Raw genomic sequence first — 70,820 nt, 5'->3', positions numbered from 1 at the left:
CAAATGTGCCCTTGGCAGGGAATGGGCCGCGCTCTCTCCCACAAGCCAGGCCTGGGGGAGAAGGAGGAGCAGAGCATCTTCCAGCATAACACAGCTGCTCCTGCCCCTCTGGCCCCTGGCCCACATCCCCAGGGTGGGGAGGAGCCTCTGGAGCAAGGCTGCAGCCTGAGACGCCTGGACAAAGCGGACCACAGGCTCCAGCAGGGGCCCCACTTTACTGATCGCATTAGCTGAATTCAATTGTGATGCCCTCTAATTACAATCCTTTTCTAGGAACAAGAGGGCCAAACTGAATTAGGAGGGGGAAACAGTCATACTTTCATTCAGAGGGGGAAAAATGGAATCAAAGCAAAATTAGATTTTACTCCATGGGTCCTGGATTTGGGAGGCAGAGGGCCTGCCATGAGTCTTGCTTCTGATATATCAACTTGCATGTGGCTAAGAGCAACAGTCTGACCTTTGCTTTCCTTATCTGTGAAATGGGACTGCAATACCTATTTCTGTAACCTCTACAAAGTTAGACTATGTGGTCTCAATCTTTGGGGGAGGCTATCAGAAAACACATCCCCCATTTAATTTTAAGGACTCCTGTGTTTCCCTAGTGTAAGAACCCTTAGAAATGTCTAGAAAACAGTTAAGAAATGCCAAGATAAGGACTGAAAGTTGTTTCCATCATTTTGTGGGACTTCAAACTATTGTAACAGGAATATACTGAATGAGAAAGGCCTTTCTGAAATATTCACAGACTTTCAAACAAACAAGCCAGAGGACCTATGCATTACTTTATTCTGCTCTAGCATAAATATTTTATAAATTATATGCAATTATTAACAGCATCAACACTAGCAAATTAATTATTGTCAATTCATATTAATAAAATTGCATTTTGTAATAAATAAAGTTAGTTTACAGCACCCCATCAGTCTCAGAGGTATTCACATTTGTCAATTGTCCTCTACTTCAGGCTAAAACAAAAGTAATCAAATAACTAATTATTGTACGAAATGTATCACCACTTACACGTCAATGAAAACTCACAGTTATTTATAACCCTGAGGACCGAATATTCAAATTGGTGTTTATTCCTATGCTAAGAGGAATTTTCCAGCCTTCGCCTTTCCACTTACTACCTTAGTCTCTGCCCTCAGCTACCTGAGCCTTGGGGATGGTGTCCAGAGTGAAGACAGTATTGAGGGCTCACCAAAGTGACCAGGAAGTAATTGGAAAAGGACCCCAGGTATATTTACATCTTAAATAGTCTTCTTCACTCTCTAAAAGCTCCCACGTTGTAAGCTGGAATTGCAACACTGATTCTGCCTTCTGTGTCCGTTTCAGAGACAAAGGCAATCCACTTTCCAGAGAAATCAAAATGACAGCAATGCATAGCATGCCAGTAGCTCATGCATATAATTCAAGCTACTCAAGAGGCTGAAATCTGAGGATCTCAGTTTGGAGCCAGCCCCAGGAAGAAAGTCCAAAAGACTCTTATCTCCAATTAATTACAAGAAAACAACAACAACTAGAAGTGGTACTGTGGCTCAGAGTGGTGGAACAGTAGCTTTGAGTGAAAAAGCTCAGGGACAGTGCCCAGGCCCTGAGTTCAAGCCCCATGACGAAAAACAGAACAATAACAACAACAAAAGTCCTGGCAGGGGAGCTGGCACATAACACACAACACACAATGATAGTAATGAAAGTCATCTACAGAACCTGCTGCAGTGAAATCACAGGTGCTTGCACCATTTGATGCTCACTTCCAAGTTGGTGTGCTAGTAGTTCCATTTCACAGGTGGAGAAATTAGGGCTCCACAAGCTCAGTACCAATCCAGCACGGAAGTCAGGGAGCCAAGATCAACACCACTCTGTTGACTTCACTTCCCGTAAAGTGGCCATCAGACATCCCAAGGATGCCTTAAAGTAGTGGGAACATGATTGACAGCTTGTCTGACCAACCAGGCTGGGGTTGCTCAGGACTGGTCAACAAGCCCCAACACCTGAGAAGCTGGTTTTACATGGACCTCCGTATGTAAGTACCCTACTTACCACACAAGTACCACTCATCAGTTGGCTTCTGCCTTAATGCAGAATTACCACATGACTTAGAGCCTATGTTAATTTCCTGGTGTTGCCATAAGAAGTTATCACAAACTGGGTGACTCCTTTAAACAAGAATTTATATTCTGGGCTGGGAAGTTGGCTCAGTGGCAGAGCGCTTGCCTTGCATGATGCATGAGGCCCTGGGTTCAATTCCTCAGCACCACATAAGCAAAAAGAAAAAAGCCGGAAGTGGCGCTGTGGCTCAAGTGGTAGAGCACTAGCCTTGAGCTGAAGAGCTGAGGGACAGCGCCCAGGCCCAGAGTTCAGGCCCCACGACCAGACCAAAAAAAAAAAGAGTTTATGTTGTCACTGTTCTCAACAGAGCAGAGGCATCAGCAGCGCAGTGCACCCCTTGGCCTTCAGAGAGCCATCCACCCTTGCCTCCTCCGCCTCCTCCAGCTGCAGTGTTCCACGGCTAGCAGTATCTCCGCAATCTCTGCCAGCACCACTGCAGGGTCACCTCCATGGCTATCTGGGTGTTCAATTTCCTTCTTGTTATGGAAACTCCAGGTTTGGATTTGGGGCCCACCTAATCTATTTTCACGTGTGTGTGCATGCATGCACTGATAAAAAAAAATTGATTTTTTTTCTTTCATGCAATTGTTTCTAACATATTTATAAGATGATTTCTTTGTTGCTTTGTATGTCTCTCCCCCACATTATAACCCCTGCTTTCACTGCATTTGATGTTGGTTTAATTTGTGGAGGGGAAGGGAAAAAAACAAATCGTTTAAATAGGGATACATGTGGACCCATTGCAACAATGAGATGTACAAGTCGTTATGTCGAAAAACGAACTTTACACCTTTGGTGGGGGGGCAGTGTCAGGTGGGGGGGCAGGGAGGGGGGATTATGGGAAGGGATGGGAAGGGGAAACAAAGGAGGAGGCAACAATGCTTGATAAGAAATGTACTCGTTATCTTGCCCACGTAATTGTAAACCCTCTGTACCGTATTTTCACAATAAAAAAAAAAATTGAACTCAGGGTCTCTCATTCTCATTCATCTTTCTTGCTCAAGGGTGACACTCTACCACCACTAGAGCCATGCCTCCAGTTCAGCATTTTGCTGATTAATTAGAGGTGAGTCTCACAGACTTTTATGTCCAAGCTGGTGATCTGATTCTCTAGGTCTCCGCCTCCTGAATAACTAGGATTACAGATCCTAAGTCAGTGCCTTGATTCTCTCTTCAAAGACCCTGTTCCAAAGAGGGTCACAGGGCTGGGAAGGTGGCTCAGTGGTAGAGCGCTTGCCTTGCATGCTTGAGGCCCTGGGTTCGATTCCTCAGCACCACATAAACAAAAAGAAAAAAGCCGGAAGTGGCGCTGTGTCTCAAGTGGTAGAATGCTAGCCTTGAGCTGAAGAGCTGAGGGACAGCGCCCAGGCCCAGAGTTCAGGCCCCACGACCGGACCACCCCCCCCCAAAAAAAAACCCAAAGAGGGTCACATTCTGATTGGACAGTAATAGGAAAGAGACACTATTCAATCAAGCATAAAATCCTCCTCCTCCTCTTCTTCCTTTTATGGTGTTGGAGAAGGAACCTAGGGACTCACATACCCTAGGCAAAGCATATTTATTGATTTAATTGGGGGATACCTGGCCCTACTGGCCACAGGAGGTGACCTCTTCCATGACTCTCCACAGAACATGTGACAACCTTATTCCTAGACCTGGCAATTCTGATTCAGAAAATCAGGTGGGTTCAGGAGTCTATGTAGGGGCTTCAAGTATTATGGAAGGTAGCCAGGTATGAGACTCTCAAATAGAATAACATAATAGCATAGTGGGAACCAAACCAGCTAACATCAATGAGCTAGCTATGGAGCTGAACAACTCAACATGTCTGCTATCGCGTTCACTCCCTCTCCATGACAAGCACCAATGCATTAGTTTTATGGGGAGAGGCATGAAAAGAGCTCCATAAGTTGCCTAAGGCCACTCCCTGGTAAGAGAGGAGCCTGGGCTGGAAGCATTCGCTGGATTGCTATAGCATTCACACAGCCAGGGGCAAGCAGCAAGGGCAAGTATCATCCTCGGGACTTGTGGTACCAAGGGAGTTTAGAAAAAGAGACCTCAACTGCTGTTAGCTTGTGCTCCAATAAGACCAAAGGGAAGACTCCTAAAGTGATTCTATTCAGCCCAACCCCTGCTCACTGCACTCCATGGAAGATGCTGTACAAGGACTAAATTGCAGGAAGATGAAAAGAGAAATGACAGCGAGGTCTTGGGGTGGAATGTGGCCAGAGCAGAGCACAGGCCTGCAGGCCTCCAGGGGAAATAGAGGCTCTTTCCGGCTAGGGTAAGTCAGCAAAGGCTGCTGATAAGAGCAGCACAAGCAAAGGTGGCATATCGCAGTGTACCATCAACATTTGGTGAATAACAAATGAGGGCAGAAATGAATTAACGCAAAGAAATAAGACAAAGGGTGCTAGGCAGGAGGGCTGCATGACAGAGCCCAGGGCCCGGGGAGCTGGGAGTTGGAGTTGGAGTGTCACTTGCACACAGTGAGACACAGAGCAGAAAGTGAGGCAGCAGTCAACACAGGAAGGGCTGGAGGAATGGCTCACTTGGTAGAGCACCTGCCATGCAACTGCATGGCCCTGAGTCCCAGCTTTGGTCAATGAGTTCCCATCAATGCTTAGCTGTGCTAAGCACTTTATATGCATCTCAGTTAAGGTATGACTATAACACCCATTTTACAGGTGATGAAACAAGCCTAGAGAAGATGAGTCACATGCTCAAGTTCACAGAATTTGTCAGTGGCGTGGCAGCTCCTGAGCTCAGACCTTGATGCGTCTGACTGGGCCCACCCTCAGTGCCGTGCTGGGATTCAGAGTTCACACCACTGTGGGGTCATCAGGGAGCTCCTGAGGGAGCAGGGCAGACAGCTGTGCCTGGCACTTTGCCTAGGGAATGGGGCCATGAAGAAAGAGGTTGAGCTTCCTTGGGGAGCCCAAGAGGAAGAACAGAGCTCCCCCCAGACAGAAGTTTTTATTTAAAAGAAAAATCCACAGGTGAGATTGTTATTGCAGGCCAATTACACAAGAGAGAAAATTCATCATTTTGGTAAATCTTCTCAATTCCCAGACATGGGAGGAATCGGCCCACACCCATAGGCTCTTTCCATTTATCTAAAAAAGGACAGTATTGTTTCCAGTCCATAGTGGTTAGATTCAAGCATGGAAACTAATAACAAAACAAAAGGTCTCCAGCCACTCTCATGAAGAGGCAAATATGAAGACATTCACCAGAAGGCATAAGGACACACACACACGCGTGTGTGCGCGCACAGAAAACAACACTAGGTCTGCTCTTGCCCTGACACACTCAGCCTGGGCAGCCTACTACTGAGCTGCTTCCCCATTTAAGCAAACACTAGACGGGAACATCCAGGCCATTGGCAAGACAGGCGATGGGCACATCCCTGCCACAGGCATCATTACAAGTATTGTGGAGCAGGTGGGACACACACACATAACATACATGTATATATATACATGCATGCATATGCATACTTCAAAATACAGGCCATTATATTTGGAATGACCCCAACACACAATCCTTTCACTACTGGAAGACCTATCCAGCTTCTACTGCCCTGTCTAAACCATGCAGCCAGATAGGAAAAACTAGAGTCTACCTCTACCCCAAACCCCTGGCTCCCAAGCCACAGCCCTCTGCTTTGCATCCAGCTCTGCTGTTTCTTCCACAGAAATGTTTCTTTGGTAGAGACAAAACAATTTTTTTTTAAAGGAGGAGGAAGAGAAAGAGGAGGGGTAAGGAGGGGAAGGACAGAAAGAAGAAGGAAGACAAGGAGGAGGAGAAGAAAAAGAAGAAGAGGAGTAGGAAGAGAAGGAAGAGGGGAAGGAGGAGGAGGAAGAAGAAGAGGAAGAAGAAGCCCATACATACACATTATTCTTCCTCAAATCAGCAAAAGTAATTGGATCAAAGAGACCAAAGTCAACATGACATTGTCCTTAATTAGTAATGCTCTGCCATGCTTTCTCTCTTCAATTTTGCTTTTTAACAACAGAAAGAGTTAAGCAGAATATCTATCTTAACTTTGAATGTCTTGCTTTTAATAGTTGGTGTCACCAACTCCATGGGATTCAAATTTAGTTTTGCCTCTAATGGAAGCATTGTACAAAAAAAAAAAAGGTAATTCAACATCCAAAGGAAGAGTGACAGGAGACCAGAGAGAACAGGGGACATATTACTTAACTTTAAGATGATAATTACCAAAGCACAAAGGCACTTATAAGAACATTCTACATTGGATATCATCCAGAAAAAGTAAAACCTATGTCGCTGCTTCAATACATCTGAATACTAGGAGTTGCCAGAAAAACATCTATTCTATGAATAATAGCCTCTACAGCACCAGAGGACAGTGGTGCATGACTTAAAAAAAAAAAAAAAAAAAAAGAGAAAAGAAAGAAAAAGGAAAAAATAAAGTCTCAAGCCTCTTCTAAAATGGTGCTAATGCACCACTGAAACTTAATTTTATAATTTACTGGCAGTCAAGATGGCAGGAAATAAAATAATTTGCTATATTCTGAACAACAAACCCTGCTTTTCCTGGGAAGGGGTAATTATCCTCATGGAAAAAAAAAAGGAAGAAAAAAATACGCCATCTCATATTAAGCTAAAGTCTCATCAAGAAGAGAAAAAGTGCCTCATTACATGTAATTACCAGAGAATTAGAAACATCATTTAACTAAATGAGCGAATAATGCTCAGGATATTGAAGAAACTTGCCTGCACTTCTGCAAAGCACTCTAAGTCCCATTACAAAAATTGCCCCTCTTTAATGGAATAATTTTAGGCCTTGTCTGCCTTGCTTTAAAAATAAAGAGCCTCCGAGAGGCAGAAAGAGGCTGGAACTGCCATAAACAACTGTTGAAAGGGGCTGAAGAGAAGGCGCTGTCTCTCTGGGAGACCAAGACTCAGAATGACTCATAATCTACCATAATCACGAAAATTAAACCCGAGGACTTGAAAAAAGGATTACCTCCTTTTTAATTGTACTTCCTCAAGACTTGTGAGTATGTATTCAGGATAACAGATGAAAGATTTTCAAGTTCAGGTAGAGCTTGCCTGCTCCAATACAAAAGCAGTTACAACCATTTGATGTTCTCTTAAAAAAATAAAATTATAACATACCTGCAGATTGACATTTATTGTGGCTTAATGCAACGATTTTCTAGCCATTCAAAAGCTTCCAGGCTTGGGTTAGGATTCCCTCCCCGCTTTTCTCTTTGCTTTTAATATTTGTCAAGACTGAGCATAAAGGCTGTGAATTTAATATAACCATGCCACCTTCCAGCAATACTAACCTTACCCAGGAGCCTCGAGAGCAAAGGAAATTGATCCTGATCACCTCTTTCTAAATTGATTAAAGCAAGTAAAATTTAGGAAAGAAATGGTATCAATCAGATTCTTAGCAAATAGCTAACTGTCCCAAGAGATAATTTAAAGAAACCAGATTCGGGGAAGCAGTTGCTCACCCCCAAGAGACCCAATAAGGTGGTGACCAAGCCTAACGCTGCCCAGGTACAAGTCAGAGCAATGAAAAGTGCACTTCACTCAGCCATGGACTTTTTGTCAGTTGTGACCTCCCCTTCCCCCCCTCCCCAATTTGATCAGTGAGGAAGCTAAGGTCCACTCAAAGCCACAGAGCTCCCTACTCTGGTGGGTCCCTTGTGGCCAAGTCTAGATCTGTACATGTAAATCCTAGCCACCTCTCAGCAGGGAGGAAACAGATGTACCTGCACACATGAGTAACAGCAAGAAGAAAAAATGATGGTGCTAGGACTGTGAGTATGCTGATCACAAACACCAGCTCAGGGGATGCCAGGCAATGGAGGAGGACAAGGAAGCAGGAAATAACTGAGCCAATCGATTGCTGTTTCCCTGGGCCCTTGGACAGGTCACTCAGAGCCACTTTCAAGGTCTGGAGTGCTGTACCCAAGAAATCAAAAATAACCAAGGACAACAGGTGGTTTCTCAGGAATGGTAACAGCTACTCACAGAAAAGACTCTAGAAAATGAAATTCTGTTTGGAGCTGACAATGGGCAAAGTGCCCTGAGCTTTTTGAGTCAACTCATTTAACTCTAAGGTGGAACTTGGCACTATGAACTTTCCAGACTTGGGGAAGAGGGAAGTCAACCTCCTAACCCAGGCAAATGGAATAAAACAGACTTGGTAGCTAGGCACCTGTGACTCAAAGGCTGAGATCTGAGGATTATAGTTCTAAGTCAGTCTGGGAGAAAAGTCTGTGCAACTCTTATCTTCAATTAACCACTAAAAGCCAAAAGTTGAAGGGTGTTTCAAGTGATAAAGTGCAAGCCTTGATCAAAAAAGCTCAGGGACTGTGCCCAGGCCCTAAGTTCAAGCCCCAGGACCAGCATTATGTTGTCTCAGGATGATAAATTTCCCACTAATAGCATAAGAAGAGGGACCCAAAATCAGAAAACATCTCCAAAACCCTCTCCCCAGGTCATACACAGTGAGTATTAACATGGAGTAACAGTACATCTCACTAAACTGTATACCTCAAAGTGTTCTCACTCCAATGAGTCATGAGAATGGATGGCAGCCTCTGTTTCACACCCAACCTTAAAAAGATTCAAAGCCTTTGTGCTGCCACTAGTTGCCAAGACTAGTGAAACTTCTTTCTGACCTGGCCAGGCTAGTGGTGTTGGTAGAACAAAATCTAAGACAACTTATCTGGCCTAAAAGTTTGTAAACAACCATTTGGACCCTCTGGCTCATCAACCTGTTTATTTTCTAATGTACTACTAGAGCAAAATGCTTTAAGTTATAAGAGTTAATTAGTCAAACTGATAGGATAAGCTCACACTTTGGTCGTTATCTGCTCCAAACACCACAGCAATGACTGCTACTGTATGAGAAGAGAAAAAAGCCAGAATCAAACAGTAAAACAAAAATTAAATATCTCTGCTTGGGCCAGAAATAAGAAGCAAAAATAGCAACTTTAATTCTTGCAGAGCAAATAGGAAACTGCTAGGCAAGAAGTAGGAAGCAAAAAGAGAAATCAACAGCAACAGCAAAGGATTAAAATCTAAAATTCTTCCTCAAAATAAGCCAGGAGATCAGGATTATGTCAGTCCCAAAATCAAATTTGAAACATGAATTTATTCATATTAAAGTTATAGTTCCAGCTACCAAAGGTGTTTAAAATATCTAAGGAGGTAAGCAAAGGCATAACTTCATTTAAAAACCATTCACCGCTGGGCGCCGGTGGCTCATGCCTATAATCCTAGCTACTCCGGAGGCTGAGATCTGAGGATTGTGGTTCAAAGCCAGCCTGGGCAAGGGCAAGGAAAGTCCATGAGACTCTTATCTCCAATAAACCACTAGAAAACCGGAAGTAGTGCTGTGGCTCAAACAGTAGAGCACGGTAGAGCACTGGCCTTTAGCTGAAGAGCTGAGGGACAGCGCCCAAGCCCAGAGTTCAAGCTCCATGACTGACCAAAAATAAATAAACAAATAAATAAAAATAAATAAAATAAAAACCATTCACCACGCCTGTAATCCTAGCTACTCAGGAGGCTGAGATCTGAGGATCGCGATTCAAAGCCAGGCAGGAAAGTCTGTGAGACTCTTATCTCCAATTAGCCACTAAAAAACTGGAAGTGGTGCTGTGGCTCAAGTGGTAGAATGCTTGCCTTGACCTGAAGAGCTCAGGAACAGCATCCATGCCCAGAGTTCAAGCCCCATGACCAACAACAACAAAAAAAACTATTCACATAGGATTGAGGACATGGCTCAAGTGGTAAAGCACCTCCCTAGCAAGTGCAGGGTGCTGAGTTTAGTTCTCATTCCCACATAAAAAGAAAGAAATGATCAAAAGTATGCAAATATAAAAGGAAAGTAAAAAAAATAGAAATCTTAGAAGTATAAAACCTAAGTGAAATAAATTTTTGACTAAATACAGAGAAAATTTGTAAATTACATGAGAGTTCTAAGAAATTATCCAGAACACAGCATGGAGAGAAAATAAATTTAAAATAGAGAATATTAAGATACATGGAGGAAAATCTGCAAGGTTCAAATATTCATCAAGCAGAAGAATCAGAACAAGGACATAAACAATATTCAGAAATACATTGTTGAAAACCTTCAAGAACTGAAGATTTAAAATACAGTTTGAGTACCAAACAGGTATATTAAATTAGATAAAATAAAAAATAAATCCAGTCACTGGTGGCTTATGCCTAGAATCCTAGCCAATCAGGAGGCTGAGATGTGAGGACTGCAGTTCAAAGTCAATAGAAGCAGGAAAGTCTGTGATACTCTTATCTCCAATTAACCATCAAAAAAGCCCAACTGTACAAATCTGCCATTTCCCTAAGATCAGCCCACTGTCTTTATGAACTCCTCCCACAGTCTCCAAATCCTAGAAATTTTCTTAACCAGATGTTTGCTCTTGAGCCACCTGCTCAGCCTGATGTCTCCCTTAATGGTTTATACTGTCTCTATTAAACCCCTTATTTTCAAAAAAAAAAAAAAAAAAAAGCCCAACTAGTAGAATTCTAGTCATGAGAGAAAAAAAAAAAAGGTCAGGCATGTGGAGCAAAAATTAATTGTCAATCTAGAATATTTATAACTAGCCAAACTATCTTTCAAAGGCATAGGTGAAATAATATCTGGAATAATCTGGAATACAAAGACATGCTCAGATTCTTACTTTAAAAATTTACACAGATATTTACATCTATAAACATAATTATATATTTAGATAAACATAATACATGAGTGTAAACACTACTTAGAAGAGAAGAGGAAAGGAGAAGAGAAAAAGGGTAATTTTGAAATGTATTGCAGCTACCTATGAAAATAGCATAAAAGAATCTCACTAAAAGCTGTTGATCCCCTGGGTGCCTGTGGCTCATCCCTGTATGCCTACACAGGAGGCTGAGATCTGAGGACCTTGGTTCGAAGCAAGACCAGGCAGGAAAGTCCAGTTAACCACCAGATAACCCAAAGTAGCACTGTGGCTCAAAGTGGTAGAGCACTAGCCTTGAGTGGAAAAGCTCAAGAACAGAACCCAGGCCCTGTGTTCAAGCCCCACAATTGACCAAATAAAAAAGAAAGGAAACAGAGCAATGAACCCTACTAAAACTGTTTTAGGAAGGGGGGAAGGGGGAAGGGAAAATGACAGAGGGGGTGAGACTGACTGGAACATATTGTATACATGAGAGAAAATGTCACAGTGTAATCTTCCCTGGAGACCCCTGTGTAATAATGCATGCTGATTAAAAAACAAAGGAATGTATTTCATCAAGAAGAAAATTTAACCAGGGGCAGGGAAGGTGGCTCAGTGGTAGAGCGCTTGCCTTGCACACTTGAGGCCCTGGGTTCAATTCCTCAGCACCCATAAGCAAAAAAAAAAAAAAAAAAAAAAAAGCCGGAAGTGGCGCTGCGGCTCAAGTGGCAGAGCGCTAGCCTTGAGCTGAAGAGCTGAGGGACAGCACCCAGGCCCAGAGATCAGGCCCCATGACTGGACCCAAAATAAAACAAAAACAAAAAAGAAGAAAATTTAACCAAACAGGAAAAACAACTAAGACTTTTTTAATATCTATATGCTAATACATGTAATTAAACAAACTGTAAAAGTAAGTTAACTTTGGAATTTTTAACTGAAGAAAACTAAAACTATATATAGTAATTATAGTCTAGTGAGAGGGGCATGCAATATAAAAAAATAAAAAAAAATTAGTGCTCTAAGGAGGCTAGAAAGACTGAATAACTATGAAATTTAATACCAACATAGGGAAGAGTTAATTATGAGGAATAAAACATTGACAATAACTATCAATGTACAGCTTCAAAACCAGAAGTGAGTTGGGGAGGAAAGAATGTTAAAAAAAAAAATCAATCCAACAGAAAGCAAAAAATGAGACATGAGAAAACAAAAGCCTGATAAATTAAAAAATATTCAAATAACAGTGAAATTGAATAAACTCATATCAACATCAATAATCACAATATATAAATGGATTAAAGCTGTCAAAGGGCTGAAATTATTAGATTATACTTTTGTAACCTAACTACAAAATAGTTAAAACTCACAAAACAGATGCTTATGGCTCACATCTATAATCCTAGCAACTCAGGAAGCTGAGATCTGAGGACTGTGGTTTGAAGCAAGCCCATGCAGACAAATTCTCAAGACTCTTATCTCCAGTATCCAGCAAAAAGGCAGAAGTGAAGGCATGGCTCAAATGGTAGAATACCGGTTGTGAGCAAAAATGCTGAGAGCACAAAGTCCTAAGCTCAAGCCCCATCCCAGTACTGGACAAAAAAAAATAAGAAAGGCTGAAAAATGGTACATACTTACACATGTAAATGCTAACCACAATATAACTTACAGAGTAATATTGCATCAGATAATATCATGCTTAAAAGAAAGAATATTGGTAAAGTTATTACAAAAAGATATAAAAATAAAGATATTACAAAAACTCAATCTACATTAGATATAACAATCAAACTTGTAGGTACTTAGTAACAGTCTCAAAATAATGAACTCATAAAAATACATTAAAAAACAAAATTACATAAATCAAAAAAATTGAAAGCAGAGGGCTGGGAAGGTGGCTCAGTGGTAGAGCACTACCTTGCATGCCTGAGGCCCTGGGTTCGATTCCTCAGCACCACATAAGCAAAAAGAAAAAAGCCGGAAGTGGCGCTGTGGCTCAAGTGGTACAGCACTAGCCTTGAGCTGAAGAGCTGAGGGACAGCGCCCAGGCCCAGAGTTCAGGCCCCACGACTAGACCCCAAAAAAAAGAAAAAACAGAAACTTGATAATGCAGTACAAAATTGAATAATATAACTGAACAATAAAATTAACAATCTAATGAGTACAAAAATGCACACTACAGAAAACTCTTTGCTGATACACGTAAGTCAAATAAAAACAACAAATCACAAAAAAAAGATTCAGTATCACTCAGAATATTCTGCCTCACTGACATTAGATTGTAAATGAATAGACTTCAAAGCCTACATTTAGAAATCTAAAGATATGTTTTTCGGTAATTCACTGGTAGAAGAGGAAATTTCAGTAGTGATTACAATGTATGTGGTTGCGTACTTCATGTGCCTTACTTGGAACTAAATATTTCCTATCAAAATTTGTGAGATATTGCAAAAGTTGTGCCTTAATAGCTTTAGATAAATTTACTTTAAAATGAGAAAATCTGAAAATTAGTCAGTTTTGTGTTCAACTCAAGAACCATAAAAAATAAAAAATAAACCTAAATAAGGTAGAAGAAAACAGTAATCAATGAAGTAGAAAAGCATCAACAGAAACCAAAACCTGCTGTTAAGATTAAAATACAGACAGTCCTCTACCAAGAGTGGCCAATAAAAGCTATATATATTGTGGTTCATGTTTGTAATCCTAGCTACTTAGGAGGCTGAAATCTGAAGATGTTAGGTTTGAAGCCAGGCAGGAAAGTCTGTGAGATTCATATCTCCAATTATGATAGCTGTGACTCAAGTGGTAGAGTGCAGAGTGCTAGTCTTGAGCATAAAAGAGCAGGGACAGTGCCCAGGCCTAGGACCAGCACACACACACACTTCTACACATAGGGGTTGAAGGCATGGCTCAGTTGGTAGAGTGCTAGCCAATGAATGAGTAGTGAGTGCAAGTCCCAGTGACCTAAAAAAAACAACCTACATGTAATCAATATAAAGAACAATAAACAGCAAATTTTTAATCACAAATACTATAAATAATAAATTTGAAAATACATACAATAAGTAGCTTTTCAAAACATGTCTAAATTACCAAATAAGATTTAAGAAATAGAAATCCTGAGTGAAACTAAACCATCAATCCAGTTTCCCAACACCTGAATTGAAAACCTTCAAGCTTCAGATGCAAGTTTTACCACACCTTTAGGGGACATGCACACTTGTTTTAAATTTTTTTGGACGTAAAAGAGGGAAAGCTATTCAATTTGCTTTACAAAGCAGTCATAAACTTGATACTGCACGTGGAGAAGGTCTACTCAAGACACAAAAATTGCCAGGTATGAAGGTGCACACCCGTAATTCTAGCACTTGGGAAGCTTAGGCAGGTGGACCATGCATTCAAGGCCAGCCTAATATAGTGAGACGCTGTCTCACTCTGAAAATTAGTGCTCAGTGAGCACTGCGGGAGGGAGCCTCACACGGCCCAGTGGGCAGCGGGGCCCACTTGTCTTCCCAGCAGCAGCTGGGATACTCCAGCACCCTACCACTTTCACAAAAACTTCAAGTAGAAATCCACTAAGAACCAGAAAAACGTGTTTTTCCATTTGTTTTTTGAGGCAGGAACTGGCTGTTGTCCAGGCTAGTTCCCCAATCCTGGGTCCAAGTGATTCTCCTGCCTCAGCCTCCACTGTGGCTGAGACTATGGGTACACACCACTGTGTCTGACTTCTCTACATATGCAGATGTCATATTTTGCTTTCTCTAGGATCTGACAGGTGAATTCATGCAAAATGTGAGTCTTAAACAAAGGTACTACATACATCCAGACTAGGAATTCATACCCCAGGGGGACTTTTAACAGCTAGTGTTTATTCAGACTATGCTAAGATGTATGTATGCTACAGTATACATAAGAATTATTACTTTTGTCATTTTTAATATTATTGTTCAGAGGCATTAAAACTCCACATAATTGTGCAACCACCACCATTATCTAGTCTCAGAACTTATCCATCTTTTCAAACTGAAACTCTGTCCAGATTTCATGGCAATTCCCTAATTCACCAGGCCTCCAGCCTCTGATAACTGCCATCCCGCCTTGCCGCTGGATCATTCTACTCACCTCACGTAAGCAACAACAGGGCATGTGTGTCCATGGTCCCTGGTGTTGAGCTGTGTTGTAACAGGTGCCAATATTCCCTTCCTTTTAAGGCTGAACATTTTATTAAACACACACACACACCACATCTGTTTATCCATTCATCTGCTCTAGGTACTTGAATTGTTTCCTTTTACTTTGATGATACTGCTATGACCATAGGTGTAGAATCTCTTCCAGTTCTCACTTTTAATTCTTTAGCATACACTGAGGTACAATTTTTATCACATGGTAATTCTATATTTAATTTGTGTGTGTGTGCCAGTCCTGGGGCTTGAACCCAGGCCTTGGGAATTGTCCTTGAACTTTTATGCTCAGGGCTAGTGCTCAACCACTTGAACCATAGCTCCACTCCCATCTTTTTGGTATTCTACTGAAGAGTCTCACAGACATTCTTGCCTGGGCTGGCTTCTTTAGATCTCCTAAATTGTTAGGATTACAGGTGTGAGCCACTGGTACCCAGATTTTTTATTATAAATATTTTCTTTTTCAAATTTAGTACATGGAAACACAACAGATTTGGGGTGGGGATGTTGCTGAGCTTTGAACTCAGAGCCTGTGCTTGCTAGGAAAATGCTCTACCACATGAGTCATGCCTCTAACCCTGTATTTCATTTTTAGAGAGTCCCAGTTTTCCATAGAAACTCACCACTTTACATTCCTACCAGCCATGTACTAGGAGTCTAATCTCCACACCTTGCCAACTTACTATTTTCTAATTGTATATTAGCGCCACATTTGGGTGTAAGTGAAATCTCATCCTGGACAGCACAATAGACCTCTTAGAAGGTGGGTGTTTATGTCCACATGAGCAGCTCAGTGTTTAAAACCAAATTTCTTTTCAAAGAGATTGAGGTAGGGCAGGGCTAGGAAGGTGGCTCAGTGGTAGAGTGCTTGCCTTGCATGCATGAGGCCCTGGGTTCCATTCCTCAACACCACATAAGCAGAAAAAAACAGAAGTGGTGCTGTGGCTCAAGTGGTTGAGCACTAGCCTTGAGCTGAAGAGCTGAGGAACAGTGCCCAGACCCAGAGTTCAGGCCCCATGACTGACCAAAAAAAAAGAGAGAGAGAGATTGGAGGCAGTGGCCAAGTGGCAATTGGGGGGACATGATTATACAAACGATTACCTAAAAGACTTTACAATTAAGACTTTACAATTGCAAGGGAACCAGAAGCCGCTCCTCTGGCCCTCATGTCTCTTGGACCTCCATCCCGCAGGGGAGCCCAGACCACTACTGTAGTCTCAGTGCCCCAGAAGTAAGTTCTAATTGATCTAGTTTATCTTCTTTGAGAACAAAATTCCAAGGTCACTATCCTCGGTCTAGCCAGGAAATCGAGTGCCCCCAAGTATCCACCTCAATTCCACTGCGGGGTCAGGGACGTAGGGAGGTTGTGACATAGATAGTTCTGGGGTGTCATCTCAACAAAGATCTAACATTTCATATTATCTCACTTTTCTAGCTGTCATCACCCACTTAAAGACTGAGACTCAGAAGTTAAATAACAGCCCAATATTCCACAATTGGTGAACTCTCCTGAACTGAAAGTGACGCCCTAAGTTAGATTCATAAGATAGATGAATGAGTAAACAAATGGATCTTTAAGAAGACAAAAAATTATCCAAAAGGGAATATTTTGGTGGTCCATGAGCTTAGCACAGTAAGGCATGTGTCTGAGGGAGGTCAAGGTCATTGGATTTGCTGTGTCCCTGATGTAGCTAAATTTGGGCCCCTAATTCAAAAATCTCCACCGCTAGACCTACAAATATAAGGGTCATTCATATTAGAGGGAAAAAAGGAAAAAGGAGGATGAAAGGCAGAAATAGATATATGGTGAAAAGTAGCAATTATTTATGTGGTTTGATAAATCTCAATGTCTGGATAAGTACAAACTCGGCTTTGGAAACACTGCTAGGTCAGAAGGATCATCTTCACATGAAAAAGACAGCAAATTATGTCCTACAGTCCGGACACCAGAAGTGTGTAGCACTTTCACCTCTACACACATGCTCTTCACAACTTTAAAAGCAAAGACTTTGAAAGAATGAACATCCTTTTGAAAAAGGACTTTGTGCTTAACCTCTAGTTCTCTTATTCCTGTGTCAATAAGGGTTCAGATGAGTGAAACTGGTGGCCATAGACTAGGGCTTTATTGTAGGAATCGGACCATGGAGTTGTGAGTGGAGCTGAGGTGGGGAACAGTAGTGAAGGTCTGGAAGTGATGCTGGACATCAACAGTCACTGAGCACAGGCAACTAGGGGCCAGGCACATCCAGCCACCAAAAGGACTGCAGAGATGCTGGAGAGACCTCTGTGTGGCTAACAACCTCCAGGCCTGTAGCAAAGCCACTTGTAGTGGCCACAAACTACAACTGGGCATAAGGACAGAGGACATGTAAGAACTAAGGAGGCAACTGCAACCACCCACCCATCACTACACCAGACACTTATTAAAAAACCCCAGAGTAAAGTCTGCTGCTTTCCTTCAGTCTTCCCAGTCTGTGTATATATATTTCCATTCCCTTTTGACCAACTCTAACCAGGAACCAAACAGGGAAGTGGATGCTGGGAAATGTAGTTCTCAGCTTAAGCAAGTTGACCCAGCAGTCTACCAGATTCCTTTAATTAAATATAGAATACTTAAAGGTGATTATACACATCTTTTGGGAGACTGCACATTTTAATCATAATTACATGATAAATATTTCATGGTATATATCTTTGTCATATAATTAGGCATAAAAAATGTAATCTCAAAAAGATACTAAATAATTCAAATAGCCGAGGATGTGATTAAAGCCATGACTGAAGTATGGTCAGAAGGTAATTTCAAGGTCTTCAAATATGATCTCCCAAACCACATGTCTCCTGAATAGTAGCTCAAAGTTGTTGTCACTACTCAACATTTTTCTGATTCTTACTTCAGAGTAGAAATTTTGCCTCAAGAACCCCACAGTGATTCTCTACCATTTTCCTCTCTTCAAAACTACTAGACATGGAAGCTATGTACCATCCAAACAGCTAACAAGATGCATTTATTCCACATCCAGTGGTCCCCAGTCTTCTTCTGAAAGTTGTGTTCAGCTAAACCTGAGCTGGGCCCAAAAATGGGGATAAGTAGATCTCCTAAGTTTTCACAAAGCATCTTTAATGTAGTGGGAGTAAATGGGCCTGCTATTTCATTGCATGTATCTGCAAGACCAAATCCAACTCTTATGTTTCTGGGTGCTCAATGAGCTCATTAATTCACTACTCCCAACCACCACCTGAAACAAATGGCACAATGATGTCTTGGGCGGGCATCTGTTTTAAAACTACGATGCAACAGCCATATTTTCCTACATCAACTCTTGCACAAGTACCTTTTGTTGTCTGTCTATTGATTGAAGAAAGAAGGAAGGAGGGCAAAGAAAAAGAGGAAGAAAGGCCATATGCTCTGAAGTACAGACCTTTAAGAAGAGATCTTTAATGTCATGGCCACTGTCACATTCAGTCTGCACAGGCTTCTAATCCCTGAGGGTTACAAGGCTCTTATAAAGATCCCTGATAGTGTTTTCCAACCAGTAGTTGGCAGTGATGGATGGCTCTATTAGAACAGCTATGACGCCATGTTTTCTATGTGGCTCTCAGCAGTCAATAGTAAACCAGGCAAGATGCTTTTTACATCTAAATTCTTTGGATGTCTAAGGATTTGGGATACCCTTCATCCAGCAGGCTCTAACATGTTCTTTAGTTCTTAATTTTTTATGTTTCTGAAGAATAAGAGTAATCCTCTTCTCACACACAAAAAAATGGCAATTCCTTCTCACAGAGAAATGACAATTCCAATTATAAATAATACAGGCTATACTTTTTTTTTTTTTTTGTCGGTCGTGGGGCTTGAACACTGGGCCTGGGCCCTGTCCCTGAGCTCTTCAGCTCAAAGTTAGCACTCTACTGCTTGAGCCACAACGCCTCTTCCGGTTTTCTGGTGGTTAATTGGATGGAGATAAGAGTCTCACGGGCAGGGCGCCAGTGGCTCATGCCCGGGCAAGGAAAGTCCGTGAGACTCTTTTTTTTTTTTGTCGGTCGTGGGGCTTGAACTCTGGGTTTGGGCGCTGTCCCTGTGCTCTTCAGCTCAAGGCCAGCGCTCTACCATTTGAGCCACAGCGCCACTTCTGGTTTTCTAGTGGTTTATTGGAGATAAGTCTCAGACTTTCCTACCCGGGCTGGCTTTGAACCGCAATCCTCAGATCTCAGCCTCCTGAGTAGTAAGGATTACAGGCGTGAGCCACCAATAAACCACTAGAAAACCAGAAGCGGTGCTGTGGCTCAAGCGGTAGAGCGCTCATTTTGAGCTGAAGAGCTGAGGGACAGCATCCAAGCCAAGTTCAAGCCCCACGACCAGCCAAAAAAAAAGTCTGACTTTTGCACCCGGGCTGGCTTTGAACCGTGATCCTCAGATCTCAGCCTCCTCAGTAGCTAGGATTACAGGCGTGAGCCACCAGCACCCGGCCAGGCTATGCTCTTAAGAGTATGTTCTCTCTCTTGGCAGGTTCTTCTCAAGTAGTCAAAGAGAGTTCCTTTTTATAAGCATATTTGTCTCCTTCATTTCAAATCTACTGGATGTTTGCCCTAACAAATATTAAGAAGTAATTTATCTTATCACCTTACCTATTCCACAAAACTCTCACTGGGGAGAAATCAGTTTAAAAAGTTAAAGTTGTTCAGGAACAGCCCAACAGGAATATACACCATCCAAAAATAAAAATAATCCTTCAATATATTCTATTTATTTGGAGTCTTTCATTTGGGGGCGGGGAGGAGTCATTTCTTTATGAGAAAAGCTTTTCTGAAATGTTGGCTGTTTGGCAAAATTAAAAATCTGCCTTGATCCAATTACAGTTTTACATTTAGATTAGTCCTGTTTCGGTTAACCCAAAGAAACTGACTAGTTTCAGAGGGCTGTCCAGAATCAGCAGAATGAAGTCTTGGGGTCAATCTGTTCCACTGTTTAAAGCCAAAAAATGCTTTTTTGGAAATATCAAATAATCCAACCTTAGTATTATTATAGGTTAACTGGACAAATTTCCAGACAGAGGCCATGGTTCGATGTATGGATCACATATCGATATTAATGCATTAATATCAGCAATGAATTCACTATCCAAGAATTAAATATATCCCCTCTAATCTTACTTCTCCAATTAACTTATCACAAATTCTGTTAGTGGAGTCCAAATAAATGAGATTTCTCTAACTCTGATAGTTTCAAAACCTCAGGGAATGACTGGCAGTACAACTCTGTTTTGAAGTGCTATGTTGTACTGCAAAGTTAAGCAAGCAAAAGGAGAAGTCTAACATTCCCTGTTATATAGAATAAAGAACCAAACCATCAACCACCAAGTATCAAGTTCTGAATAAACAATGCTCATTCTAGACTTCTGCTTATAATTCAACAAAGGGTCAACAAAGGGCAATGTGTGGAGGCTAGTGGTGGCGATGGTAAACCTCCACTGCCATCATCTTTATACCTGAATCATTCATGGGCCACTGAGTTGCATAATACCCCAGCAACCTTAACGAACCAAGAATAAACAGTGCTTCTACATCTAAAGCTCCATAAAGAGGCACATTGCCACTGTTCTAAGCAAAGCTAAGTGGAAAATGCTAATAAGTGAAAGGCATGCTAAGCAGTCAAATTATGATGAAGCTGTCAGGCAATGGTCTTAGCAGCAGAAGAGATACAGGAGTATATAAGACTGAAGACAAATTGGGCTCTTTAAGAATACATGGCTGGTGCAAAGAAAATCTTCAGGAGCCAAGTATTTAGAGAATTATTAAGTGATGTTATAACAAGGTCAGGAGTCTAGGTACATAGGTTTTAAATTACTGCAATAGCCTATAACAGAGTCCTATAAAGGGGATGAAAGGTACTTCATTACAACACCGGAAAAGCAAACTTCGGTGCTTCTGAGACCAGTAGGTATAATTTGTATGGCTTCTTCAGGTTTGTGCTAACTGCACATAGTTGGCTAGTGTGATGAGGTGAAAGAATATTCCTTGGGAAATTAGTTAATGAAATAAACCAAAGGAAATGAACCTCCAATTACTTAAGTCTGACACCCTGCTAACCTTCAGTGAAGTCCCCCCCCCCCCACCTCATCAGGTAACTTGGAAAATCATGCCATTGGTATATTCAAGGAAAATAAAACAAAATCAATTGCTTTTCATTTAAAGTGAGTTTGGAAGAGCAGTTGCCAAGTCATGAGCTATATATGAAATAAATGTGCCAACTCAGGTCATGTTCTCCCACTTCCAGGCTTGTATTAATTAAATAGTCTGTTTGTTTACCTTCAGGCTTCTTGGGGTTTTTTTTCTCCAATCAGGACACAAAATACTTTGCAACTAAGAAGCCAGTGCCCTGCAGCGACCCCAGGACAAGTTCTGTGGGCATCTTTGGAAAATGAAAGCATTGTTACAACACACCACTGATCAAGGGAAAACTGCCTTTGTTCTCAATGGTCCAATTGGTATTTGTGGCCACCGGGAGCGACAGCTTTCATTTCTCTTAGCACTAGTTCCAAAGCAATGTAGCCAGGTGCCATTTTGAAAGGAAACTGCTCTAACTACTCCTAATAGCTTAAGTCAGTATTTCCCCAAGTGAAAGATGGGTTACCCAGAGACATTTCAAAGACTGAGGTGGGAAAGTCAAAGGGAGAACCATGAAAACTACAGCTGTGTTTGCTTCCTAAATGACAGCACAGGTAGTCTAATATATCTAACTTATGGGGTATGATTAACATATGCACACATTTTTCCAGGGGACAGAGTAAGAACTTTGATTTGGTTAGCTACTTTTACCTTTGAAAGATCCAACAAATAGTGGTAGGGATAGATCATCCTCATTCCTCTCGTAATGGGGCTGATCAAGAAAAGGCTCTCAGCTTAGCTATTCCATCATACAACCTTGCTGCTATGTCTTCTATGTAGAAGTCTATACACTTTTACCAAACCTTATCATCTACACCTGATAGTGAATATGGACAGGTCATTCTGGGATGAACGTTAACCATATAAGCCAACTTTCAAAATTTCAAAACATGGACTGCATGGGGATACAAAATGTGCATACAAAGTATAGACACAGTACTTAAGTAAAAAGAAGGAATGACATGAGGGGGAATAATGTGGACTCAAATATGTCCAGTCTTATTTAAAATGGGGATGAAGCTAGAGGACAGTTAGTTAGTGAGGGCCCATCTTACTGAACAAGCCAAGCTTGATGGTACATGGCCTGTGTTGCCAGTTGCAGAGGAAGTATAGATCAGAAGACTTCAGTCTCAGCTGTGGTTCTAGGGAAAAACCCTACCTGAAAGATTATTAAGCAAAAGTACTAGGTGTGGCTTAAATGATTATCACACCTGCTTAGCAAGTGTAAGGCTCTGAGTTCAATTCCCAGTACTGCCAAACAAAATCTTCCAATTCATCCACCCAGGTATTTTCATGGGTGGTTAACAAAAACATTTATTCATGGAGAATTAAAAAATATATATATTCTGAAGGATATATAACAAAATGGTAAAAGTAGGTATTTCCTGAGATGACTAAATTGTAGAAACCTAAAGGGCAACATGGTGACAAGTATACAACTGAAACTAAGTATATCTTAAGTATTCTCAACTACTATACACAGTAACTATGCAGTGATAGCTACATTAACCCACTGGCAATATTTGCCTGTATGTGTGTAGGTAGTTGGGCGTGAACTCAGAGCCTGGGCCCTGTTGGCTTTTTTGCTCAAGGTTAGTGCTTGAGCCACACCTCCACTTCCCACTTTTTTTTTCTGGTGGTTAATTGGAGATGAATATCATAGATTCTACTGCCCAGTCTGGCTTCAAACCACAATCTTCAGATCTCAGCCTATTAAGCAGCTAGGATTACAGGCATGAGCCACCAGAGCCTGACTTACATGCAATCTGTCTGCAATGTATAAATACATCAAAACATCACATTATATTTTTTGTGTAAATGTAAGGTTTGTATATATAAATATATAATTGTCAATTATGCTAAAAAGAATGTTACCTACCATTAGAGATTCTGATGACATAGAATAAGTTTTAGATTGTTACCTAAATTTCTCCAAAACTATTGTATCCATTTTTTGGGGGGGAGAGGGGGAATTGGTAGTGGGTCCTGAACACCATCCCTCAGCTCTTCAGCTCAAGGCTAGCACTCTACCACTTGAGCCACAAAGCCACTTCCAGCTTTTTTGCTTATGTGGTGCTGAGGAATGGAACGCAGGGCCTCATGCATGCAAGGCAAGCACACTACCACTGAGCCACCTCCCCAGCCCCCATATCCATTTTATCAGTAATAAATCCAGAGGTCACACCTAGCACATTTGAGTATCTGTATTTCAGTTATATATTACTTTGAAAAAGGGACTGTTTATACCATTCAGCAACATTAAAATGGCACACATTCCTGCGCCAGAATATACAAAACACTGTCATCCCTATTCCTAACATAAACTTGAGCTAGATGCACACAGGTAATTGCTAAAAGGTGCTTCATATGCATTTTGAAAAAGGGCACACTTGTTTGTGAAATGCAGAGACTTTGACCAGGATCTTCCAAGAGTAAAAAACCTGAAAGAATAACCTAGAAAGAGGGAACATCTGAGCAGAATGTGAGGTCTAGATATCCCAGTGAGTATTACAACTACAGAGAAGCAAGCTGTCAAGCACGCACGCTACCAGAGTGCAAGTGTTTTCTGGGACTGGAACAAGGTAAAATTCCCAAGGGTAGTCAGTGGTATAGTACAAGAGTTGCAGAGTGGACCTGGGATAAAAGCAATCTGGGAGCAGACTCAAACAAACTTGCAAGGATGTCTTTACTACTAGAATTCACCAAGCTTTCAGGAGTTTCAGACAGAAGGAAGCCAACATTGTTTGACCATAGATAGAATCCTATTCTTGAAAATGGAAATGCCTTAGCCAACACTAGAGTTTAAAGGGTAACAAAATCAAAACCAGACAGTCTGGCTTCAGAAACATTATCACTGTATCATCCCATCAACATGAAGGGCAGCCCCATTCTGAGAACAACTCAGTTACAATTCCTTCCCAAGGATCACAAGACTTTGACCTAGCAAGTTAATAAAGGGTTACTATGAGAATGGGAAGAGTAGCTTCCAAATATGGCATGAGAGCTTTATGTTGCTTGTAGGGCCTGAACTCAGGGCCTGGAGCCATGAACTTGAGCTGTTTTTTGCTCAAGGCTAAGTGGTTCTACAATTTGAGCCACAGCTCCACTTCAGGTTTATTGGTGGTTACAGGTAGAGTCTCATGGACTTTCCTGCTGGAGCTGGTTTCAAATCACTAATCATCAAATCTTGCCTCCTAAGTAGCTAGGATCACAGGCCTGAGCCACCAGTATCCATGCATGATAATATATTAAAAAACAACCCCCCCCAAAAAAAATCCAGTTTCTCCCAATTGCATACATCAACACATTTGTTGGTAAAATCAGTTAAGTTAGTATACCCAACATTGAAAAGGAGCTTAAAAAACAAAAAGAAAATACATACACACCATACATATCACATGTGGAAAGGGCAAGTAATGTTTTATGCACCCTTGTCAGTTATATATGGCTTGTGCTCTAAACTGTAGCTCCAAAATGTTATTTTTTTACTTGGGTCACAGATTACATGCTTGAAAGTCACTACTCTGTAAGACAAAAGACTAAAGGCAAAGACTGGAAGCTGCACTATTCGAAGAAACCAAAAAACAGTAGCAGTAAAAAGAAATGAGAAAGATTAACAGAAGAGACACTAAAATAGATGAAAACACCAATGAAATGAGTTAACATTCCTGAGTAATTAGGGAGAAAGGTTCTATAAAAATAAACAGGCACTTATAAGGGAGAGCCAGCTAAGTAGTAACTCAAGGCAGGCAAGGAGGCATATTTAGTTTCAAGAGACAAGAGGACATCTAGATAGAACCACCAAAAAAGCTCCCCAACACAAACTCAGAGACAGGTCCACAACATGGTTTTAATTTGGTCACCTTTAACAGTACTATACTAATTACCTTTGTTATACAACAAATTTATGCTGTTCTCAAACCAAGTGGTTATGACTTTTAAAAGCACATAATCACAACAAAGAACCAATATCATCAGTTAGTCCCTGGCTATTACATTATTTACCATCCCAAGGGCTTCACTCTGATTTAGCATTTGATGGATAAGTCCAGAAGGGCCTGTCATTTGGCTCTCTGCATGAAGATGATTTCCCCAGCACAGGGACGTAAGAGCTACATGAGCTCTATGGAACTGGCACTGCTAGGAGAGCATCATGCCAAAAGGCACCCAGAGGCTGCCACAGTAGGTCTGTGGCTGTCCTGAGAAGCTGCATAGTTGGCTCAAAAGCCCTGCTGATCCACAGAGGGGGCACGCAGGAAATGGCTGAATTCCAACAGATCACTTTATTCACCACTGTATCACCAACATACATCAGAGCATACATAATTAAATAAAGCAGAGTGGACTTCAAGGTAAAATGTCATCCTCAACCTGCCCCTGATGAACAGTGTGTTTTACAAAAGCCTTTTTATGTAGTAAATTACATTAATTACCAATATTTAAAAATCCAACAGGAGGGCTCAGGATCTGATTTATTAGACAGCAGGAAAATAACAGGTCTAGATTCTGCTACAAAAAAGCTCAAACTACTCATTGACAGCAACTAGACTTGCCTAGGGGCAGGAAAGGAAATTCTTCAGACTACGCACAGGGACAAACTCACCACCCTGAACAAGGTAGTAAAGAGTACACGTATAGAAAACAGAGAAATCCACATACTAAATAACATATCCACAATGACTGCCATCCCTTAGGGATCGGATAAGCATGTGTTTGTAGGAAGCAAACAAAGCTTTCCATAGAGAAACCACTTTCACGAGATGATTAGGTGGACCTGAAATGAAGAAAATACATTTCAAAAGATTGGTTCAGATTTTGACAGGGTTTCACTGAAAAACTTTTAAGACCCTTTCTTTGTTATCAAAAGAATTCCTAAAAACTACAATGCAGTAAAGAATTAAGTCCCTACTCAGAGGCATATACTTACAAGTAATACAAATTAAAAATAAAGAAGTTGTCAAATATCTAACTATGAAAGGTTAGAATACTAACTGGAACTACTTGGAATACGCCAGGCTAAGCTCGTGCTCTGCTTTAAGGCATTACATTGAAATGAATTTCATTCTCACTATCATTTTTTTTTCTTTTTAACCTTAATCACCAGCGGCTGGACAACTGAAATGGACAAGAGAACTATATAAATGTCAGAGTAATATGTAAACCTCATTAATGTTTCCAAAAATTCATTTATAGATAGAAACAGGTCCAAATAGATGCCTGTCTAAATGTACTGCAATTACGTTACAATTATTTTTCCAAATACACAGATATGCTCTGTCTTTTCTCAGCTCATTACTGACTCAAACAATTTGCTCTTCTGGGATCAATTGTTTGCTAATAAATAATTGTTTACAGTCACAAAATGATGTTAGGAGGTTTTCTTATTAGTTTTCCTTCTGCACCCTAATAAGATTGAAAACTAGCTGATTCCCAGGAGTCTAACCTTAACCTCGCTTTGTTTAACAGCCCAGGAAATGATGAACCATCTGCTTCAGAGAATGATGGACAGCCAAGAGGAAATACTGTTTAATTGTAGATTAACCTCCTCATGAAGCAGTCTGAAGCAGCTTTGAATTAGCAACCATAACCAGCAAAAGAAATAAATGGCTCAAGAGTCTTTTCCTCCCCCATTTAAGATCCAGAAAGAATGCAAAAGGATTTTTATTACTTGTTTTTATTTACAAACATTTACCACCACAGCGGAAACAAAAACCAAAGTCAAAACTGATTCTCAAAAGTGTAGTCACGGCCCTTAAATTTTTATTTGCCCAAATACCTTTAATGCAGCAAACCATCAAACCATCTCATGCACTTAAGGGAGTTGTTAATAAGTTTTTTTTTTTAAAAAAATCAATAAAAACCTCTTTTTCATTATTTCAGATTCTTATCTTAAAAGTATTATTTCTCTGGTTTCTTTGTAAATAACAATAAATCCACTGTTGGGGAATACAAATTGTTTTATTATCAACACGGCATTTAAATAAATGAAATCTTGTCAAGTACATGGTGACCTACAAGTTCAAAAGAAAAAAAAAAAAAAAAAAAAGAACAGCATGAGATCAAAATGGCCGGCCAGGATAGAAGACACAAAAGTGACAGATTAAATGCAAACAGTTCTTTATCCAATAGACTTTACAATCGAAAGCTTTTCTCAAGTTAGTCCTGTAAAAGCATATGATACTAAATACTGAACATTCTGCCTCTTGCCTAGAACCCAACAAATTTAGCAAGGGTGTCATATTCATTTTAATTCAGAAAATACAGGACCTTGAAAACATTCCTATATTCCATCAGCACTGATAACCTTCTTCCAGGACCTTGGGGACAGGGAGACAGCGAACAGGACAAAGTCACTCGGGTAGGACTATTATGATTTAACACATGCCTAACAATCCTCTCATAAGCTCAATAGAGATAATTAAGTAAAAAGCTTTTGAGAGTCTGGTAGCAAAAAAAAAAAAATTATTCTTCTCATTCAATAGTTCCAACCTAAAGTCAGAGACATCTATGAAAACTTCAAACTGAAGTAAATTTACTATTCTAGGCAAGGCCATGTAACTCTGGGTTTCCAATAAGACCTGAAGGTCATTCATTCTGTGTAAATGTTATAGAAACAACCTTCGTGGAGAGGAAAGATTTTTGGCAGTTCAAACTCCTAAATATCTTAAATAGAATTTACCAAAATAAATTATTCTTGAATTCCTCAACTTAATTTTGAAGCAATGAGCTAGTAATAACTGCAGAGATTCAAATAATAGAGCCTATTCAAGAAGAATGAGAGCTTGACATTCTTCTCTACAAAACAACTAGGCACAATTTTATCCATCAGACGTCTATCAACCTACGGATATTGAAAGCTTGGGAGAACAAGATAAAATCAACTCCAGCCCTACAGTCAGCTGTAATATCAAGCAGGCATCAACAATGCTATTCATGAATTTAGAAAAATTAATAAATCCTGGGTTGAATGCAAGAAAAGGCTCAAATACAGGTGAAGCATACTCACTTGGGTTTTGTTTCAGCATCTGTCACTTGGCGAATGAAGATACCATCTTCAGGATGTTCTGTGTCATCCATTTCATACATATATGATGATGCTATGGCAAGCATGGTCCCATCATTGCTGAAGGCAAGTGATGCGATGCTGGTGGGGTACCGATGGAATTGGCACAGTCGCTTCTTGTTAAATGGATCCCAAATATTTACAAACCCATCAGAGCCACCTAAAAGTCATTTCAAAAGAGTTAAAGTGATTCTTAAATCCAGACACAATAAGAAACATCCCAACAAACAGCTAATTTTTAAGGTCACTGAAGTGAATTTCCCCCCCAAGAAATACTATATTAGGGTATCTGCCATAAACATTTTGAAAACACAAATTTTTAAAATAATTCTGCCTTAATAATTAGATGTAAGTTAGCACACCATACTTTACCTGTGGCAAATGTATTGTGGATATTGTGAAAAGAAATAGCATTGACCGGGTAAATCTGCTCAATATTATTTTCTTTTAGTCTGTGACATTTGAAGGCATACTTCTTCTTCTGTACCTCAGGGCTGGGGTCCAAATACTCAACTGCCACTCGGCCTTCAATAGAGCTTAATACATAACCCTGTCAAGTAGGAACCGAAGGACACAGATGGTAAAATGTAGCTTCCAAAATAAGGAACTAGTTCCCAAATTTAATCTATAATAAAGATATTTCAGAGATGAAAATTACAACAAACTACTTAAGCTGTACTGTCATAATTATGGCAATTCTATAGAACGTGAAGAACATCTATAGTGAATTTCTAAGAAAGAAGGCTATCAGCACTTGCTTTCTCCGACTATCATGTAAACTGCAATAAAAAATGTCAACTTCTTTTATCAAACCAAAATAAGGAAATGGAAGTATTTTAGTATCTTGTTTCCTGTCTAGAAGAAGATTCAAATTTGTTCCCTCAGTTAAAATATAGTCTGCATTCAATGGCTTCTTCATCTCTAACTGTAAGAACTGTGTTTCATTCACTGGGAGCATCAATAATCCAAATCGACCAAAACACCAGTCTTCCATCTCAGTCGCTCTACCTCCGACATTTACTATAGCTAGTCAGGTTTGGAAAAAAATTAAAAAAATCAGAAACAGTCGAAAATGGTTTACAACTAGGTATTGGTGGCTCACTCCTGGCTACTTAGGAAGCTGAGATCAGAGGATCAAGGTTCAAAGCCTGCTGAGCAGCAAAGTTCATGAGATTCGTATCTTCAATTAACCAGCAAAGGCCAGAAGTGCAGCCATCTCAGGTGGTAGAGCATAAGCCTTGAATTAAAGAGCGAAGGGGCAGTACTAAGTTCAAGCCCAGAGGCTTATCACTTCAAGCCTTTCCTTATACTTCCCTGAAATGGCAACATGTTATAAAAACAAGAGAAATAACATACTAAATAACAAATGTTTTATATCTTCAAGATAAAGTTTATTCCTAATTTACTTATAGGAAAAGAATTCAGGAAAACCCTAAACTCCCATTATAAAGTAAAGGTAGACCCACAGAAAACTTCAGATATAAAAACATACAAACACTTTATGTAACATAAGCATATTTTAATCACATTTAAGTCTCTTTAAATTTCACTTAATTCTTTAACTTCAATAGTAATGTACCATTTCCTTTAAATTAAAAAAAAAAACCACCTAGGGTTTTTTTGTTGTTGTTGTTTATGGTTTGGGGGTTTTCTTTGTAGTACTAGGAGTTGAACCCAGGGCCAATGCTTTATCACTTAAGCTACACTGACACACTAAGGTACTAGACTTCTGAGGCAAAGGGCCCAGAGGGGAGCCATGATTGCAAACATACCTGCTGTTTAGAATGATTTTTCCCCTTACGAAACTCTTATCACCACTGACCCCTCAACCAGCTCCCCTTACAACTTTAAGGACCAGGTGAGAAGTGAGCTCCCTAAAGAATAAAGAACAAGTTAATCTCGTTAAGTGATGATAGGAGAGTCACTCTGCAGATCCTAGAGGCAGTCTCAGTTGGACTCTGCAGGTCGCTCTATAACCCCAATCCTAGTGAAGTAGAGATCCAGAGGATAGTGGTTCCAAAGTCAGCCCAAAAGCCAGGTAGGGTGGGACATGTCTGTGCCCATGACTGTAATCCTAGCTATTCAAGAGGCCTAGGGTAGGAGGCATCAAAGTCTAAAGCTGGCAGTTGGCAAAAAGTCAAAACACTACTGAAAAATAACAAAAGCCAAAAGAGCTGAGAGCATGGCTCAAGTGGCAGAGTGCTTGACTAGTAAATCGAGGCCCTGAGTTCAAAACCCTAATACCACCAAAAATCAGAGCATGGTTCAAATGGCAGAGTGCTTAACTAGTAAATTGAGGCCCTGAGTTCAAAACCCTAATACCACCAAAAATCAAACAAACAAAAAAAAACCCACCAGTATTGTGAGGAGCATTGCATCTAATTCTATAATTGAGAGAAGAAATCTATTGAGTATCACGGTTACAAAAAACAAGAAAAAAAAAAAAAAAAACAGGTATGTGTGGCTGTACACACCTGTAATCCCATCATTTGGGTGGCTAAGGGAGGAGGATCACGAGATCCAGGACAGCCTGGGCTACAAAGGAAAACCCTGCTGTTCCAAAGGGAAAGAAAAACAGCAAATTCTGTCAACCTGAACTTCCAGATTCAATTCACTGATGTCTAAGTTTGATTTGTATTTGTATTTTTTCATCATCTTTAAGTAATATACAGAGATCAAACTCAGGATACCAATTATGAGTACAATTCACCTTGATCAATGCCACTCCTTTGCATCATGCATGGGGGTTTCTAAGTTTTCAAGCTGAAATATCTACAAAAGTAGATGAAGACCAGTGGCTCCAGTGTCAGAGCGCTCATCTTCAGCAAAAAAGCTCAGGGATAGCATCCAGGCCCTGAGTTCAAGCACCAGGACCAGCACACAAAAAAAGCTCTAAAGGTAATGGTCAAATCACTGAATACCATATCAGTACCTGTTTGTTTGGGAAGGCCCGGATACATCGTGTCTGGTATTTCAGGCTGGACTCCCTGCGCTGCTGCACATAGCCCATGTTCCGTAAGTCCCACACCAGCACTCGGCGGCCTGCTGTACCCACTATCAGCCGGTCTCCAGACACTGAGAGGGTATACACCTTTTAGGAGAGATCAAAACGTGCTACAATTCATCTATATCCTGAAAACGGCATTTTGACCACAAAGTCCAGTTAATCATAAAACCCTAAGAAAACACAGGTACCAATGTTAGATACTGTGTGAAATCACTCACACAAAATAGCAAGCCCGCAATATTCTTAACACTTCACTAAGTATCATATATGTTCTAATTAAGTCCACAGAAGTACTTTAAAGACTTAATGTTCTTTATTAAAAAATAATAATTTCCTAGCTTCCTCATTTCACTTAGAGACATGAAAGGGGAAAACTCAAAATGAGACAGCAAAACCATAAAATTCAAGACCCCTTTAAATAACCTCTTACTTTACACAAAATAATTACTTTTTTCTATGAGACCACGTTTGGGAAGCAGATTTCATTCTGTAACTCCCAGCTTTTCTGAGAGGCAGGAAGGCACTATCCTTAACAAGCACTTTAGTTGCTTTAGGTGGCACAAGCTCAACATCAGAAAGAGGGTGACAATGGCATACAGCAAGGCTAACCACATCTGAGGTCATCACACTCAGTATTTAAGATACAAGTTCATCTTTAGGGAAAAATAAATGTTAAGCACTTTAGCCCCTTATAGGGAAATACTTAAACTTCCACAAAAACTACCTGATATTAAATAACAAATTTACCCGCAAGCATTTGGTGGCTAATTTTAGATAATATTTGGAGACAAGAGGTACCAAATTTTTCCTGATTAAATTATAAAACAAAATCCTGACCTAAGGTCATAACCAAGGTTATTATTTTCTTTTAACAAACATCTCTAATCTAACCCAATATTTCCAACTTTGAAGAATTGCTATTAAAAATATAGATGCTCTATGATATAGTAAGTAATCGCTTATCACTTAGCAATTACACCATAACATTAATAATCACTAGCATGCCAACTTTAGGTCATTGGCAAAAAAAAAAAAAACTTAGGTAATAATGAAATGTTACAACAGCAGACCCTACAGTTTGACTTACAATTTAGTAAATAAAGTGACTAAAAGAAAAATGAGAATTAAAATAGGAACTATTTAATGTTTGCATATTTGCATACTCTTATCAGAGAACAAAATGTTTTATGAAAAATGAAAATTAACCTAAGATGTATGAAGTATCAAAGTTCAAAACAGAATCCAGAAAGATCAATTTATAATGGTACAATCATATCAGAAATTTTACCTTAAATCTCTACTATACAGGTGACACACAAGCTTCTAATGGTGCTTTCTATCCCCACTGATCATAAATCAAAGGAAACTACTGTCATGCTACTGACTAGGTATATACATTTATCAAAGAAAGTATTAAAAAAAAGTGACATAATGAACCTTGCTGAACCAATAAGCAGCTTGATTCAGTGTGGCTGTCCATTATATGATATTCTGTCAGCAATTTATCACAGTTCTTAACATGTTACATACAACCATAAATCAAAACCAGAAACAATGCAATTATTTTATTCTGAACAAAGGTCTTGCCAGGAGTAGATCCGACTGTGATGTGACAAAAATAATGGCTCTTTGGATGCACTACTGTATATAATGATGGCTAACAGGAACTGAATAGCATATTTACACCAAGGAAACATTTTTAAACTGCTAAAATCATTGATCTTTAAAATTAACTACCATCTGATAAAGTATGATAAGGATAGTTAGAATTCTCACTTTCCTCACACAGATCAAAAGGCTAGAATATAAAAGGCCTCCAAACTACATTGATCAGCATGCACACACACACACACACACACACACATAAAAACATACAATATATATATATATATATATATATATATATATGAGAACAGTTAAAGTTTCAGATCATACAACACCTTTTAACTTAGCATGAAACAATAACCTATTTCACCCTCAACAGTCTATGAATATAAAAATCTTACCTTTTCAGGTTGAGAGAAGGTTCCAGCATTACAAGGAGTTCTGGGATCCCACAATTTAACTGTTTGATCCCAACTTCCAGTAACCATCACATTCACTTCCGGACAGTATTCAACACATCTGATAGGGGCATCATGAGTTCCAACAAGATTTTCTATAGGAAAAAGAGAAAAAAAATAAGTAACACCTGGCTTTATTATCTCAATTAAACAAAGATTCTTCAACTTAATAAACTAAAGGAATATTCAACTATGATGTCTCATTCGACTCCACAGAAATGTCTGCATACAGAAGTCTCTCCATGACTACAAGAAGTTATCCTTTCCTCTCTATTCACTTACACCTCATAGTTTGATTCACTAACATAACGTATTACCAAAGACTAGCTTGAATTTCTAATTGCATTAAAATGATAGCATGTCTGCTAATTTCGTCACTGATTCTAGATTTTCTCACCAAGAATCTTGTTTAATCTCTCTCTGCTTATATCTCGTGCAAGACTCAGTACATGCCAGGTGTTCAAGAATACCTGTTGAATAATAATAAATGTGCAGAGAAAGAACTCTGGTCTCCTGTATCTTTGCAACTCTCAGCTGTCTTAAACATTAAGCCAATGATAATTAAAAAAAAAAAAAAACAGAAAGCAACTTATTTATGTGGTTACAGGACTATTAGAGATGGGTAGAGGCTTTTGCATGAAAGTCCCTTTCTGATGTGACTTTTCTTTCAACTCAATGTACTCAAGCCCAAATAAATTGTCTCAATTATTCCACTTGGTTTTTCACAGTAGGTCAAATTTATAATGCATAATTTACTTCCTACCAGTTTCAACCTTTACAATATCCAATTTATTTAGTTAATTATTGCCAATATGCCAAAACCCATGTAATCTAAGGATACACAAATGAATGAATGAACAGGGCTAGGGAATACAGCTTAGGACTAGAGCACTTTCAAAACACTGGATTCAACTCCCAGGCATGCATACATGCATGCATAAAGAAGTTCTGAGTCTTAATAATGTAACTTTTTAACAGTATAACATTGACACAAAAAACAAAAGTTATCTCATGAAGTTTGAAATGGTCTTCATAGAAGTAACAGTTCTCTTAAGCTACAATTCATAATAATATTATTTCCTAAACTTTTGAATAAACCTAAAAGATAATTTAATTATTCAAATTTATTAAATATTTAAATTTATTAATAATTAAACCTAAAAGATAATTTATTATAAAAGGTAAGTTACTGGCAAGCCAAACCACATCTAGGCAGTTAAGTTACACAGGGAAGTACCTCTTTGCAAAAGCCTCTGCTGACTGGGCACTTATTGTATATATGTGCCATCTTCCATCTATTCTCCCATTGTTCAACCCCACCTATGTGTAGTTATCTGTGACCTGGCATCTCCTTTAAGAGTATCTATGTCTAATGTAGGATAAACAATAGTTCAGAGCACTCAGCGTACATATGAGTTCCATTCCCATCTCTACTCTACCTCAATGTGATAAAAACAAATAAACAAACTGGGCCAGTTATTTTATATCTGGGCCTCTAATGAGATGAAACAAATTCCACTCATAAGTACACAAGCAAGACTAATATGAACATAATTATTATGTTGTGGGTGGTTGATTTCTTCTTGGAGGACTTTCCTCCTCCAACTTAGAAACTAGCTTCTAAAAAGACAACCTTAAAACATTCAACCTGTCTTGGAAAACCATAATGAATCATAAACCACTACAAGACTCTATCCATGTCTAAAGACAAACACCCATCATTTTCTTTAAAACACTTAGAATGTTTATTTTACTGCAAAAACATATGTACAATGTTTTCTGGTACACAACACATGTACAATGTTTTCTGGTACACTGAATGATTATAATTTAAACAAAAAGGCCCAGAATTCAACCACAAGAATTCCCCCTAAGCACCTTAATAACTAAGCAATTCAACTAATATTGTTTCTAAGTAAACACTTATAATACCTAGTAACAAAAATGATTTTTTTTAAAAAGTTGCCACATTACCTTGATCAGTATTTAAATCATGCATTTTCAACTGATGATCCAATCCTCCACTCCACGCATGTGTTGGATCCTACAAAGTTAAAGTTATGAAACATTTAAAAGTTACATAGCTTTATAAAGTATGTCAAAACTCTATTTCTGCAGCCAACTGTTCATGAAACTCAGGGTATCGAATAACCAACCATCTCTGTAAATAAACAAAAGAATAGACTGAAAAAAAAACCAGTAGGCATGTAGTCACAATAGCGACTTGGCTGTTTTACACCGATCAGCCAGCACTTAAACAGCCATTTCTTCCAGAAGTTGTTTTTAACATGGAAGTCAAATTGGTCTTGCTGCAAATTTCCAGTACCATTACCCCATGTCTAGAAAGTTGACCTATGCCTATTCTTGAAACCCGAAAGCATCCGATAAAAGTTTGCATCTCCCCAATGCAAAATCCAAACCAAACAGACTGAGTTGGCACCTGGTCCAAGACAGGCGTTCCAGAACATCTAAAGAGCTGTCCCAGTGAGTTCCCCTAAGCGGCCTCCCACCCGAGCCTGCTCGGCCCAGGCTAACACCGTGTAAGGCGGGGGCAGACACGGAAGCCACCTACGTAGAAGGCGCAGTCCAGCACGGCGCCGGTGTGCTGGTACTTGAGTCGCATGGAGTTGGCGGGCACATCGTAGAGGCGCACCGACGTGTCCCAGGACGAGACCAGCAGAAACTGGGAGGTGTTGGGGCTGAACTTCACCGAGGAGATGCCATCCTCGGGTGGCTGGTTCAGCTTGAACTCGTTAGAACCTGTCATCTACACACAACAGACGACCAGTCAGCGTCGCCCCAGGGACTAGGGGTCGAGGGACAGACGGGGCACGCAGGCTGGGGCTGGGGGGTGGGGGAGCCTGAGCGAGTCCAACGAGGTCTGCGCCTGCGCAGGCCGAAGCCCGCCACGGTGAAGACCCGCCCCGTCCCGCCCCGCGCCGTCCGGCCCCGGTCCCGCTCCCCCCGCGCCCCGGCCCGGCCCGGCCCAGCGCGTTCCCGCACCGACACGCCCGGCCCGCATCGCCCGCCCGCTAACCCCGGCGGCCCGCCCGGCCCGCCTCCTCCCCGCCACCGGAGCTCGCGGCCCCAAACGCTCTCGAAAGAAGACGGAAGCGAGACGCGGTCCCCGGCGGACAGCCCCCCGCCCCCGGCTGCAGACCGGGGTCCGCGGAGAGTCCGCTACTGCGCCCCTCCGCCGCGCGCGCCTACCTTGGGCTCCCCGCTGAAGTAACGTCTCAAATCTCCAGCCGCTGCAGCCGCCTCCTGGCTTCCCTCCGAACGCACTCGGGCCGGGTGAAGGAGGCGGAGAGGAAACTCCGGTACGGGCCTGCCATTGGCTGATTTCAAACGCCAACGGCTCACTCCGGGAAGCCAATTGGTCCGTTCTGCTGTCTGAATCCGTCGTCGCAGTCTTTCTGTTCCGGCTCAAAGGGAAATCCTGGCTTTTCTGATCACGTGGTTTCGCCTTGCGACCGTGAGGCCCTAGAGCGATTACAAAACTACAACTCCCAGGGTGCTTCGCGTTGAGGCGGGGCTCGCTCCCTCCCACGCCCGCGCTCAGTGAGCTGGGAGATGTAGTCTCCCTGGGGCCACCACCCTGCTTGTCTTCTGAATAGTTAAGAGGGAAAGATGGGGTGTTTGTTGTTTTTGTTTTCTTTTTCCCAGTTCTGTTTATGGCACCCTGCCCGCAGTGACTCAGACACAACCGTTGGCTAAGACTAAATTCTTCTCTCCTCTGGGCGTGCATATATCTGAGAAGTGAACCAAAAACTTAACTATTGAAAGAAAAATATTTGTTCTTGTTCACTGCACTATTTGCCTCATTTCTTTTCTCACTTTTGGAGTTTGCGCCAAAGATTCGGGGCATCACGTTTCCCATTGTCTTAAGTTCTACTGACCTTATAGAAACTCGTACTTATCTCTCCACACCATCGTATTCCAGGCCTGGTGAGAGGCTCTGGGGAGATACATTTGATTAAACCAGCCCTTGGAAAGAACTCCATGAAGAAACAAATATTCTGCAGTGGTTTAAAGGCCAAGTAGATTCTTACAGAGATATATGCATCTCCACATCCTAAAGTGACAGCAATAAGCCTCTCAGTTCCACCCTGCCAGCATTTTCTGTTTCTAGAATCCCCCAGAAAAAGGAGAATCAAGAAAGCTACTTCAATAATGAGAAATTTTTTTACTCCGTGAAAGCAAAGCAATACCAAATCACTAGAATTTAGTGACTAATTTACCCTTTGAACTCCATGATGTAATCTCTTTTTCTCTGTCTATTTTAGAGGCAGTCATTATGTGATTTTGTATGCTGTGGGAGGCAACTGATAGGATTAAAGTATTTAAATCTTGAGGTATATTAAAAAGAAAACATTATTAGACACTGACACACTAGAGTCTCTTCTGACTCTAGACAATAAACATACACAAAGCAACCCTTGTGCTTATTGCATTGGTGTGAAACGTTAATGACAAAGTTCAAAAATTTTAAACGCAGTGCCCTATTTCCATTCTAACTTTAGCTAAATAATTTTATCTCCTGACTTATTTTGTTCTCTTTCCCAGTTGTTTAATTGCATTAGTGTTTCGAGATTCTAAGCATAAATTACCCGTTAATAAAATCTAAATGTATTTCATTATCCAGTGTGTGTATGATTCAGGTCCCTCTGGGCATGTAGTTGCAGCCAGACTCGATTTGAGTTTTAAGAAACGTCAATCTTTTAAATCTAGTTTAGAGGCTGAAGGGAGACCGATGACTTTGCTGATTATTCAAATGAATTGATGGGCTTGAGATAGGAAATATAGCAACAATGGGAGTCTTGAACAACATTTTAAATATAAATACAAAGTTGTGTGTGTTCGTGTATGTAATAGTTACCTGCAAGAGAGAGACATTCCAAGAAACTAATTGCACTGTTATATCACCAATGACTGCTAATTACTGGGCTAGTAAAAACGGTAAAATCGCTACATACGATGAACTGGAAAGGGGTCAATTCCTAAGTGTTAAGGGTAAACTCACTCTACAATTAAGGGCTTATGATGATTAGAGGAAAACACTTCCTATAAGAGAAGCAAGCCTCAAGAGAATATGCGACCCCATACTATTCATCATCATCAAGCTGGTGGCTCACAGCTGCAATCCTAGTTACTTGGGAGGCTGAGATCTGAGGATCACAGTTTAAAGCCTGCAGGGGCAGGAAAGTCCTTGAGACTCATTTCTCCAATTAACTGCCCCAAACCTGGAAATAGAGCTGTGGCTAAATGTGGTAGAGCACAAGCCTGGAGTACAGAAGCTCAAGGACAGCATGCAAGCCCTGCATTCAAGCCCCAGAACACACACACACACATACACACACACACACACACACACACACACAGATCTGAGGATGACCATTGGAAGACAACCCAGGCAGGCTAGTCCTTGAAACTCTTATCTCCAATTAATTAACCCCCTCCCCCAACCAAAAGCCAGAAGTGGAGCTATGGCTTACTTAAGTGGAGTGCTAGCCTTGAGCAAAAAGGCTAAGAACATTGTCCAAGCCCTGAGTTCAAGCTCCAGTACTGGCATCTCCCCCTCAAAAAAAGTGATCAAACGATAATCTACTAAAATACCGGCCCCAAAATAAAAACTGATAGGAGTGAAACATTCCTATACAAGAAGTTTCTCTGGAGTAATTTGAGCTTTTCTCCAGAAATGCTCGAATAATAACCTTAGAGGAGTGAGAGAACTTCAGGGAAATAAAATATAGGTATACAATAAATCAGAAATAAATGGACCACACCACTTTCCCGTCTTCCCACCCAAAATAATAGTGTAGTTTCTCAACGCGCGTCCTAGGGCTCTCTCTGTCAGCATATCACCATAAAATTCAGATAATCTCCATGCTGGCTTCAAGAGACCAGTCTGTCTCCCATCTAAAGACTGAGATCGGTCCCGGGCGCTGCCGCAGCTGCAGCCCCTGTGACCAGGCTTGCACCGGAGCGGGGTGAGCGGCGTTCGCCCCACGTGGTGCGAACCACCCGCCTCTGCCCCGCTCAGCTGCTCATTTCCGACGCCTTACAATAAATAACAGGTGGCTCCTCCAGCCTAACCCCAGAGAAGCCCTCACCTGCGCTCTCAGCCCTGTCAAAGCTGCGGGCGTGTCTACCACTGCCCGTCCCTGGGCGCCTTCGCCCTGCTGGCTTCAGGATTCGATGCGGGGGGGTGGGGGGTGGGGAAGCGATGGCGTGATCAGACTCTCCCAATGCAGACTTAGCCACCAAAGAAGCGCCTTTCGTCTCCTGTCCACGGTCACTTCCCGCGCAACTGTGTCGCTGGGGGCTGGTGCGTGGCTGCGAGCGGGTCTGGCAGCGCTGCCGGGGAAACGCTCCGGACGCCGCGCTCGCTGCTCGCCCTGCGCGGGAGGAGCGGAGGAGGCGCAGGCCGCAGCCCGGGCGGTGTCGTGGAGCAGCGGGCTTCGACCCAAGCCCCCAAGCGAGCCCAGCACCGGGGGAGATGTTTTTCGCGTCCCCACCCGGCCCACTTGGGAGGCGGCAGCTTCAGCAGCCAGGCCTGTTCCCCGCCTTCGTCTTTCCTGGCGCGAGTCTAAGTCTGGATCGCACCCGGAGCGCGCGCCCCAATCCATCGCGGGCCCTGGAAGGGTAGGGGAGAGCAGGCCCCAGCTACCTGCCATCCTCCCTCCCCCGTGAGCGACGTCGAGCACAGCTTTAACCCCGGCCACCAGCAACACCAGAACCCGACCTTTAAGAAATACCGGCACACTCTGCCACCAAAAAGCACCCAAAAAGCGCGTTGAACACCTCCCGTGCGTTGTCATGAAGGGCAATCGACCCCTCCAGAGTTAGCAAAGATGTTTAAAATGTGTTTATTTTCTTTTCTCTTTAAAAATATTTACAGATCCGAACTCTGTCTCGCCCCTCCCCATCCTCAGGAGGAAGGAAACGAAAAAAGTCGGTCAGATCGGCGTCCAAAGCCCCCCCCTCCCCCCTCCCGAGGGCCCGGCCTGGCAGAAGGCCTGGCGGGGTTACAGACACGCCGCTGTACGCGTGGAGGGGAGAAGGGGTATGTCTCGTTAACTTGATGTTCGTCTGATTCCTTGGTCCTCTACTAGCCAAAGCCGATCGGGGAGGGGGGGCCCAAACTCGCTTTCTCGCCGCACCCCTAGAAAACACCCCTGTGCAGAATGGGTTTCCCCCGCGCGTCTCGGTTTGGTTTTGGGTAGAAAGCAGGCGATCTGGCACGAGGCCTGTGGATAAATACCCGACACAAACACAAACCAACAAAGCAGGGCAGAGGCCATAAATAAGAGGTAAATGAACGAATACACATGGTGTATTTCTTAAGATTTCTGGAAACATGCCGCTTGGCTCCGGAGCACCGTGGACGGGTGCAGCCCGCGCCCGCGCCCGCCCCCCCCTCCCCGCCCGCCCGGATCCGCGGCAGGCAGGGGTGGAGAGGGAGGGCAGCTGGAAGCGGCGGCGGGGCGCACGGGGAGCGGGCGCCCGCGGGGCCCTGCGGGGCGGGTCAGTAGTCCAGCTTGTTGTAGAGGTTGTAGAGCGGTAAGGCCGAGAGGTTGCTGCCCGGGTAGTAGAGGGGCGCGGGGAAGGCGAGGGAGCGCGGCACGGGCACGCGCAGCAGCGAGCTGTCCCGGAACACCAGCGGCATGCCCACCAGAGTCTGCGCCGACGCGTGCGCCATGTTGGCCGCCTCCAGCTCGGCCGAGAGCTGCCGCTTCCACTTGTTGCGGCGGTTCTGGAACCAAGTCTTGACCTGGGTCTCGGTGAGCTGCAGGCTGGAGGCCAGGCAGGCGCGCTCCGAGCTGCTCAGGTAGCGCTTCATGTCGAAGGTGGACTCGAGCTGGTACACCTGGCTGCGCGAGAACACCGTGCGCGTCTTCTTCTTGGCCGCGCCCGCCTGCCGCTCGGCGGCCGCGCCGTCCCGGGGCCGCTCGGGCCCGGGCGAGGGCGAACCCGCCGGCAACAGCCGCTCTTTCTCTTCCTTAAAGTCCGGGTGCGAAGGAGACAGGAAAGGCGTGCGATCCGAGCCCGCGGGCCCCGCGCCGCCGCCGCCCTTGGGGGGACCTAGGGAAGCAGAGCAGACGGGAAGGCCCTGGAGTTAAAAGAGCCCCGGAGCGCCTCGGCTCGAATGGAGGCTTAGGAGAGGAACAGACGCCTGCAACCCCGGGCCCGCTTTTTCCCTTTTTCTTTTTTGCTTTACCAAACCTCTTCTTGCCCTGCCTCTCTCTCTCTAGCATCCAGATGCCAACCAAATGCCGCCCCCCCCCCTCCCTGGCCTTTCCAAAGCAACGGAAGAGGGACCTAGTGATTCCCAGATGCTGGGACCCACCCCTCCCCGTGCCTCCACCTTTATTAAAGGCAGCAGCAGGTGGAAGAGGCCTGGGGGTGGGGGCACTAGTAACAGCCATCCGAACCCGTGGGGGTTTTGCCTCCTCCAGCCTTATAGGGGTGGCATCCTTTCACGGGCCGTTTGTTCGCCAATCTCTGCCTAAGGACTTCATCCGAGGTAAGAGGACTCTGAGACACAGCACTGTCAATCACGGTAGAGTGCTGCTACTCGTTCCGAGGAGACAGGAGAAGAAGGGAAAGCCTCTGCGGCACAGACGCAACGCGCAGACCTCACTCGCAGACCGCGCGTGTCCCGCACGAAAGTATTCCGTGTGCTAAACGGGGGATCAGAGGCCTGAGCCGTGGGCCCCGCCCGCCCCGGGCCCAGTCCGCGGCGGTCCACTCGCCCTCTCCAGCCCGACCCCCCCCTCTCCAAAGGCCCCAGCTGTGCGGGGTCTGTGTCTCCCTCCACCCCTCCCCTTACTCCCCGAGCGCCTGCCGGGCCTAGGAGGCCCTGGGGCGCGCGCGCCCCCTTCCTTCCCCTCGGCCCGGGACCCCCAGCGACGGCAGCCGTGACCGACGGGACCTGGCACGGGGCCTGGGCGGGGGCCGCGCAGCCTCGCTCCCCTCGGGCGGCCCGGCTGGCGGCGTGCGATCCTTACCCAGGCAAGGAAAAGGAATAGGGGGGTGGTGGTGCTTGGGGCCTGGCTCCTTGGGGCCGTGCGGGTCTGGGCAGAAGCAAGCGGGCGCCTTCCAGCCGTCGTCCGGCTCCTCCTCCTCCGAGGACACGGACAGGCTGCGCTTCCGGGCCGGCCAGCCGGCGGGCTCCCGCGGTGCCTCGGTGGGGCCCCCGCCCAGGATGGACTGGATGGTGAAGCTGGAGACGCCGCCGCCGGCCGCCGGACACCCCTTGCCCACATCTTCCTTGCTTCCCATCCTGGGTTCATAAGAAATCGGAGGAAACCAAGAACTCCCTTTAGAGAAGACGCTCTGGGTGGAAGGTGGTGCGGGCGGGCGGGCGGGCAGGGGAGGGGCGGGGAGAGTCCGGGGTGGGGGGTGGGGGAGGGAGGGGGCTGCGAGCCTGGCGCGGCGTCCCTTCCGTGCGGGGGACACGCGCGGGCGCGGGACAGACGGACGCGCGGGGCTCGCCGCCCGCGCGGCTCCAGGTGAGCCCGCCCCGCCGGGTGCGGACGCCCCTTCCCCGCCGCCCGGTGGCTAGCGGGGCCCGGGGGGGGGGGGGCGGCGCGGCCTCATTTGCATAGAGGTCCCCCCCCCTAAACGCGGCCAATCGCAGCGCCGCCGAGCGGCCCCGGAATTTTTCAAAAGAAAAAAAGCCCCAGCCGGGCACGCAGGGCGGGCGCCGCTCCCCGCGCCCCGAGACCCCGGCGGGCGTCGCCTCGGTCCGTCCGAGGACATCTGGGCAGAACGCGCTCCACCCATGCCGGCTTGGATTCCTGGGCTGGGCCCGTGCCTGGGACCTCAGCCTCTCCAAGGACAAGGCGCACCGTGCCTTGGGGCATCGTGCACCCGCACGTCTCCAAAGCCCACGGAACCTGGCACTTCCTAGGGGCTCCGCCTGGCTGTCCACCCCGCCGAGTCCTTCACCAGCCCCCTCCCCGTGGGACAGGCACGGCTGTCACCAGCCCGCGTGGGGTGGGGTGGGGTGCGTTCAAAGCCTGGGTCTCGGACGGACGCTCTCTCCCATCACTGCCTGGGCCCCCCACCCCTGTCACAGGCCACAAGGTCTCGAGTCAAAGATCGCCGGGTTCGAGGCCCGACACCTCCGTTTCCACCGTGGCGGCGCGCACAGGTCTGTCTCCCTCGAAGCTTCTCTGCCCTCGGGTGCCGTCCCTCCCTTCCCCTATCGTGAAGATCGCTTCAGCGGCGGACTGGGACGGGGGGGGGGGGCGGCAAAAATTACCCACCCAGCGCTGGCAGCCGAGGCCAGGACTTCCTGAATAAACCTTGACCTCGGGCCAGCCGTCCGCCTGGCCAGGCGACCAGCGAACTTCATTTTGGGTACGCATCGCAGGGGTCAGGATTGCTAATAATAATAATAGTAATAGGAGGAGAAGGAGGAGAAAAGGAGGAGGAAGAGGAAGAGGAGGAGGAGAAAAGGAGGAGGAAGAGGAGGAGGAGGAAATAGGAGGAAGAAGAGGAGGAGGAGAGGAGGAGAAGGAGGAGGAGGAGGAGAGGAGGAGGAGGAGGAGGAGGAGAAGGAAGAGGAGGAGGAGGAGGAGGAGGAGGAGGAGGAGAAAATAGGAGGAAGAAGAGGAGGAGGAGGAAAATAGGAGGAGGAGGAGGAGGAGAGGAGAGGAGGAGGAGGAGAAGAGGAGAGGAGAGGAGGAGGAGGAGGAGGAGGAAGAGGAGGAGGAGGAGGAGGAGGAGAAGGAAGAGGAGGAGGAGGAGGAGGAGGAGAAAATAGGAGGAAGAAGAGGAGGAGGAGGAAAATAGGAGGAGGAGGAGGAGGAGAGGAGAGGAGGAGGAGGAGGAGGAGGAGAGGAGGAGGAGGAGGAGGAAGAGGAGGAGGAGGAGGAGGAGGAGGAGTTCATCCTGGAAAGGAGAAGGGGACGTGGGCTGTGGGGATGGGGCTTCGTTCAGACGTGGCCGGGGTGGCCACGGACGGTCTAACGTTGAGAGCTCCGGTTCCCTCTGGGCTCCACGTAACCGTAACAGGAGGAATGCCGGCCTCGCCGAGGCCCCGGCGGGCCCGGCGCACCAGCTTCTCCCGACCCTGCCAGGGCTCCCTGCAAACCCCTGCCTCTGGCTTCTTTAGTTCCCAGATCGTTCGTTCCAGACCCGAGAATCATCTCAGCACTGGAGAAAGGTTCCGGGCGGGGGGGGGGGCGGCTGCTGCCCACACAAGCTTTTGGGGGGGACGGAGCCAGACCAAGGCACCCCCTGCACCCCCACCCCGAGGCCTCGGGCCCCTCGGTGCCCTGCCCTGAAGGCGCACCCCCAAAAGCAAGCAGCCAAGAGTGAGGAGGGACTGGGGACTCTGCCCCCCGCGCGCCCCGGGTCCCGCACGCGTCCGGACTCTGCACGGTGACGGTGCCGTTCCTTCGGAGCCCGCGCCGCTCCGGGGTTATGGAGTAAAGCGCTTATAATATCATTAGCCGCGGTGAGTTACCGACTGTAGCCCTGCCCCTGGCAGAACTCTGCCTACTTAACTCCTGCAAGGGCTCGTTAATGGGCTAATTGATTAGGGGTCGGCCGCGCAGCCGGGAGCGGGGCGGGGACCGGGAGGCCGGCGAGGGGCAGGTGCCGGCCTCCGTCACCACATTAACCTCTTCAGGGCTCGGCGGTGGGGTCGAGACACATTACAAATGGTCAGCTTTAATCATGGTGTCAGCTCATTAACCCGGAAGGACCCGGCTCTGAAATACAATTTGTGCGTCCTCTCCTGCGCCATGCCAGCGCAGGCTCCCCGGGCCTGGTCACTGCGGGGCGCGGTTACGGGATAGAAGGGGAGATTCCAGGAAAGGAGGGTCCATCTCCCGCGCTAACCTGTGGCCTCTCGCAGCCTCCTCGCCCCTCAGCTGGTGTTGTCTCGGGGACTAGAACCCAGGCCAACCTGCGGAGCAGAGCCAGGGTGCAAAGGGGAGAGAGTTGGTAGAAACATTTCTAACCTAGGAAGTACTTGGGTCCCAGTAGGGACGCCTCATTCTTAATTTTGATCCTCACAGCAAATGTGATCTTTACTCCCATTGTACAGACAAGGCAAATCGAGGCTCAAGGAGGAAAGTGGCAGTCCCGGCAGAGCAAAGCAAGACTGTTGAGATCTCCACACAGAGTAAAGGGAAGAAGACTGGTGTTGACACTGAACCTGGAGAATAGCTGTGGAGAAGGCAGAAGATGCTAGCAATTAGGAGAGGGCTGGGGGCAGGTGAAAGGATGAGGTAGAGAGCCCAAGGAAGTGACCTCAGCCCCACCTGATAGACCCACCTAGGAGAAACAGTTCCTAGGCCCAAGAACAGCAAGTGATTGAGGGTAGGGCAGGAACGACCAGACCCCCAAGAACCCAGCTGGAGGATTATAAACCAGACACCTATGAAGACAAATGAGCCTACTGCTCCTGTTCCCAGGATTGGGAAGTTAAAGGAGCCATTTGGCCTAGGATTTCAGCCTGTTGTCACACATTCTGAGTGTCTCAACCCTCTTACTCCTCATGCTTTAAGCCACAGTGCACATGGCTTGCATAAGCCCTGTTGCACTCTCATACACTCACACTACTGCTGCTGCTGCTTCTGCTACACTGGACCAAAGAAGTGGGTGGTGCGCACAAAGGCCCAGGCAGGAAGGCAGTTCTCTGTAGCTGTGGGTCTCAGCTTTGCTGTGCTTCCCTTGACTGATTGATCACCTGCAGTCCTACGCACCTATGGCAGTCACTGGGAAGGGCCTAGAAGGTTAAGGCTTGACCTTCTCCTACTGACACCACATATTTTGGACATCTGGGGAGCTCCAAGACTTCAGGAGAGCACAGAGACCTTACGCCCCATCCTGGGCCTGAGCAACTACCAATCTCAGGACCAGGAAACGTATGGAAAACCCCATCCACAGACACCCAGCCCCTCTACCCTCAGCGCTAATCCTGCAGCCTAAAACCACCCCGCACACCCACCACATCTTCCCAGCTTCAGAATAGCTCCACGCTTCTTCCCTACTTCACCGATTCAGTAGCTGACACTCTATCAGGTGGCCTTCTTAAATCTTTGAGAGGTGACCCCGCCAACCTTCCTAAAAATCAGGCATAACTGGATTCCAAAGAATAATAAACTTTTTGAGACTGAGAGAACGCTTCAAGTTTAGGTCCCAAGATTATGCCGCTGCTCAATATTAAAGCGGCCCAGAGCAAACTTGCCAAGGAGCCTAATAAAAATTGATCCTCTCTGCTCTGTGGCTGTGGGGAAATAGGCTGGCTGAGCCGGTAATAGTGGAAGAAGGCTCCCTCCAAATGACAGATGAAGTCATAAACAAGTTTGATCTTGGAATCAAGCTTCGATAAATATTAAACACAGTCTGCCCCCCCCTTTTACGCGAGTGGATTATGATATATGGCGCGTCCAAACTTTAAAATAAGGAAATACCAGAGAAAATGATCTCAATAAATTTTCTAAGTATAAACGTTGATTATGTTTCGATTTTCATTCAAGGGCCTCTGCTGCTCGTTCTTTGGTGCAAATGACATCGTGCAATAGGCTTTTGGGGAAAAGGACTCCCTATTTGAAAAAGAGAGCCCCAGAGGTGTACAATTTATGTAATCTGCGGCTGGAAAATGAATTGTGTAATTTATTGGAAAACAGAAAGTCATGAAGATTGGATCAGCATAGCCGAAGCCCAACACCGCCCCCTCCCACATCCATCAAGTTCCAATTAACAGCCTAACCAGAGAGCTTTAATGGGTTTCCAATCTAGTGGCCTGATAGACTCATCAATTCCTCTGGGAGAAATTAAGAAAATCGACCGCCCCTTGGCGACGCAGTGTCATTCCTTTCTGCAACTATATGTCAAATTAAAAACACAATTAAAATTTAAACTGTTTCAATCAAAGGGTGCCCTGCAACCTATGTTTCACTTAATAGAACTTTGATGAAAATCTGATGCGTGCACTCCATCACCAAGGGGGGCAAGGGCGGCAGGAGATGGGGATTCTTTATATTTCTTTAAGACACGACTGCTGGGGTGAGGCACACCAGGTAGCTCCACCTCACTGCGAAGGCCTCAATGATGGGCAAAATGTGTTCTCTTCTGGCTCTCTCCTGAGCCCTCTAGCTAGCTGCACACATCTCCCTCAGCTCCTTTTCCTCTCCAGCCTCCAGAACCCAGAGGAATTCTTTCAGAACCTTGGAGACCCACACTTTGGACATTTCCAACCCCAAGACGCATTTCCCACAGCAGCAGCTAAGCCAAGGATCTGGGCGAGTACAACCAACACTTTGCAGCCACTAGCTGCCCTTGGCTTCCGGTCTCTAAAGCTGCCCTGATGTTTTAAAGAGGCGGTATAGAGTATGGTGTGGGTGAAAGGGGGTGGAGTCCCTGGTTCCGGGGAGGACTATGATGTGTTGCAGTCTGGAACTTAATTCTCCTCAGCTGCAGCTATCTACAGGATTCTCCTTGAAGGTATGTGGGCAGGAGAAACACACCAGGAGACAAATGCAGCCTAAATATCAACCCAAATCCTACTTGGAGTCACCAGGCAGAACTCCAAAGTCCACTCAACCTAGTTATCTCTGGAAGCTCTTTAGCTTCTCTCTCCTCTCCCTGTTTGTAGGTCAAAAGGTCACCATCTTCTGTTCTGCGCGCAGGTGCACATTCAGGCATGCACACTTCCAGTACACCAGACTCAATGCTGAATCCCGCAAGGACTGCAGACTCGGTGTGGTTTGGGGTAGCAAAAAGGCAGGAAGCCGAGAGGAGGAGCTTTGCAGGTGTCTGGAAGGGGAGGGGGAGGGACCCATGCCTCAGGGAAGGGGCGTTGTGATGAGCAGGGGAACTCAAGGTTCTTCTGCCCTGGACCCGGTGATGGTGATGTGTGGCCCAGTAGAGAAACCTTTTCCTAGCAGCTCTGTGGAGTTTGTTTAGATCTCTCTAATGGGAAGAGGACCCCTGAGATATGGATCACCTGGAGAAGTGGGGAAAATGGTCTTGGAACCAACCAGGGTCCCACCCAGCAAAGGCTCAGCCCCACGGCAGCTCTGGGGGAGAGCTCAGGTGTCCCACGCCCACAGAGATGGATGTAAGTTGGGGAGCTGGACATCACCAAAGGCCTCCCCCAAAAGCATTTGTTCTTCAGACTAAAGAGCCTTGAATCCATTCCACCCCATCTCACTTGCCAAGCTGGCGACCACAGAAAAGAAAGCAAATTCCACAGACCTTTTTACCTCCTCCTTCTCCTGGCTCCACTTCCAGGCTCTCAGGCCAGGAGAGGCAGGCCCACTGGAGTTCTCTTCGTGGCCTCTTGACTCAGGCTGGCCAGGGGCCTGCTGAGGGGCGTCCTGCTTAGAATGAGCACAGTTGGCAGGGGGGCAGTTTATATCTGTCTTGCTGTTGTTTGATGTACACACACCCGCTCTATTTACTACCAAATAAAAGAAATACATCTGTGTTGCCAACAGAAACAATTTGTGCGCTGACTCTGCGGTCTCCCGGGGCTCAAAGCTGCTCAGAGCAGCAGAGCCCAGCATTGTGGGAACCTAAATGTGGCCACAGGAGATGGGGGGGGGGAACAGGCGAATGGTGGCCAGCTCAGCTAGTTTAACCAGCTGGCTTGGAAGGAAGCAGTGTGTGACAAATGTGCTGGGGAGTCTTCAAGCTTTTGTGTGGAGTGGGGAGACTCATGCTCCCAAGTTTCTTCTAGCTCTCCTTAGGCTGGGGCCAGGTGACAATCCGCAGCACAGGGTCAGGTAGAGCAAAGTGTGCCATTATGTCTACCCCTTGTCATCACAGCAAAGCACATTTGTGGCTGGGACATGCAAGAAGACGGAGGCTAAGTGTGTGTTGAAAAGTAGAAAGGCTGTGTGCATGTGCATGCATGCATTTGTGTTGTTAAGTGTGAATCTACCAAGGTTGTTTGTACGTGTGTCTACTTGGGCACTATAGAAAATATGTAGCAATGAAAGTGAATCACTTGTCTTGAAGGCTGAGTAGGGAGTAGATCCAGAAGGAGCAGAACTTGCAGTAAGCAGAGAGACAGTTGGACTCTACAAGGTGAAGGATCAAGCCAAGGATGCAGTGACCTGCAGTGTCCTGGCTTCCTGGCTTCCCCTTGTGGAATGTCCAGGAGGAATATCAGGAAATTGTCACCAACCCCCGCCTCCACACCTCCCAGAAGTCTTTACAGACACATGGGGAGGGTCTTTTGGGTGGAGGAATAAGATGTCAGCCAGGTGGGACCATCCTATGAATGGTTTCTTGGCTTCTTGTAACATGAAGGCCCTGAACCACTTGGAGAAGAAGGTAGGATACTTCTTACTTTGATCAGTTTCACTGCTCCTTAGGCACTGGGAGAAGTACCAGGACCCCAACCTGCCCTGAGGGAAGTGGATCTTTCCAACGTGCGCCAGCTTGGAGGCGCTAGAGGCCTAGTATCACACTCCTATTCCATCTATTCCATGCTTCCTTCGCAAACACTTTCTCTGGGGAGAAGTGCTGCTGGGGAGCGGGGAAGCTCCTGAACAGTAGGGAAAGAGAGGCCTGGGGGAGCAGGGCAAAGGCCAAACTATACCTGTGGAGAACCAGTCATGTCTTGACTTTGTAAAGACCAGGTCAGTCAGGAACCGTTTTCTGGAATCCACACAAATAAAGAAGTATTTTCTTGGCTGTTTGATAACATCGTGTTCTGGCTGTAAAATCTGAGGACATGTTTGCTATTGCAACATTATTTTTAATGAGCTGTTACTGGCCTGTCCTGCAGTTAGTATTGCCAACAGTGAAAAGTATCACCGTGTTTGCAGGTAACACAAGGAACAACGTATTTTTGACCCTGAATTTCTGTTTAGTTTTAATCTCTGACACAAGTCCTCATTTTTATTCCAAACCTGAGGGAAATAGAGATCTATCTTTACTGGCGGTCCAGGCTAACAATGCTGGTTTACTGGGCTGAGAGAATCCATTTTCCATCAACGGGAGAGGACAGTCAACGTTTCGGGCACAGTAGAATCAATTGTGTCCATTGAATGGAAGCAGCCTGGCAATGCATTGGAAGGCAAGGGAGACCAAGCAGGCGCTCCCCAGCGGTGCCGCTCTGATTGTGTGCTCTCTGGAATCTTCTCAGCCTTTTGTTTTCTTCACTGCCACCCACTTTGGGCTCCCTAGCTTCTTAAAACCTTTAGGGACAGGAGTGTGGGCACACCAGGACCCCTCCTCCACCCCCTAGGGTTTGAAGGCAGCTGGCGATGCCCAGCTGCTAGGTTGCCCGCAGGCACCTGTTTCTTGCCGCAGACCAGCTTTTCCACAGGCTGCCCACTGACAGGGTGGTGGCCACAGGCGTTGGGCAGGACAGGAGGTCCCAGAAAGGCTGCTTCCCAGACCATGAGTGCTGATGGGCAGGGCAAGTCTGGCCAGGAGAACGGACCACATCATCATGGCTTCCTCTGATCCTGGCACTTGGCAAGTCAAGCTGCCAGACAGCTGAAGTTCCCCAGCTCAGCTGAAGTCTCCATCTCCTCCAGAAAGTAAGACCGGCCAACCCGTGCGCTGGTTAGCCCTCATGGCTACCCTCCAGCTAAGCTACACTCCAAGATCATGCTTCTGGCACTCCTGTAGGGTCAATGGAGCTGCACACTCTGAGCCCAGCAACCTCTCAACCCCAAGCTCTCTGGGATCCTGCTGGAACCGTGGCTTGGAAAAGAGAGTGAAGCCTCAGCCTTGAACTCGGAAATACTGGTTGTTGTTAAGCTCCACTGTCACTTAGCTCATTTTCTCCAACTACGCAAACCTAGGCCTTTACCTTCCCACCCTCCATTCTTCCCTGCTCCTAAGACATTTCAAGCCACAGAAGATACTGGGCAAAGAGCCTCTTCACGGTGTCAAACAAAGCCACCTCTGTCTCTGCCGCCTGCTGGATTATAGGGGTGTGCATTGAGGGCAGAGTAGCACAGAAGCAGAGAGAGAGGGGGGGGCGGGTGTGTATGTGGGGAGAGTTTCCCAGACATCTGCTCTGGGAAAATTTACCCAAAGTCATACACTCTTGCAACATGAAAAGCTTCCATTTTCTTTTCTTTTTAATTAATTCAATTTCACAACAACATTAAGTGTAACAATATTTTGTAGAGTTTTTTTCTTTTTCTTAAAAAGGGATTAAACCTGGGCAGAGGTGAGGGAGACTAGGGATGATGAGAGGGGACGCAAACTACTGCAGAACAACAGGTGTAGCAGACAGAAAGAAAACAGATTGGGTAGCAGAGCAAGGAACCCTGCGGAGTTGAGGGAGAATTTTACAAGAAATCTGTACATTTATCAAATAAGTTAAGATTCTCCTAAATTGATTGTCCTTCACTTAAAGCGCTCCGGTATGTCTAGCTTACCCCCTGGGCATGGCTACCTAGCCTTGCTGTCTTTCTTCTTTTCCCTTTCCCCTGTTTAATTTTCTTTCTACACTAATGACTGCCATTATACGGTGGAAAGGGCTGCATCCGTCATGGAAGAAGGAGCAGGATTCTGAAAATTTTGTACAATATTGCACAAGTCTAAGTACAATAGTTCCCGCAGAACCACAACAAAAAAGGTAGAGGAAGGAGATTTTTTAAAAAGGGAAAGAAACGCTTATTTCAAAAGAGGGAACAAAGTAATAATGATACAAATTAATAATAATTTACTGACAAGTGAAATTCTCCTAAATAAATAAGACCACTCCAACCCGGCCAGATGTGGAGTTCTGAATTTGTTGTTGTTGTAGCTGCTGTTTCGTCTCTTCCTTTTACATACTTGGTTAGAGAATTCTTCAGTCACAAAGCCAGACAGATGAAAAGGGTAGTTGCCACAGACCTTTCTGGGAGAGAAAATGGACCTGCGTGGCGATTCTTAGTAGACAGGGCTCAGATTCTGAAAACTGGGGAGGATAACTGGCCATAAAGGGGAAAACCACACCCACGAATCCAGAAATAAAAAAAGAATTACCAACCGACTCTTTCTGTGGATTCTGAAAATAATCCCACAGAAAAAGGGAAGAACCTAGAGAGGTTCAAATTTTGCGCAGCTTTTTCTTTTATAAAAATAAAAACGAGAGAGAGAGAGAGAGAGAGAGAGAGAGAGAGAGAGAGAGAGAGAGAGAGAGAGAGAGAGAGAGAGAGAGAGAGAGAGAGAGCTACTACGGTGAAATGAAAATTCAGGGCAAGGACTACACATTTTACAAAAGCTTTTCGGCTGAAAGAGTTGACCTAGGAATGTTGTCTCTTTTTTCTTCTTCCTGTTTTCTGTTGACAGTAACCCAAATCAAAAGTAAGAGAAGCGCCTCAAATCCATTAGGGATGAATTAACTGCACGCGCACACGCACACACACATTAAAAAAAATGCATCGCAAATACTTACAAATCGCTACCCATTGGGGGGGGAAGGGAGGGCCAGGCGGTGCGCCGCCCGCAGCCACGGTTCCCAAGGCCACCGGACATCTGGGCGCCTTTGGGCCTGGCCAAGTCTCCTGGGGTGAGGGGGTGGTCCAGAAAGGTGGTCGGGCATCTCCCTCCCTCTCCCCTCTCGGGCCTCAGACCGGCCTGAGCAGCGGCACGGAAGAGACCACCGGGTGCGAGTAGTAGACCGGATGCGGGAAGGTGAGCAAGGGCTGGCTGGCCGGGACCGGGGCCCCCGCGGCCGCGGCCGCCGCGCCTTCGGCCGCCGAGTTCTCGTGGTAGAGGATGGGCACGCGCACGATGCGCTGCGCCGCGGCGTGGCTCAGGTTGGCCGCCTCCAGCTCGGCCGCCAGCTGCCGCTTCCACTTGTTGCGGCGGTTCTGGAACCAGATCTTGACCTGCGTCTCGGTGAGGTGCAGCGACGCGGCCAGGCCGGCGCGCTCCGAGCTGCTCAGGTAGCGCTTCATGTCGAAGGTGGACTCGAGCTGGAAGACCTGGCTGCGCGAGAACACCGTGCGCGTCTTCTTCTTGCGGCACGCGGGCTTCTTCTCGGGGCTCTCGGCGCCCTTCTTCCAGTCCTCGGCGCCCGCCGCCGCCGCCGCCGCCGTCCCCGCGCCGGCTCCGCCCGCGCCGGCGCCCGCCGCGCCCGCCGCGGCCTCGCCCTCCTTCTTGCCTTCCTCCGAGTCGCTCTCCTCCAGGATGATTTCGTCCGGACTCTTGGAGTCCAGGAGCTCCTTGTGATCCGGGTCGGCCTTGAGCAGCGGCTCGGGGGAGTCCCGGTCGGTACCGGAGGCCGGAGAGGAGTCTCGCAGGAGGGCCTTCTCCGAGGCTGGGGAGACACAGACAGACAGACGGACGGACGGACGCACACGCACACCCACCGACACAGCCGTGAGCGAGGCCCGGCGGGGCGTCTGCGGGCAGCAGGCTCCACCCGCGCTGCCCCCCTTGTGCCCCCCAGCCCCAGGCCTCGAGGCCTCAGTACCCCCTCCGAGGAGACCTCTTTCCCACGGGGCAGAACCAGGGGCCCGGGGTCCTGGGACCCCCACCACCACTCCCAGGGGCGGGTGTGCAGACGACCGCGGAACGGCTGCCCCTTCCACCCTCGGCTCCCCGGCCTAGGGGCCCCCCCAAGGAAGATTCGCCATCTGCTTGGGGGGCACCCGGTTCTCCTCCTCCTTCTACCCGTGGCCCCATCCAGCCCCGCTCCAGCCTCTTTCGGGGGATGGGGCAGCGCTGCACCCGTGGAACCTGCTCCGCCGCTTTTCTCACCAAGTGGGACTGGACGCCGGGGCCCGCGCGCGCGCTGCGGGGCGCGGGGCTCGGGGCAGGGGCCCAACCCCGGGTGTGCGGGGTCCCAGAACCACGCTGGGAGTGGGCGGGGGCGGGGGTGTGGGACCGGCCCGCGCAGGCAGGGAAGGGGAAGGAAAGCGCAAAGAGAGGTCGGTACCTTCTGGTCGCGGGAGGTGGCCGCCGGCGGGGGTCAGGGTGTAGGGGTACCACCAGGCCGGGGAGCGCTCCAGGTAGTGCGCGGGCAGGGCAAACCTCTGCGCTGGGATCTCAAAGCGGGGGAAAGCCAGGTCGCCCACCTGCGAGAGCGCGAAGCCCGCGGCGCCCTCCAGGGCCCCCTTGGCGGCGGCGGCGGCGGCGGCGGCGGCAGCGGCGGCGGCGGCGGCCGAGGCCGGCGCGAAGAGCGTCCGTGGGGGCGGCTGGGGCTTAGGGGGCTGCCGGTGGTGATCGCCGTTGAGCAGGTTCTTGATGGAGAACGGGGATTCCTTGGGCGCCGGCGGTGGAGGCGGCGGCTGCGGAGGCGGCGGCGCGCTGGCGGTGCCGGAGGCGTCCGGCCCGGGCTCCGGCATGGTCCCGCTCTCCTCCTCCTCCGGGTCTCAGGGTTGGGGGTGTGTGGGGGGGCGGGGGAGGAGGGAGAGGGAGAACGGGACCAGGCGGGCGGCGGGGCGAGCCGGCGAGCAGCCGGAAATCAGACCATTAACGGAACTCAACTACGGGGCACCAAGTCGGGGGCCGCCCGGGGCGCAAATCGAGCCGTGGGAGGGCGGGGTGAGGACCGGGCCGGGGCGGGCTCGCATGGGGGGGTGGGGGAAGGGAGGGGTCCGGAGGGGCGGGAGCGGCCTTGCCGCGGCACCGGGGGAGCGAGGGGGCCCCGGCGGCCGCCGCCGCAGCTCCCGGGGAGGAGGCGGCACGAGCCGTGCCTGGCTTGGGGCTGCGTCAATCCGGCGCCGGATGCTAATGATGAAATCAAAATGTCATCCAAGTTAAATGCGGGGAGTATACGGCGATTGGGCGCGTACAATGGCAAATGGGATTAGGCAGACGAAGGCGCAGCCGAGCCCGGGCCCCGCAGCCGCCTCCGCCAACCGCCCCCTCCTCGCCTTCCCTTGGATTTTGGCGCTTTGGCTTTAGGCTATGAGAGCCCGCCTGTTATTGGCTTTATATAGTCCAATTAGGCAGCAAATGAGGACAAACCTATTAGCACAAAAGGATATTGGCTCCGGCTAAAGAGGCACTCGGAGCGCTCCTACGAGCGCGCAGCGAGAGGGCGAGGGACCGGGAGCCGGCGACGCCCCCGACCGGCTGGAGCGCACTGACAGCCGCGAGCCCCGAGCCGGCGCCGCCTACCCCCCCCCCCCCCCCGCAGCTCGGGACCCGCTCCCCGCCGCTGGGCCTGCGGGAGGGGGAGGGGCGGGAGGGTCACCTCAGGGTTACCCGCGCCCGCAGCTGCCGCTTCCCCCGCCCCAGGGGCTTGGCGGTGGCCCGCGGGCCCCGCCGCACGGGGCCCAGAGCCAGGAAGCCACCGCGGCCCGCGAGGAACTCGGCCCTGGCCTACCCTTTGGGGTCCAGCGGCCTCAGCATTTCCCCCCAAAGCCTGCTAAGAAGGGGGCCGCCGCGAAGAGGAGAATTTGGGTTCCCCATCCAACCGTCTGACCCGTAGGAAGGGGTGGGGGGACATCCGGGAATGAGTTGTTGCGGGGCGTCTGCGGGCTCACGACTCCGCGCGGTAGCCTTTGGCCTGGCAAAGCCAGCCGGAGGGAGCCGTCCTGGGCGGGAGGGAGCACGGGTGGGCGCGCGTGTCTGCGCACCCGCGGGTGCGCGCAGGTCCCGCGGACGCCCGCGCGTCCCTCGTGCGCCTGCTTGGGGAGCCGCGTTTCTGCACCGACGGCCGCTCTCCAAAGGCCACTGTCCTTTGATGCCAGGGCCCTCGACTTGAGCACCAACTTCAGAGTCTGCGGTCCTGAAGACAGCACTTTCCCCCCTGGGAGGCGTGTGCGGCAGGCGTTTGGAGCTACCTAAACGCTTTACTAGTGGCCATGTGACCCGAAGGAGCCACGGAGTCCCTTCCTCTGTCCAGGCAGCCCGTCCCGAGGGCCTCCAAGTCTCTGGAGAAGCACTCCGGGCCTCCGAAGGACAGCTGCACGGAAGATCATTGGATTCTCCCGGTTTGCAAATGGAGCCCCAGGCCGCACAAAGAATCCGAAAGGCAGCGTCCGACAAATCAGAAATGGGGGTGGAATGGGAGAAGGGGTCCTACCTGAAAAATAGCTATGGAATCAGAGAAAGATAACACACTCCTCACCGCTGGCCCCCTGCCCATGCTGCCAGGACACCTGGTGTCTTCTGTGGTGCCTTCACCTCCCGGCGCTTTCTTATTCGTTAGGTCCAGCCTTGCCTAAATTCATCACTGTCCCGCCTGCACTGACAGACGTGGCTGTTTGGGGTCCCTAAGAAAGAAGGGGTGTTATTTTGTTTTTTCGATCCTATGGCGCCAGACCCTCCACGACCAAATCTCGGTTGGGCACTTTTAATGTTTTAGCATTCACCTACAGCACCGAGCCCGACCTTTGGCTAGTAAATGGCGCCTTCACGAACAATTGTCATTATTGTTCCTCTGAGTGTGTACAACGCTTTACTGGAATGCAAAACAGCACACCATCCAAAATCCGGGTTGGAACCAATCACCAGCCTAGAACTTAAGTAAGGCGGGTCTCCTGCTCGGATTTTATAGGTAGAGACAGGCATCCAGAGACAGGACCCAGCCCAGGTCATCCAACCAGTGCGACACAACCCAGAGGTCATTCTCTCCCCTCCCTCCCTCCCCCCGCCCCGCCCCCTCCCAACAGTAAAAATCCTTCTTTGCGCATTGACGATGCAGGTCCTGTGCGCACTGCCGGCTTTTTCAGACCCGGTGGCAGATGTGGAGGAAAAGAGACTCTTCACCCCCTGTGGGTGTGTGGGCACTGCGTGCAAACTTGCTGAAGTTCTGTCCCACGAAAGTCTTTAAACTGAGAGACGCAAGGAGCTGTACCTCTGCGGAAAAGGCTGAGGATATAACCTGAGTGAAGAGCACTTGCTAGGGGTGGGGCTCTGAGCTCAATCCCTAAGATCAAAAAAACAAACTCCCTGTAAACGAAAACCAAACGCCAGGAAGTCCTAAAGACACACACACACACACACACACACACACACACACACACACACACACACACACACACACACACACACACACACACACACACACACACACACACACACACACACACACAGAGCAAACCCTGGGGGTTCTGTCTAGAGAAGCGGCTCTTGGTTGGTCCCTGGTCCCAGGTCTAGGATGAGGAGGAGTTTGCCCTGGTTGGCAACACCTGTGGTCTTGCGCGCACGTGTGTGTGTCCCTTCCTGAGGGGTGTGCAGGGGTATATATGTGTGTGTGCGCGTGTGTGTTAACCAATGGGAGGGATCTCTTGTGCATCCGCATCCCCAGCCGGCCATCTCCGGAGTTTGGGTTGAAGGGCTTGAACATAGGCACGTTAGACGAACTCTCTGCTTTCCACTTTGAGAAAAGCTCGCACTTTGGGCCGCGGCTGGAACGTCGCCGTTCTTCCGCCCTCTGGCGAGAGGTGTTGCTTCTCCTCACCATGGCTGCAGTCAGCGTCAGGCAAACGGCGCCCTCTATGGGTCATGCTCTACACCAAGACTCCAGGCTGGCCTGGCACCAGACATTTAAAAGCCAGCCAGCAGCCAAGGAAGGGGGTGACATTGTTCGAAAAGAATTGTATTCATTACCTGACTTATGGAACGGTAACCCCTTTGTAGAACACCTTAAGAATAACAATAAAATTATATTTTAAAAAAGCCAGTGAGGTCTTACCCTTCCCTACCACCATTAACAAACAAAACCAGCAGGGAGTTGGTGGCTCATGCCTGTAACCCTAGCTATTCATTCAAGAGGCTGAGATCCAAGGATTGTGGCTGGAAACCAACGGGGGAAGAAATGTCCGTGAGACTCTTATCTCCAGTTAGCCAGCAATATGCTGCAAGTGGAGATGTGGCTAAAGTGGTAAAGCACCAGCCTTGAGCAAAAACGCCAAGTGAGATTGGGGTCACTTCTGCAGGAAGTTCTCCCTGCAGCCAATTCCTTCATCCACTAATCTGGCAAGACAGGCAGACAGGAACACAGCCACAATCGTGGTATGTTTGCCATTTGGGGGCTTCCCCTTTTGGTGGCAATATTGAAATGAGAGGCCACCCCCCCTCAGGACACTCTGCTTCTTGTCTTTAGAAATTTGTGGCAACCGTTTCCATTTAAGCATATGACAATTAAATCGTTGAGGGTTCTGATGCCGAATTAATTACCCAGTAGAAAAGGGATCAATTGTGTAAATATATCATTTATGTAATGAGTCCTGGCTGTGATTTAGATGTCCAGATTGGTTTTTCCTCTAGCTCTGTCCTGAAAACAAGTCTAGCCTTTGAGCTAGGGCCAAACAAACAGCCTCTATTAGGTCTGAATCCAGGGCATTAAGTGGCCCAAATAGATAGGGGGGGTGGGGAGAGGGAGGGCAGGTGATACAGGGGGCTGAGACTGTGGGAAAATTGGAGCAATTTGCCAAAATGAGCCAAGTTCCTTCTATTATTCTTCCTGTCTCTGCAGAAAATTACTCTTCAGAAACAGGGAGTGGAAGTTAAACATCCCCTTAAATGACACTTCAGGCTCAGCCCATTTCACCCCCCCCCACTCTCTACCAGACACTGGGGGCCAATTGTGATGGCCTTTTTCGGGAGAAAAAAAGAAGGTATCTCCTTTGGGTTTCAGGAGGCAGCGGAGGCCCCCCAAACATTTAACATTCTTGGGATCACCCAAGCTGGCCATCAAGCATGGAGCCTACCAGCCAGGCTCATTGCTAGAGTCAAAGCTGCTCCCAGCCAGTGTGGACAGCTCCTCTGGGGAGAGGCAACGGCTGTCTCAAAGTGTTTTAATCCACCCAGCACTCTCCACGAGCGTGCATTTGTGTTACTCGCTCCTGTCTCCTGATTCCTGCCTCCCCAGGTGAGGAGGGCCCTCTCTTCCCCATGTTCACCCTGAATCACATTTATTGGCCTCTTATAGCATGGGACACACAGCCATTCTTCCCAGGGACCACAGATCCCAGCACACAGAACATCTCAACCATGTGTGTGGAACGTATCAGTGGATCATCTGCCATCAGGGAGCTCAGAGTGGCAAGAAAGGATGCTACAAAGGCCTGTTCAGTAGGTACCTTCTGTCCAGCCTCCTAGGGAGCTTCTCTTCTCCAAGCATCAGTCTCATAGTTTCCAGGCTGCCTCTAGACCTGTCCTTCCCTCACCCATCACATGATAGCCCTAACTCTGGTTCTGCTTGTGCACTGGAGGTAGGGTTAGGGTCATTCAAGGCTTTTGCTTGAGACTCAGTTTCCTCATCTGAATTTCAAGATCACTACCTTGTGATTATAAAATCCTTATCAGCCCCGCAGCAATTCATGAAGTATGTCTGGGAGAGCTGTCCTGAGGGAAGGGGATGTGACGTTCTCTGTTTTAGAGTGTGAAATGTGGAACAGAAATGGTCCAGGAGGCCCTGGGGAATATTGAGATCACAGGAAGTAATTATGCATCAAATGCTTTGTATTTGTCAGAAATTCATTGCTTAATTGATGTTTTATTGCTTCCACTGACATGTGTGATCGGAATAAAATTGCATTTAGAGGCAAAGAAGTGGAATTTATTTCTACTTGTATCTTAATGGGGGGGAATAAAGCATCAATTAAACAATGAAGATGACATATATTTGATGTATGATTGAAAAAAAGGAATATCAGTCACTGAAATGTTATTTTACAATTTGCAGTTATAGAGCACTTCGAAGTAGGGGCAAGGCACAGTTCACATATTTGCCATTATTTAAAAATAGTAAAAAGTGTATCACTGGTAAGTAATCCAGGAAACACTCACTTTTGGCAATATAAGAATGAAACCAGTAAGCATCTTGTCACATTACACAGCTAAAGAATAATAGATCTTTCAAAGATTTGAGAAGGAACACAGAGGCCCAAATCATGAGAGGACCTAGTAACAGAGCAGGGCTGGGTGCTGGACTTGATCTCCTTGAATTCAGATCTTTGTTTTACAGAAGAGGGAACTGGGGCTCAGAGGCATTGCTGAGCCACACAGCAGGTACTGGACATAGCAAATTCAGGATCTGAACCCAGGTCAGCCTAACTCTAAGGTTCTCTTTTGCCATTTGGTCCCAGATATTTTGCAGACAAGAGAAGAAAATAAAAGGCACTTGTCCGCGCAAGCCAGAGAAGAATGAGGTGATGCTCAGAAGAAAAGCTTTGTGAAAACAGAAACCATGAAAAGACTGGTTGTCATTTAGAAGCGAAAGCCATCAGATGTATGGAGAGAGAGGAAAAAAATGGAAACCACAGGGAAGCACACAGGAGTCCGGAAGAGGGGAAGCCAATGCAGATTCAGCCAACTTATGCCACCTTCCCATAGGAGATCTTTAGTTCAAAAGTTAGTTTATAAAGGAGAGGCCATGGTCAATTAAATTTGTAGCTACTTCGTAAAGGAGATCCTGAATCAAGCTGAATGTTTAGAAATCAATTCCAGATATTCTTGCCTTTATCTTTTTATTATAAAATGGGAAGTTTAGTCCTTATTAAAACAACAACAACAACAAACTTAGGCCCTCCACATACAACTCAAAGGTGCCTATGAATTCAGAAAAAACAACTGGAAAAATTCCTGTCACAAAATGATAAAGTGTTAATATCCCTAATGTATAAAAAAGCATTTGTGGATCATTATAAATATATCCAACAGTGATATAAATCCACCCATCCTCCTTCAAAATGGAATGAACAGCTGGGGACATAGCTCAGTGTAGAAAGCATGTCTAACCTGTCAGATTATGAGTTCTATCTGCCAAACTTAAAAAAAAAGCATATGTAGTTTTCAAGTCATAGAACTAATGAGCAAATCACAACCACCTTTCTAATATTAAATTAGCAAAGATAAAGAAAAAAAATAAGGATCAATTGCTCATGAGGTTGGAGAGAAATGGGCATTCTGAGCTCACAGTTGGAAATGCAATATGGATAAGACCTTTGCACCATCTCTAGGACTGCAAAAAGAAAATAACAACCTCATACTTAGATGTATTCTTGGGAACATATCCTAAAGAAATACTTGGAAGTTCAAATATATACTCATCCTGTATAAACACAGACATATATTCTGTTATATGTCAGATAATGAAACCAAAACAAACAAATCATGATATAGGCAAACTGTGCAATAGAAAACCACTTAAGACCTGGGAATGTGGCTTAGTGGTAGAGTGCTTGCCTAGCATGCATGAAGCCCTGGGTTCGATTTGTATGATAATGTATTTTTTGTATCAACTTAATAAAAATATTATGGAGCTGGGAGTGTAGCTTCATGGCAGAGGGTCTGCCTACCATTGTGCCCTGGATTGGACCCTCAGAACTGCACATCATGGAGTAATAAGGATATGCAGTGTACACACAGTTTCTTAACAAAAAAAAGTAGGTGAATATATCAGAGACAAAGTGTGTGTTTTGGTGTGTGCACAGAGGAAAAAGAAGTCTTTGAAAAGAATAATAAAACATTCTACATTCTAAATTATGGTCAAAGGGTAAAATTTAGTTTTTTTATTGTTGCAAATGTTTGAGTTCTGTACAATAAGCAAATATTTTTGTAGTCAGGAAAAATATTTTTAGGGGGAAAAACTGCTTTGAAATAAAACATTGAAAGGAAAGAGGTTGAGGTTGAAGTATTACTATTATTTATAACAAATTACAAAATGAGCACGAAGAACTAGTGGGCTTCTATTAAGCACCAATTTGCCTTGAAATCTAGGGACAAAATGACTGTATTTTGTTTGAACAAATAATAGTAGATTGGAAAGTCGCTTAATGGAGAAACAGATATTAAGGGTAAATTCAGGTGGCTGTGCCCGGGTGAGAGGAGCTAGCTCAGTCAGTGTAATAACAGGTGTGTCCCCTCTGCAGGTTCCAACAGAACATCAGGCTCACCGGGGTTCACGTGCATGCAGAGTGTTTATTATTATTTTGGTAGCATTGTTATTCCTAGCTAACAATGGGCTTTAGAATTTGGTTTTTCTTTAAACTGAAGACTTGAGTATCTATTTACTCTTTTTAGAAAGGTAATTGGGTTTTGGCAGAAAGAGGAAGCAAGATTTTTGTTTTGTTTTGCTGTTCCACTCTATGGAGAGATGAGAGAAGAGCCTAGATAAGGAGACAAACGAGGCCAGAAGATGAAGGAACTGTCTTCTTCAGGATTATGGGAGGCTCTGGCCCCAGACAGCATGGCTGTGGGCCATAGGGTGGGTAGAGATGGAGAGGGTCAGTTTTGCCGCAGTTTACAAAAAGGCCATCAAGAGCCACCTAGCCCTCATGCTGCACCCCCAACCCAAGAGTAGGATCAGCTGAGTTCCTTCTTTGAAAGAGAAGAAGATGGCCGGGCGCTGGTGGCTCACGCCTGTAATCCTAGCTACTCAGGAGGCTGAGATCTGAGGATCGCGGTTCAAAGCCAGCCCGGGCAGGAAAGACCGCGAGACTCCTATCTCCAATAAACCACCAGAAAACCGGAAGTGGCGCTGTAGCTCAAGTGGTAGAGCGCTCGCCTTGAGCTGAAGAGCTGAGGGACAGCGCCCAGGCCCAGAGTTCAAGCCCCACGACCGACAAAAAAAAAAGAAAGAGAAGAAGATGGAATAATTCAAGAGATGGAGGAGCGGAAGACTTGCTCAGAATAAATCAGAAGCTAAAGGTGTCCAGACAGCAGGGGGCACAAAGTCCTGCCCAGTGCCTTTTGCAGGTAGAATGTGGCTAGTAGGAACTCTGCACATCCTGTGCTAGCAACATCACCACCCTTCCTGTATGCTGCACCTTCCTGCCAAGTCTCCTCAGGGAGCATCTGCCTGGCTAAGTCCAGGTTATGTGCCTGTTCCAGCTACCAGGGGTAAGGAAGACAGATTTGCCCCAGTTGCTTTAGCAGGAGCAAGACCCAGATGGCAATCCCTTGGATCTGTCTGGTGTTCCCACCGGACAGCAGCCAATGCACGGCCAGTGCCCACTGCACTACTTCACGATGGTGTGGAAAGAATTAAGTGAGAAAATGCAACGAGGTACTGGTTGCATTATAGCTCACACTGTAATGCTAGCTACTCAGGAGATTGAGATCTGAGGCTCGAGGTTCAAAGCCAGTCCAAGCAGAAAAGGCTGTGTAAAACTCTTATTACCCTGCAGAAAGCTAGAAGTGGAACCACTTGAATGAGAGCTCCAACCTTGAATAAGAAAAGACCTGAGTACTGGTGGAGAGACAGAGAGAGACAGAGAGACAGAGAGACAGAGACAGAGAGACAGAGAGAGACAGAGAGTTGGAGAGAGACAGAGACAGAGAGACAGGGAGAGAAAGAGAGAGGCAGAGGGACAGAGAGAGAGAGAGAGAGAGAGAGAGAGAGAGAGAGAGAGAGAGAGAGAGAGAGAGAGAGAGAGAGAGAGAGAGAGAGAACACTTGGCACAGAGCCCAGAACACAGGGTTGTCTACTGTGATCATTGTTACAACACGCATTATTCAGTTAATTACTGCACATGAGACCAAAACTGACCAATTAGAATACACACTGCCAACATCCTGACTCCCTAGAGAGCAACACAAATTTTGTGCAAAAGGAGAAGGCCAATGTACAATATAATGGATTTCTAAAATGACAGCTTTTGCATAGAAAACATTCCATTCAAAAGGAGGGGTAAAACTTCATCTAACCAATAAAGATTTAATCAATAATTAAGGCCAGTAACCATGAACATGGTGTTCCACTGAATTGGTGGATGGATGTCTGAAAGTTCAGATCAATTGGGAAGAAGAAGCTTCTGGAATAGAGGCTTTTGGATTTCTTCTCCATCTTTTTTCCCTCTTCCTCATGACAGATCCTAAGTTCTAGGGGCATATGTCACAGGTGGGAGGGGCTAGGCTTTGAGATTTTAGCTAATCAGGTGTAAGTGGGCGTGCTGTAAATACTTCTGGGAAGCCTGTTTAAGGTTTGTAGAATATGCTGCCCAGATTAGGCCTCCCCAGCCCAGTCTTAGTTTTGGCATCTCGATTTAATGCATGAAGGAGCTGAAGCTGGGGGAGGGGGGCGGTGGGGCACGCTAAGCAACATATTGAAATGTCACACAGTGAAGTGTTGAAATTGCAGGACTAATGAGGTCAGTTCCTCTCTTTGAGAACCATGCTTATTGCAACACACCAGATGGTGGTCTCATTTGTATCCCACAAAATGTAGCATTTTCAAGTGCAACAAGTTTTGTCAAATGCATATACCTGTGTAACCACCACCAAATCAAGATAAAGAGCACATGTGTCTCCCTAGAAAGTTCCAGCTTCTTTGCAATTACCCCCTGTCCCTTGGCCTCAGTCAACCATTGACCTGCTTTCTGTTATTATAGATTAGTTTTGCCTGTTCCAGAATTTCATGTAAATGGACTCATTTGATATCTGCTGTTTGGAATCATGTTTCTTTTGCTTAGCATAACATTTTTGGGATCGAATGTTGGTACTAATTTATTCTTTTGTGTGGCTGACTGGTGTGTCATTGTATGGACGTACCATTATGATCTGTTCACCTGTTGAGTTCCATTTAGTTTGCTCCCAGTTCTAAATGTCTAGGAACATTTCTGTGCAAGTCTTTGCATATACAAAGTCTTTGCATCCCAGAGTAGCAGTATGTTTACAAATATATGAAGTTTACCTTTTTTTATTGTTAAGGTGATGTACAGAGGAGTTACAGTTACATAAGTAAGATAATAAGTACATTTCTTGTCAAACTTGTTACCCCTTCGCTCATTCTTTCTCCTACTTTCCCTCCCCCACCCCACCCCCATGTTGTGCAGTTCATTTCCAACCTCTTGTCTTCTGTATATTGCTGTTGCATTGGTTCCCCCTTGTCCTTTGTCTCACCATTCTGTTGTTCCCCTTCCCTTCCCTAATTCAAAATAACATAAATACAATACCAGGGAACCTAAATCAAATACAGTGACAGCAAGGATATACCATAGGGGGAAGAACATCCAAAGGAAACAAAAAAATCACATAGTACATTAAAAACAACAACAACAAAGAAAAACCTCTTGTGTCCATGAATTCATTTCCTTAGCATAATCTATATGGTCAAATTTACATAACTATTGAGCTGTTCTGCTCATCTGCTAAGATTATCTTAGACGTATACTAATTATTGCAAATAAGGGAAACTATGGGACCTATGTTTCTTGGGTCTGGCTTACTTCAATAAACATGATTTTTTCCAAGTCTTTCCATTTCCTTACAAATGGGGCAGTGCCATTCTTTCTGATGAAAGCATAGAATTCATATATATATATATATATATATATATATATATATGTATATATAATATTTTCTTGATCCATTCATCTACTCAAGGGAATCTGGGTTGGTTCCATATTTTAGCTATGGTGAATAATGTTGTGATAAACAGTTGTGCTGGTAGTTTTAGCATGGCCTTGTTTATGATCATTTGGATAAATGCCCAGAAGTGGGATTGCTGGGTCATAAGGGAGCTCTATGTGGAGTCTTTTGATGAACCTCCATACTGCTTTCCAGAGTGGTTGAAAAAGTTTACACTCCTACCAACAGTGCAGTAGTGTTCCCTTTTGCACATCCCCTCCAGTATCTGTTGTTATTAGATTTCTTGATTATAGCCACTTTAACTAAGGTGAGGTAGAATCTCAATGTTGTTTTGATTTACATTTCTTTTATGGCCAGAGAAGTTGAGCATTTCTTCATGTGGCTGTTGGCCATTCTTATTTCCTCTTCAGAGAAGTCTCTTTTTAAGTCTTTAGCCCACTTATTAATGGGGTGGTTGTTTCTTTGAGCGTTTGTTGCTGGGGGATTTAATTTTTTGAGTTCCAGCTATATTTTATTTTGTGCCTGGTCGTGGGGCCTAAACTCTGGACCTGGGCGCTGTCCCTCAGCTCTTCAGCTCAAGGCTAGTGGTCTACCATTTGAGCCACGGCACCATTTCCGGCTTTTTTCTTTTTGCTTATGTGGTGCTGAGGAATTGAACCCAGGGCCTCATACATGCAAGGCAAGCACTTTACCACTGAGCCACCTTCCCAGCCCCCCAGGTATATTTTAGATATGAGACCTTTGTGCGTTGTATGGCTAGTGAAGATCTTCTCCCAATCTGTGGGCTTTCTATTGATCTTGCTAGCTATGTCCTTTGCCATGCAGAAGCTCTGCAATTTCACGCAGTCCCATTTGTCCAAACTTTCTTTGATTTGTTGTGTTTCTGGGTCTTTATTAAGAAAATTTCGGCCTGTGCCAAGGATTCCCAGAATTTCTCCGATTTCTTCTTGTAATGTTTTTAGAGTGTCTGTTTTCACTTTGAGGTCTTTGATCCATTTGGAGTTGATTCTGGTATAGGGTGATAGATATATAAGGATCTAACGTTAGTTTTCTACAGGTGTTGAACCAATTTTGCCAGCATCATTTATTGAAGAGGTTGTCTTTTTCCATCCTATTTTTAGGCTCCCTTATTGAAGATTAGATGGCTATAGGTCTGAGGGTTCATTTCTGGGTTTTCTGTTCTATTCCATTGGCCCTCAGGTCTTTTCTTGTGCCATTACCAAGCTGTTTTGATTACTATGGCTTTGTAATAGAGTTTGAAGTTTGGTATTGATATTCCTTCAGCAATGATCTTTCTGCTAAGGATTGTTTTTGCTATTTGGGGTCTTTGATTGTTCCATATGAGTTTTTGGTTTGCTTCTTCAATTTCATTAAAGAATGAGTTTGGGATATTGATGAGTGTTGCATTGAATTTGTAGATAGCCTTTGGCAGTATTGCCATTTTCATGATGTTAATCCTCTCAATCTAGGAGTGAAGTTTTCAGTTTTAAAAAGTATTTAATAGTATTTTCATTTTGAAAAAAATGATTCAAAATTTGATTATAAAAATTACTTAAAAATTTTTTTCTGTCGGTAGTGGGTCTTGAACTCTGGGCCTGGACACTATCCCTGAGCTCTTCAGCTCAAAGCTAGCACTCTACCACTTGAGCAACAGCACCACTTCCAGTTTTCTGGTGGTTAATTGGAGATAAGAGTCTTGCATACGTTCCTGACTGGGCTGACTTTGAACTGCGATCCTCAGAACTCAGCCTTCTGAGTAGCTAGGATTACAGGCATGAGCCACTGGTGCCTGGCTTAAAAATTACTTTGGATACATCTGTTGTTTTTTAGGTAAGATGTGCTCTTGGCTCTTGGAATGACCTGTCTATGGGATATATATTCCATTAGATGACCATAAATAAAGCTAATAACTTTTGTTTAGCCTCTAAATAGAGTATGTGTATAAGTTTGAACAGGATGCTTCCTTCGGGAGGGAAGATAGCAATGCAGATTGAGTTCTTCTTTTCTTTTTCTTCCTCCACCTCCTCCTCCACCTCCTCCTCCTCCTCCTCCTTCTTCTTCTTTTTCATCTTCTCCTTCCTCTTCTCCTTCTCCTTTTTCTCCTCCCCTTCTACTTCTTTTTCTTCCTTCTCTTCTTCCTCCTCCTCCTCTTCCTCCTCCTGCTCCTCCTCATCTTTCTTCTTCTTTCTTTTTCTTCTTCCTCCCCCCCTCCCTCCTCCTTATTCATCTTTTTCCTCTTTTCCTCCTTCTTGGGTTCAAACTCAAGGCTTTGAGCTCTCTCTCAGCTTTTTACTGAAGGCATATGCTCAATCATCTGAACTACCCCTTCATTTCCAGCTTTTAGCTGGTTACTTAGAATAAGTTTCTCAGATTTGTCTGCCCAGGATGCTTCAAACCTTTACCCTTAGATCTTAGCTTCATGAGTAGCTAGATTAATAGGCATGAGCCACCAGTACCCAGAGAGGTGGAATATTCTTTTTCTTTTTCTGTTTTGTCAGTCATGGGGCTTGAACTCCTGGCCTAGGCACTGTCCCTGAGCTCTTCAGCTCAAGGCTAGCACTCCACCACTTGAGCCACAGCACCACTTCTGGTTTTCTGGTGGCTAATTGGAGATAAGAATCTTTTTTTTTTTTTTTTTGGTCTGGTTGTGGGGCCTGAACTCTGGGCCTGGGCACTGTCCCTCAGCTCTTCAGCTCAAGGCTAGCACTCTACCACTTGAGCCACAGTGCCACTTCCGGCTTTTTTTCCTTTTTGCTTATGTGGTGCTGAGGAATCGAACCCAGGGCCTCATGCATGCAAGGCAAGCGCTCTACCACTGAGCCACCTTCCCAGCCCTAGGGACAACGCCCAGGCCCAGAGTTCAGGCCCACGACCGGACCCAAAAAAAAAAAAAAAAGAGTCTCATTAACTTTCTTGCCCAGGATGCCTTTGAACCATGATCCTCTGATTTCAGCCTCCTGAGTAGCTGGGATTACAGGCGTGAGCCACTGGCACCCGGCTGGAACATTCTCAACTTAGAAATTCGAAATGCTCTCTAATCAGAATCAGTGTTGAGTGATTGATTACATGATGCCACAAGCCATAAATTCTACACTTAATCTTGTGGCAGGTCACAGTCAAAATACATGTACTAAACTATTTATAAAATTATCATCAGGCAACATGGTATATTGTTCATATGACACCCAAATATATGTTTCATTTAGACTTAGATCTCATTCCCAAGACATTCCATGATATATATGCAAATATTCCAAAGTACAAAGAGAACCTTAGCCCTGGAACACATTTTGGATAAGGAACACTCAACCTGTAAAAATGCCTACTTGACCTGTCATTGTGAGGATTAAGTAAGATGCGGTTTGCCCGAAAGCCCAGCATATCCCATCGAAGTTACTTCTGTAGTGATGTTAGCTTTATGATGAGGGGGTTTTACTGTGGAATAAGGCATCTTTTGTATCCTACAGTTGAAGAGCTATCCATCATCACGTTTTATAAGTTGTAGAAATAAGTCCTTTCAAAATGGATTTGCTTCAACAGTTCATATTAGAATTGTTGACACTTCTTGGAGTCATCACTGTTTAAATGGCGACGTGTAACTCAGCAGGTGGGAAGGCTCCTGGCAGCATTAATTGTTTCATAAATAGTGTCAAGATGGAATTTTTCCCCCTTTGCCTTAAACCAAGTTACTGAAAAACCAATACTATGCCATATGTTTATACTTTTCTTGGCACATAAACCAGATATTTTACAGACAGGGATGGGCCATAAAAGGCAAGTACTCACTCAAGTCACATGTTTGATTCTCCATCAAAGAAAAACAGCCATAACCATCTCAATTCCACAGAAATTTTATCAGAATTAGTTGTAAATCTTGAACATTGGCAGCAGCATGTTAAGTATAAATGGCTTCAGAACTAAAACAAAACAAAAAGACCTTTTGAGATGAGTTCAAGAACAACTTGTTATGTGGTCTGTTTTCTTTCTTTTTCTTCTTCTTCAAATCTGGCCTTTAACTGGTAATCCTACTTCTACCTCCTAACAGCATGGATTACAGGTGTGCACCACCACACCTGACTTTTATCCCGTTTTCTCAGCAGAGCAAATCAGTTGGATAAAGCACATTTGACATTATTAAGGACAACCATTGTTAATTGTCACCATTACCAGTGGTAGATTTGATGACCCATGAGAATTTTTAAAGTTGAATTGTGAAGAGTAGATAACCTTGTCAAGGCCTGGCTAGTCATTTTCCATCAGAGAGGAATTGTGTCATGTGTGCATTCAACCAAAGTACCTTCTACATAAGCCAGAGGGTGAGGGGAGCTGACCCTGCCTGAGCATGCGCCTACAGGACTGTACATCCCAGGTCCTGTTCTTCTTTCTAAGTCTTGCTCCTTTATCCTTCTGGGAGTATGGGAATGGCTCCAATGCTGTGTGTGCCTCTCTAGGATTTCAAGTTGTGCCTTCTTCTTACTACCTGGTGCTTTGGTACAGCCAGCTCCTTCTGCTCAGAGGAACCCCGAACCCCGTAGCCCTGGAGCTGGGCTAGTAGGAAGATGACACACTAGTCTCTCAACACTCCAGGACATATGACTGGCACAGCTGTAGTTGGGCTGAGTCAAAGAACTCTCCAGAGAGATTCTGCCAGTTTGTACCACATTCGTGTCTAGTAACTGCTCCTACTCTGCTACCCCTATTAATTCACAGTCCCACCTCCAATCCAGGTTTTAGCTGGAGCCACTTGGATAACCCCCACCCCCACCCCCAGCCCACCTCCCCTACAGGGCAGACTCAGGGCCTTCTCTGCCTCTTGGTGATTTGTGTCCTTCCAAAGTGAGTGCTGGGGCAGGAGGGCTCAGGGATGACCAGCCCACTGCTCCCCTGGGTGAGGAGACCTGTTTTTACAAATGCCGCCACAGAAGCACAGTGCAAGGGAAGCTAGGGGTGGAGCGGAGGAATTTCAAACAAGGCCACCATTTTACTCCTGGCAAACTATAACCTTCAGAGTAGAACTCAGTGCACTTGCAAACATTACGTTTTCTTTTAAAAGAGATCATCAGAAACTGTTGACTTGGTTCCCTGTGGGAAGGCGTGGGGTGTGGGTAGCTTGGGCTGTTTTAAAATATATAGTATATTTGAATTTAAGAGGCAGTAGGGCATGACAGTCACTTTAGAGAGTGGGTTTGAATCCCAGCCACATTGCTCAGGTTCACTGGCCATCCAGCTTCTTATCCGTGAAGCCGGGTGCTAGCCACTCTGTCTGTGTGCTGTGATTCTTGTACACCTAGGGCCAGTCACGAGTGCTCTCTA

The 70,820-nt window shown here is 45.6% G+C and overlaps 3 protein-coding genes across 4 annotated transcripts; all 3 read right to left on the bottom strand.

The window, feature by feature from the left end:
• Positions 1–25,439: 25,439 nt before the first annotated feature.
• Positions 25,440–48,620, bottom strand: Bub3 (BUB3 mitotic checkpoint protein). Of its 2 annotated transcripts, none has more exons than XM_069988239.1 (9): positions 48,531–48,620; positions 36,519–36,791; positions 35,881–36,075; positions 35,283–35,352; positions 33,252–33,403; positions 31,171–31,329; positions 28,611–28,788; positions 28,182–28,398; positions 25,440–25,949 (listed from the first exon to the last, which is right to left on the bottom strand). In XM_069988239.1, exons 3-9 carry the CDS (start codon positions 36,073–36,075, stop codon positions 25,940–25,942), a joined length of 981 nt encoding a protein of 326 aa, XP_069844340.1. In that variant the 5' UTR covers positions 36,519–36,791; positions 48,531–48,620; the 3' UTR covers positions 25,440–25,939. The 2 variants fall into 2 exon arrangements, with proteins under 2 accessions (XP_069844340.1, XP_069844339.1); XM_069988238.1 differs by lacking the exon at positions 25,440–25,949 and adding an exon at positions 26,834–27,186.
• On the bottom strand, positions 39,620–48,606 carry Hmx2 (H6 family homeobox 2). Its single transcript, XM_069988241.1, has 3 exons — positions 48,531–48,606; positions 42,320–42,594; positions 39,620–41,393 (listed from the first exon to the last, which is right to left on the bottom strand). Exons 2-3 carry the CDS (start codon positions 42,591–42,593, stop codon positions 40,837–40,839), a joined length of 831 nt encoding a protein of 276 aa, XP_069844342.1. The 5' UTR covers position 42,594; positions 48,531–48,606; the 3' UTR covers positions 39,620–40,836.
• A 2,774-nt stretch (positions 48,621–51,394) lies between the features above and the next one.
• Hmx3 (H6 family homeobox 3) lies at positions 51,395–54,711 on the bottom strand. The gene is made up of 2 exons (XM_069987917.1): positions 54,175–54,711; positions 51,395–53,553 (listed from the first exon to the last, which is right to left on the bottom strand). Exons 1-2 carry the CDS (start codon positions 54,581–54,583, stop codon positions 52,859–52,861), a joined length of 1,104 nt encoding a protein of 367 aa, XP_069844018.1. The 5' UTR covers positions 54,584–54,711; the 3' UTR covers positions 51,395–52,858.
• Positions 54,712–70,820: the final 16,109 nt, after the last annotated feature.

Source organism: Dipodomys merriami, unplaced genomic scaffold (genome assembly GCF_024711535.1).
Source record: "Dipodomys merriami isolate MVZ:Mamm:240054 unplaced genomic scaffold, mDipMer1.0.p SCAF_35, whole genome shotgun sequence".
In the NCBI taxonomy this organism is placed as follows: Eukaryota; Metazoa; Chordata; class Mammalia; order Rodentia; family Heteromyidae; genus Dipodomys; species Dipodomys merriami.
The sequence above is the reverse complement of the archived record's forward strand: the minus strand, read 5'-3'. Positions and strand labels throughout refer to the sequence as shown.

Bases quoted from the DNA above. Each gene is read 5' to 3' on its own strand.
- Bub3 (XM_069988238.1), bottom strand. From the start codon at position 36,075: ATGACAGGTTCTAACGAGTTCAAGCTGAACCAGCCACCCGAGGATGGC. The intron at 33,404-35,282 runs GTAATGTGGCAA...TTTTTCCTATAG, and splicing joins TGATTTAAATACTGATCAAG to AAAATCTTGTTGGAACTCAT. The intron at 28,789-31,170 runs GTACTGATATGG...CCTACTTGACAG, and splicing joins GGGCCTTCCCAAACAAACAG to GGTTATGTATTAAGCTCTAT.
- Hmx2 (XM_069988241.1), bottom strand. From the start codon at position 42,593: ATGGGAAGCAAGGAAGATGTGGGCAAGGGGTGTCCGGCGGCCGGCGGC. The intron at 41,394-42,319 runs GTAAGGATCGCA...CTGCTTCCCTAG, and splicing joins TATTCCTTTTCCTTGCCTGG to GTCCCCCCAAGGGCGGCGGC.
- Hmx3 (XM_069987917.1), bottom strand. From the start codon at position 54,583: ATGCCGGAGCCCGGGCCGGACGCCTCCGGCACCGCCAGCGCGCCGCCG. The intron at 53,554-54,174 runs GTACCGACCTCT...GTGTCTCCCCAG, and splicing joins CCACCTCCCGCGACCAGAAG to CCTCGGAGAAGGCCCTCCTG.